This window comes from Protopterus annectens, chromosome 4.part0 (assembly GCF_019279795.1).
Source record: "Protopterus annectens isolate FY-2018-M chromosome 4.part0, PAN1.0, whole genome shotgun sequence".
In the NCBI taxonomy this organism is placed as follows: domain Eukaryota; kingdom Metazoa; phylum Chordata; order Ceratodontiformes; family Protopteridae; genus Protopterus; species Protopterus annectens.
Window position 1 is genome coordinate 1,194,912,959 of NC_056733.1, and position 72,089 is coordinate 1,194,985,047.

The following is a 72,089-nucleotide window of genomic DNA, read 5'->3' on the forward strand; positions in this document are numbered from 1 at the left end:
TTTCTCTTTACCACAGACACAGCTCTGTAATAGCAATCAAATCATGTGCATAAATGCAATTCACATTTTATATCCAGTATTCAACAGTCCATACAGTTTAATACAGTCCATCTCAGTTTTTTTTTTTTGCAAATATGTAGAGGCCATATTTAGTGGAATGAGTGATCACACAATATTTATGAATATGTTTGCAAAAATGCAACTCTGCCATCTCTTTATCTTCTGGAAATCCTTCCCTTATCTCTGCTTTACTATCACACATGCACCACTTAGCGCATATTCACTCAATATTCTTTCGAGGTGTGATACAAATACATGATAGTCAACAACAGTTTTCACTAAAGGCAGGAAACTCTGCTTTTATGCCAAGGAAATATACATGTGGGGTTTTTGATTTTGTTTAAAAGCACACTGGAGTTAGTTTCACACTTTGTAACTGTTTCCTCACTAACAAACCCACTTCAGGAAGGGGTGTTTGTGCATTACTGCTTTTTGCTTCAGTCAGAGTAGTCATTCACAGTTGCAAGCCATTAGCACCTAACAATGGTGTAGAGGCTACACAATGTTTACATCAGTTACATGAAGTCAAAAGTCTTGTATTCAATAACTTTAATGAATTCACACACATCATTTGCATCTTCAGAGTGCCCAGAGAGCTGTATCTACACTGAAAGGTAACCTTGTAGCTAGGGAACTTGAGGGTGAGGAGACTGTTTTCAATCATGCCTATTACTCCACTTGTGAGAATGTAGGGATAAGTAGACTTTTTGGACTCCTTTTTCTATACTAGGTATTTCAGTTGCATGGGCTAAGTTATTTGGAAAACTGCATAAGTATGTATTACAGATGTCAGACATGGCAGATATTGATGACATTGCTGGACAACAGACACGCACACACACACACACACACACACACACACACACACACACACACACACACACACACACACACACACACACACACTCTACATAGCTACATTTACAAGTACCAGTCATGCAGGTATATGCCATTCATTCATGTTCTTACTATGGTTGCCACCTTTTGTTGTGGCTAAAACCAGACTTAGGCCACACCCCTCACACCACTCATAACCCCACCCATGCCGTGTCCACTTCCTGCCCATTTTGTGATGTCATTGTCATGTCAGACAAGAGGGAAGACCCTATTTTTCCATTCGTGGTGCGTTTTTCTACAACTTTACTATGCTTTTTGCAAAAAAAGCATAGCAAATCCACTGATTTAAACTCCAATAGTATGTTTCTTTTTTAAAACAGAATACTGGAGTTTGTATATTGTTTTTCCGACTACCAGACAATCAGTTTGATTTCCGGATAGTCCAGAAAAACAAAAGGGGGATAGCTGGCAATGCTAGCTATTACACATTTATTTTTCTATTACAGTAGATTACCTTATTAGTCCTACAGTTACAACTAAAGTCATACAGAGCTGACTGTGTCTGATACTACCAGTACACAGCCATTGCATGGGTAAGTAAAGGTTGTGAATATTGCCTGTCATCAATTGTACATTATGTATGTGCATAGGATGAAAGGAGTAGGCCTTAGGTGGTCAGCATGTACGCTATCCATTACCTGTTTTGCCAGTGTGAGGGCATATTGTGCACCCTTACATCTAGCTACACCCACAGCACCTGGGGGCTCCCCCTCTGATTCCTCACCTACACGTGGATGTGGTGACTCTAGCAGTGGTGGTGGAATATGTGGTTCTATCCCTTGGTGTTCCTGCTGCAGCTGTTTTCACAGGATTATATTGTGCAAGATAGCTCAGACTGTAATACGTTCAGCATAAGAACTGGAATTGTACTGCAGGCCCCCCTGATATACCTAGGCACTGAAACCGTGACTTCAGCAGCCCAAACACATGCTCTATGATGTTTCTTGTTCAAGTGAGTGCCTCATGATCGCATTCCTTCATGGATGTGTGCACATTTCTGATGGGCATCATTAGTCATGGTTCCATTGTATACCTTGCATGCCCCAGTAAATGGCATTGTGGGACATCACTCATGGAAAACCTCTGGTAGAGCTGTGAGGTGTGCAAGATATGGGAGCCATGGTAACTGCCAGGGTTGCCAGCACACATTCAGGATGATTTGTCTAGTATTGCACACAATCTAGCAGTAGTGGAACACAATTTTGTTGATATAGACCCTTCCCTATTTCCTGGGAGGTGATTTGGTCTCAATATGAGTGCAGTCTATCACACCCAAACTTCATGGAAGTGTGCTAAGGAGTAGAACTTTTGCATAGTTCTAGCTCTGTCCTTGGAGTTACAGGGAAATATATATAGTCACTGGCATGCTGTAGTATAGCATTAAGGAAATGGCATACAATCCTGGATGCTGATGCCTGTGATGACCCCAGAATGTCCCTTGTGGCTCTATGAAAGGTTCCTGTAACTAAAATTCTAAGTGCTACACATACCTTGGTCAACAACAGCATGGGTCCCCCTCGGTTTGCCCTTAGTCCACGTGAGGATGACAGAGGTTGCAGAGTTCCAGGAGTGTTTCTCTCCACCCTGTAGTGCTTTACTATTTCCACTTCATGCAGACCATAACAATTAAATGGGGTCTAAATACCCTTCTCCTCCTTGCCTGAAGTCTATCAGCAGCACCCAGCAGCATAGAGTTTAGCCTGTTACACATACACATGAAGAACACCAGCAGCCTTTAACATTCTTTCTTTCCTGTGTAATTTATGTGGCATTAATCCAAAAGGTTTTGGGATACAGGCAGATAGCTACATGGGACTTACATGATCCCTTTATAGCTTGTTGAGTAGCTCTGGCATCTTGGATTGCTTGAGTAGCATATAATTCAGCTGCGTGTACACTCATTAGAATGAGGCAATGTTTATCTGGTTTGTGTGGCTGTATATTTTGTGTAGAGCCATTTATTGAATACAAACTGGCATGCAATCGTGTGTGGTGTTACTGAATCAGTAGGGTTTATTGACTCGAGCCATGTGAGTTATTTTATAAAGGTGTTCTTTGGGGATGTGGGACATATTTCTAATGGTATATGATAGTAGATGGTCACTTAGGCCAAAAGGGAGGGTACCTGCTAGGGTAAATGTATTTGTGCAAGAGACCAGGATCCAATCCAGCATGGAGCCCCTGGTGTAATTTTTGTTATATCTAGTTTGTGCTGTAATGAGTTGTGAGAATCCAGAGAGATTTATGCTATTTGTTGGGAGCTCTAATGTTAGACTTTTGCCAGTTTATATTAAAGTTCATTAAAAATACATCATTACAACTTTAAGAAAATGCTTTCAAAGAAAACAGAACTTTGCTCGTGTATATAACTAAAAATAAAGAATAATCGTGCAATAATGATGATAAATTGTGAAGTCTGTCTTATATAACAATAGAAATAAGAAAAAAATTAGTCTACATCTGTAATCTTAGTATTGGCAGCTGTAGATAAGCAAAAAAATAGAAAACGGTAAATGAGAATGTCTGTTTGCAAATGGAAATGAAGCAATAATTACTGAGTGACAGAAGTGCAGGTTTAAGTTCATGTTCTGCCAACAGGCAAATGCAAATCTAGATTCTTGGAATACAAATTTATGCAGTGTGATATTACATGGCGTCTTGCAATCTGTGCCTTTATTTGCAGAGTGTCAAAATGATGGATGAAAAATGAGTGACAAGCAGTGTATAGCCTGATGAGGATTCCTTCCAGGTGCTCCTTCGGTCACCTGTTCAGACATTAATGCAAGTATCAGTCTGCTACTGCCTTATGAAAATACCCATAGAATCCTTTTTTATGCCCTTCTTTCTCTGTCAGCTTGTCAAGTGACATTCTAGAAATCTTGAAAGCTGTTCTTTGAAAAAAAGAAAGTAAAACTTTGTGATCTATGTATTTTTTTATAATTAACAAAATGTTTAGAAAGTAATGAAGAGAAATTAAGCAAATATGTAATTGCAGTATATTAGCTGCAAATTAATATATCTAAAATCTGACTGACAATAGCTCCATGTATAGACTGATGTAGTGAAACGGGTGTATTTGTATGTACTTTTATATACATGTACATACAAACAGATGTGAGTTTGTATTAACTGCTTTGTAAAATAAGACCAAGTTAGGAAACCTGAATGTAAGCAAAAAGTAGAATGGAAGTACAATATCTGACTTTAAATTACTTATAACAAGACAAAACTAATTTAAATGAATTGGAAAAAGTACTGCTTTGAATTTATGTACCCTATACCATTTAGGTGCTGGGAGCCTGTCATTTGTTATAAGGTAAATGATGATCATGTGTGATCTAACTATATCTGGTGACCACTATGTCAGTATAGTTTTCCACTGCATTCTGCACTGAAAGAGCTCGTCAGATTGGCAGTGTTGTATAAATTCTTCTCTTTAAGTGCTGCAGAAGCCAGAAGGTAATTTTCAAATGTTCAGGCCACAGCAGAGTTTAAGAATATAATTTGTAGCATAAAAAATACTTCTTTTGCTTTTCTACATCACAAATTATCATCTTTAATTACTGTTGCTGTCTGAACATAAATTGCATACATTTGGACAGAAGCACTTAAAAGATGCTTTCTAGCATAGAAAATCATCTGCTGTTTTACTTTATAACAAATTATTCTCATTATATTTTGTTGCTGTCTGAACATAAACTACATATTCTGAAAGAGGTAAACTTCTCTAGTAGTCCCTTAGAGTGGGTGCAAACAGGAGCATCAATAAACTCTTTAGTACTCCCTTACAATTATTACACACAGGACCATAGATAATCTCCTGTAGTACTCCCTTAATCTTACTATGGATACACATAGGAGCATACATAAGCTTCTCTAGTACTCCCTTACAATCACTACACACAGGAGCATAGATAAACTCCTGTAGTACTCCCTTAATCTTACTATGGATACACTTAGGAGCATACATAAGCTTCTCTAGTACTCCCTTACAATCAATGCACACAGGAGCATAGATAAACTCCTGTAGTACTCCCTTGATCTTTCTGTGGATATACTTAGGAGCATACATAAGCTTCTCTAGTACTCCCTTACAATCACTACACACAGGAGCATAGATAAACTCCAGTAGTACTCCCTTAATCTTACTATGGATACACTTAGGAGCATATATAAGCTTCTCTAGTACTCCCTTACAATCACTACACACAGGAGCATAGATAAACTCCTGTAGTACTCCCTTAATCTTACTATGGATACACTTAGGAGCATAGATAAACTTCTCTAGTACTCCCTTACAATCACTACACACAGGAGCATAGATAAACTCCTGTAGTACTCCCTTAATCTTACTATGGATACACTTAGGAGCATACATAAGCTTCTCTAGTACTCCCTTACAATAACTACACACGGAAGCATAGATAATCTCCTGTAGTACTCCCTTAATCTTACTGTGGATACACTTGGGAGCATAGATAAGCTTTTCTTGTACTCCCTTATAGTCTACAGACAGGATTATAGATCGTCTTCTTCTTCTTCTTCTTCTATTGGTTTTTCCAGTTAGGGGTCACCACAGTGACACAGGATCATAGATAAACTCCTTTAATGGTCCCTTCTAACAGTTACACACAGGAGCATTGAACCAAGAGTTTTTTATCACTGGTTGTACCTCGCTCAAATATCACCTTATCTAACCCTTATAGTCCACTATATAAATATGGGAAACCAGGGCTCTGCACTTTTCTACTGTCTCTGTAGCCAGCTTGTTAGAAATGGGCAACCTGACACAATGTAGAAATTGTATCATGTTTTCTAAAAACCACCTAATACTCAATATGATACAATATATGAGAGATGTAGTTATATACTGTCACTGGAGGAAAGGGTCTTACACGTAGCCACTACAAATACCAAACAGGTTGTCAAAAAACACACATATGTGGGTCTATGGGTTTGTCCTGTGGAGTGTGTGTGCCACACACACTCCACAGATCAAACCCATAGACCCACATATGTTAGGCTCATAAAGTAATGCAGCTAAACCCAAATCTCATAGGCCTCCCAGAACACAGCAATTAGATAATTATTCTCAGCAACACATGACACATTTAGCCTCAGCTCACAATGTCTAAGCCCAAAAGGCAGACCAGCACACAATCCAATATTTTGGTCATGGTTTACTCCATTGTGAGGCACACTGATATCCCAATCACCTGGCTGAGCAAGGAAAGAGTCACACTTAGTTGTATATCAGAGGCCAGGATCCACCAGATCATATGCAAATTCAAGTCATGAACCACAGATACCAGTATGACTTATAGTCCATGTAGGCAAAAATTATATGAGGTGTACTTTCCTGGACTTCATGAAGACCAACACGATGGAGGTCTCTGACTGTAAATCCAAGGGCGGTATGAGCCATGCACTGAGAAGCATTCTACCTTCTCCAAGGTGATGCCACAATACAAACGTGAGATCATTTGCATAGTATTTGGTGTCCATCTGCATAGTTACTGGGCCATGGTTTAAAGCCATGGAAAGCACACTGGCAGTGCAGGGCTATAATGCCTTCCACACATTTAGACCAGCTACTGCAGAAGTAGGGATAAAAGGTGGAAGAGTCTCAATACATGTAAAACAAAAATACCTCAACACTGGCCAAGCAGTGTGATACACATGAGCTCTTCTAAGTACAATTTATCATAAACAAAGTCAAAGATCATATCTTTGCCAGCTATAGGTCTCTCGCTATGAAATTCACAGACCACTTACTAAAATGAACTGGAGTTACTCTCTATTCAGCCCAAAACCATATTCATGGGCAACTTCAACTACCCCCTGTAAACTGGAAATCATTCTCAACTACAGGCATCCAGGCCCAAAGATTCCTGGACTTTGTCTGCACAGATACCCTGGACAAGCTAGTCCATATGCCCATTGGGGGTACAAGCATCCTTGACCTGATGCTCACTGACATGAGGGAACATTGGAACCTCCCGAGTGCAACATCCTCACTGATCAGGTCAGACCATAAAGCTGTCTCCTTCAAAATAAAAATAAAACCTGGGACACCAGCTTATCCTGGAATTTTTAGGAATTATTCCATAGCAAATATCCTCCTATTAACTGATGCCCTGGCAAAATTTTGAACCCCACCCCAACCCAGGGAACATCACTGCATGCGAGGAATTATTCACAAAACTCCTTTACAATTATGTATGCAGCTGCAAAGAGTCAGTGGCTCCCTCCTGGAATCCCAATATCAATTGGTTGATTAATAAAAGAAAGAAAATCATGGTCAAAACTAGGAAGTGCAATTACCCAGAAGATAAGATCTCCCTTATCAAAATAAATAAACAATTCAGGGGACAAATTAAGTCTGCCAAAGCCAAATTTGTGGTAAAGGTAGCCTCCAGGCTAAGGACAATTATGAGGAATTCTTCAGTTATGTAGGCAGCAAAGATAATACGCAACATTGTGTCAAACTAATATAAATGGATTAATCTACAATGATCTGGAATATATAGCAAATCATCATCATCAGCCCCCTTTTTCCCATTTTTCTACATGGGGTTGGGGTATCGTGTTAACTGTTGCCAACTCCCTCGTTTCAGTCCCACACTCCTTCCTTCTTCAGTACTCATGCCTGACTGTCGCAGATCTTCTTTCACACAATCCATCTACCTCTTTGCTGGACATCCTCGCTTCCTCTTACTTTCTTCCTGTCTGTCCCAAATCTTCCTCACCAGATTGTCTTCTGCTTTTCTACATGTTCCCAAACCACTGTAATCTGTTCTCTTTGATCTTTTCTGCAATTGGAGCTACTTTGGCTTCTGCTCTTATGTCCTCATTTCTTCATCTGTCCCACAGTGTGCAGCCTACCACCCTTCTCAGGCACTTAATTTCCATCACCTCTAGCTTCTTCAACTGTTCTGCCTTTACTGCACAGGTTTCTGTACCATACAGTAGTACTGGTCACACCACTGTCTTGTAGACCTTACGTTTCAACTTCTTTGGCATTTTTCTGTCATATATTGCACCTGATACTCTATGCCAGTTGGCTGCAGCCCCTCTGATTCTAGCTTTGACCTCTTCATTCAGACTACCCTTCTCCTCAACTGCTCCTCCCAGACACTTGAAGTTGTTTACCTGTTCCACTATCTTCCCTTCTATCTCTATTCTGAGCTTCTTCTGATTTCCCCAATTTGTTGCCATTACCACCATCTTATCTGTGCTTAGTTTCATCCCATGTGCCTTCAGAGTTCCATTCTGTTCTCCCATCCTTTGCTGAAGTTCTAGCTCAGAGTCTGCCTGCACTGCCACATCATCTGCATACAGCAGCTTTGTTGATCCCTCCCCTCCAACCTGCTTGCTAATGTAGTCCATCATCAGTATGAACAGCAGTGGTCTCAAAGCTGAACCCTGATGTACACCCACTCTCAATGGGAACCCCTCTGTGAGGCCACATGCTATTCGTACTTGAGTCATTGGGTCCTTGTACATAGCCTGCACTAATTCTATCAATGTTTCTGGGACTTCAAACCACAGATCAGCTTTCTTGGGACCTTGTCATATGCTTTCTCCAAGTCTAGGAATGTCCAGTTGGACTCTTTCCTCATCTCTAGCTTCTTCTCAAGTATCTGTCTCAATGCAAACATCGGCTCAATTGTGCTGCATCTTGATTCATCTCCCATTTTACATTCTACTACTCTGCTTATCCATTTATCAGTTACGCTTTCCAGAACATTCAAGCAATGCGATAGGAGTTTGATGCCTCTGTACTGCCCACAGTTGTGGATGGCCCCTTTGTTCTTGTACATTGGCGCTACTATCCTTATTCTCCAGTCATCTGAGATACACCTTTCTCTCCACACTGCAATTAGTACTCTCATGAGCCATTTCTCCCCTATCTCACCCACATCTTTATCATATCTGCTGTGACCTCATCTGAGCCTGCTGCTTTCCCTGACGTCATCTTCTTTAGTGCTGTTCTTACTTCTTCTATGGTGGGTTCCTCTTCTTCTCTCATTGTAGGCTATTTCTGGGGCAGTACAGCTTCTGTGGTGTTTTCTTCATTCAGAAGCTGCTGGAAATACTCCTCCCATCTGCCTTTGATGTCCTCTGGACTGGTGAGCAGGTTTGCCTTGCCACCTGATATAGTTTCTTTGTGCCCTTTACTGAGCCACTTTCCAGAAGTTGGTACAGTGCCTCTGATGCCCTATTCTTTGCTATTACAACTTCTTTCTTAGCTTCTTTGTTAACCAACCAGTAGTTCTTTCTAGCCTGGTCAGTCTTTTCTATCTCCCACTTCTTCCTGCACTCCTTCCTTCTTTTGATGACTTCCTGGACTTCTACATTCCACCATCCGCTTTCCTTATTTACCTTATTTCCATACCTGGCTCGGCCACATATTTTTTCTGTAGTCCTAACACATGCTGTTTTTAGCTGCTGCCATTCTTTTTTCAACTCCACCTATTTCCTGCTCTTCTTGGGGGGTCTAGAGCTCTGAGTAATTACTTGAACTGTTGTACTTTCTCTCCAGTCAACTTCCAAGTCTTCAGCCTGATCTCTGTTGACCTTAGAGCCTTCTCTGACCACTGTTTGGAGATGATTAACTAGTGGTTTATGCTGTGGGCCTACTGGGGATAACTTTGCAATCATGGATTCTACCCCAGTGCCTTTTCCTTACTAGGAGGAAGTCTACCTGAGTTGCATGTTGACTACTCTTGTATGTGATCGTGTGACTGTCTCTCTTTCTGAACCATGTGTTGGCTACTATCAAGGCATTTGCCAGACAGAAGTCTAGAATGGCTTCTCCTTCTTTATTCCTGTTTCTCCACCCATGTGGACCCAGGCAGTCCTCATATCCTGTTCTGTCTGTCCCAGTATGTGCATTCAAGTCACCCATTATCAACACCATTCAACACCAATTCCTGTTGTCCTGCTTTATCTAGTAAGTCCTGCAACTGCTGCCTGAATGCACTCTTTTCCTCACTATCACAACTCTGCTGTGGGCATAGGCTGAGATTATGAATATTGCCCTATCATTACATACTGGAGTCTGTCTGCCCCTTAATGCCTTCTGAAGCCTCTCTCTCACCACGATTCCTAAACTATTTCTAGCCTGCCTTCCACCTAAGTAGTAGTAGACTCTGGATCCCAAGCCAGGCACTGCCCTTCCATCTCACCTCTTGGATACATAAGATGCCCAGCATCTGTATCATCATGTCATCCACTTCCATGCTCCATCCTGTCAGTGAACCTACATTAAGTAGCAATTCTCAGTTCATGTTTGGCAGAACTATCCCTATCCCAGGTAACCCATGCTGGGCAACTAGACACCAAGGACACTGACCTATGGGCTGCTGGGCTTTATGGTGAGCACACTGGCCAATAGGGGCACATATACCCCTCCCACCATTAGCAAGGGGGCAAGGGTCCCTGGCATGGGTCAGAGTAGGCCAGGTCCTCTACCCATGCCCATTTTATTTTTTGGCGACATTAGTCAATATGACCGGATCACCTAGAGCCATATTTTACACTGTCAAGTGGCTAGCCCTGCTATGGTGCACAGTCTGTGATCCGTGTTTTCCTATCTTGAGGATCCTGGGCACCACAGTAGATGTCCAGACTGTACAACTCTTCCCCCTATAGGGCACCATGTAGAGTCTGTGCTGCTGCCCACAGCTCCATTCATTGGTAAGTCTGAGATGGTAACACTCAGCATGTTTTTTAGACATGGGAGAAGCCCCACAAAGACACAGGGAGAACATGCAAATTCCAAACAGGCATTGGTCGGAGGTCAAAATTCAACCTTGTACCTTCTGCATGGGAGGTAAAGACCTTAACCACTAAGCCATCTGGTCTGTTTACAATATGTAACAAATCTACTGGCCTAAAAGTTCTGCTCGAATTTTACCACACTTTCTCCCCCAGACACCTCTGAAGGAAATGCCAACAGTCACTATCCCCCAACTTTCACTAGAGAACAGGTCCTCAGTGCACTCTGCATGGCCAAAAAAAACTTCACCAATGGGCACTGATAATATTTTTTGATGCCTTCTTAATAGCATGAAACATGGCCACTAGAATCACTGTTTAATCATAACATTCAAACAAGCTTCATGACAAATGAATGGAAGACTGCACACAAGGATAAGCCATCCATGGACCTGCATAACTACCAGACCATAAGCCTAACTAGTGTCATATGTAAAGTCATGGAAAGATGTTCATGGATATTATAAATAATGGCATTGGAAACCTTCAGGCACTGGATTCAACCCAGTCTCGTTTCATCAAGGGCAGGTAATGCCTACTCACTCTGGTGGATTTCTTTGAGAAGGTCACCAAGATAATGGATTGAGCAAAACAGCGCATACTGCTTCCATCAACCTGGGCAAAGCATTCAACATTATACCATACTCGGGCACTGTAGACAAGTTCTCAAAATTTGGTATAAACCCTTATGTCAGTCATGCGATAGCCAGCTGGCTAACAGATAGGATCCAAGAAGTCAGGATAGGGGAGTCTTCCTCCACAAAAAGGCAAATCACTTGCAGAGTCCTTCAGCACTGGGGATCTCTATTTTTTGACATCTACTTCTCTCAAATCAAGGCTAATGTCAAAGGTCTCCGGCTGACCAAATGTCTAGACAACTGTAAACAAGACACAGTCATAGAACCCCCAAAAGATGCAAATATCCTAAAAGAAGGCCTGACACAGACTAATAACTGGTGCTAGAGTTATGGTGTAAAAATGAATGTCAAAAAATGTATAATATCTTTCAGAAACATGGCCACTCCTGGAAACTAAAACTTGTCCACACTCCTAGAAATTATAACATTAACAAAACACTTCTAAGAGGAGACCCAGTGGTCAATGATTTGGGAATGTATGTAGACAGTGACTTGGCCTTTGCCTATCATGTGTCAGTTGTAGTAAGGAAATCATTCTATGTTGCTCAACGTATAACCAAGGACATGGAATCTAGGTCCAATTATGTAATTTTTTTGTTGTACTGGAGGCTCATTAGGCCAATGATTGAGCGCAGTGCCCACTTCAGCATGCACCTGATCAGGCATATGTAATAAGTGGAGCATCCACAGAGGTTCCTCACAAAACAATACATTGTGCAGACAACATGTTTTTTGTGGACTATCTCAAAGCCCTATTCTTATACTCGGTCACCTACAGACTGCTGAAAGGTGATCTATGCCTAGCCTGTAAAAGCATCCTCTGATCCCGCCTTACTGGACCTATTGCATATCTGCAAAACAAATAGTATCAGAAATACCTAATCTAGGGGACCTAAACCTTATCTGAACCATAAGTAAGGCATGCTGGAGAGACAGGTATGTGTCTCAGAGATTGCCTCTTCTCTGGAACAGGTTTCCCATCCATGTGAAGCAGAATCTTTCAGCTTGGACCAGTAGATGGGGAAAGGGTGCCCAAATTATATATACCTTCTATAAAAACCTATAGTATAAAAAACTGTACAATATATTTGGGAGGCATCGTTAGGTTTAATAAGATTGTCTAGGGTCATTAGCCCAGTAATCACCTATGATCCTGTAAACTACAATAGCATCTATTTTCCACATCTGCCCAAAAATACTGTAGTGCATGAAAGTGCTTGATTGGTTGACCTGTATCCTGTCTATTTATGATGCCTCCCACTTACGTTCAATATCTACCAGGCATCAATAGTCAAGCAAAGTGAGATTATAGTTTCACACTAGGATTACAAAACTGGCATTGGCCACTCACTCCCACCCATTCTAACTGATTGCCTTCTAAAGTGTCAAGGTTACTAGTCAATACCAAAGTCAGCTGCATCATAGGTTCCACCCATCCATACCATGGTGCTAGATCACTTGCAGAAATATTTATCATAAACATTTGATTAAAATTTCAATAACACTTGCAGTTTTTCTCTAATTAGGCAACAATTTTCCTATATAGGTTCATAGGAGATTAATAGGCTACAGACCCTTAAACCTTTATATGGCTAGCCATGTTAATCATGGGTTTCCCCAATTGTTCTTGGTTAGATAGATGCATTTTACAGATCTGCACCTACTACCCCTGTCCATGAGGGACATGGGTGCCATCCGTGAGGTGAATTTGCAGTCATCCATCCATTGGACCAGTGCATTGGGAAGGATGCCTGAGTTATATACATCTTCTATAAAAAACTATGGTATAATATACTTAGCTTATAACAGGTGTTCTTCAGTGCTCAGTATAAAATCTCTGTAGCTGTCTTAGGTTTAGAGCAATGCCCAAAGCAGACCTTCTAGGAGTAATATGGAGTCTATGATATCACAATTCTGGGTGCTTGACTATGTGTTGATAATTTGATTCTCTCAGCTTCTCTGGCCAAAGGTTTGGTCTGTCATTACTCTTGAGTAAAGCAAAAATTGGCACAGGATCAGGTGATACTCAAGGAAGAACAAATATTTAATCCAAATGAAGTAAGCGCTTTTGTACAGGATAGTACCTGTACTTCCTCAGACAAAATTAGATTCACAACTGAAAACATACATTTATATACTTCTTCCCAAGATGTAACCCCAATGAATTAGAATCACATGATCAATTAAGTAATTAATTAAACAATTAATTAAGCAAATATAGCCAATGCTGAAAAAAGAAAGAACATAAAGAAAATACTAGTTGAAAAAATGTATATACAAATTAATGTGTGTATATAAATATATATAAAAAAATACATATATATATAAACAAAGTACATATATAAAAACATTTAAAATATGCATAAAAAGTATATATAAAAGTACTTATAATATATATATATATATATATATATATATATATATATATATATATATATATATATATATATATATATATATGTCCACAGCGTTAAGAAGACAACACTATATTCTAGATCCTTGTATTATTATGTTATAAACATTTTTCCTTTCCATATAAGAATTCATCAAGGGAATCTCCCATACAACATTATAGTGGCCATCTATCTAATAAGGCTTCTAAGTTTCAATATACATGCTATAGAGCACATTTCGTTAATGCCAGGATACCTGAAAGCATCACATCGAAGCTGCCCCAGTAATTCACATCTCTCCAACTACAGACAAATTACATACTATAAATCTAGAATTGCAATTAAACCTTGATTTTAATCTATATTTATAACCATTAACAGTAAATGAGTTATTCACATCCACATGTTTACAACTGTTGTAATTCTCACATTTATTCATACCTACTAATTTGGGGGGTTTAGAATGTTGTTTTTCTAATAGATCTTTAAGGTTTCTACCAAGTTTAAATACTATATTTGGAGAATCACCAAGTTTAACAAACAGTGACTGGTTACATCTAAACAATTCCCAGTTTTTCTTTATTATTTTAACAGAAAAACTACTTTGTGCGCTAAATGTAGTTATAAAACTACAATGTAGTGATTGAGTGCTAAGTGGCACTGTTTCACTTTGAATTGGTGACACTGATGTGTCAAAGACCCCTAAGCTGTCAGTAAAAGACCGTTTAATTACCAAAATGGGCTTAAAAGTAAATAAATGTGAGAATTGCAACAGTTGTAAACATGTGGATGTGAATAACTCATTTACTGTTAATGGTTACAAATATAGATTAAAATCAAGATTTAATTGCAATTCTAGATTTAAAGTCTACTTAGCTAGATGTACACATTGTCCTGCATTTTATGTGGGGAAAACGGAGCGTAGACTCCGTGATAGAATGTATGAACACTTGTATGCTATCAGTCAGAACAAGCTTGATAACGCACTAGCAAAACATATTCACTTGAATGTCAATCACAATTTAAAATTTTTAGCCATTGATAGTGTTAAGCATGATATTAGAGGGGGGTCCATTCCCTATGAAACTAGAGGAGTTGGAATTAAAGTGTCAGATTAAACTGGATGCATGTAATGTTCCTGGTTTAAATGAGGCAAGCTCTATAAGTAGCATCCTCAAACTTAAGAGTTTACAGAGGTAAAATATTGTTTAAATGTCTGATACAATGAGTAAGTCCATAATAAGTTTGTATTATGCGCAAAGTTTCTAGCAGTACCTTCGTTTGTATTTACGTTATGGTACATATATAAATGAAACATTCATTTTATATATATCAATACACTGTTTGTAAATTTGGTAATGTCTTTTTAAGCAACTAATTAATTAATTGCCCCGCGTATTTGTTTTAGATCAAGTGACTGCTTAAAGGATTCTGATTGTTGATTTTTTACTTCCGATGAAGTTTGCTATTTGGCAGATGAAAAGCGCTTCAAGTTATTCTATTTTAATTGTGGAATTTTATTAAATTAGTGTGACGAGTCTTCAGCTGTTGGGGCTTGTTTTGTGATTTGACTAGTTTCTTGTACTTCGTTATATTTTCCCAGTGTAGAAGACAGGACATACTTTATACTTGGAGAGGTAAATAATACTCCTTGAATTACAATTGTATTGACTATTACAAGAAAGCCTCATGCTCCTTACAGTAAAAGAAAGACCAGTGCTAACAAATTTACAATAGTGGCATGATTCACACTTAAACATACCTTTTGTTCTGAAGTTATTGGTTTTCTCAACTTCCAACATGGATTTCAAATTTAGTCCCCTTTTGTATATAACTGTGGATTTACTGGGCAAATTATCTCTGCTATTCTCGTCTGCGATGATCAAATCCCAGTTCTTACACAAAATGAGCTTGATGACATAAGCTTCATTGCAAAAAGGAGTAATAAAAGTACATGTGTAATCAGAAACAGAATTAACACTTGATTCGCTAAGATGTACACTGAAATCAACAGATACTTCTTCGTCACCCAATCAAAATCATTCAAAATGGCTCTAAAATGACCAGCCTGCCTTTTAGAAGTAACTTCTGCCAGGATGTCCTCCAGTAGTGAGTGTGGGTAACCACGTTTCAAAAACATATCTTTAAGAAACTGGCACTCTACCAAAAAGTCATTATAGCTGGAAATCATCCTGGCAGCTCGGAATAACTGGCCCTTTACCACTGTTTTTATCTGGTGGTCAGGATGTGAACTAGAAAAATACAGAAAAAAATTAGAATACATTTCTTTTCTAAAAATGGTGGCCACATAACATTGTCCGACAAAATCCTTGCTTAGGCAAATATCCAAATAAGAAATCCTTGCCCTTTGGAAATCACTTGTAAATTTCAAGAAGTTGGAAGTATTATTCATATAATCAATAAAATCATTAAAAATTTCCTCATTACCTTTAAAAATGACAAAAATATCATCAAGATATCGGGTATAAAAATAAATGTGTTCCAAAAAAGGATTGTTTCTTAAGGTAAATTCCTTTTCCCAAAAGACCATAACCAAATTAGAAAAGCTGGCTCCACACGGTGATCTCATATCAACACCCTTGGTCTGCAAGTAATAAGAATCATCAAAAAGAAAAAAGTTGTTAGTTAATATAAGGTCCAAGAACTCTTTAACCAAATATAATTCCTCATTGTTGATACCTTTCTGTACTAACAACTGGCTAACCCAATCAATACCTAGGTCATGGGGGATCACCATGTACAAGTCCTTCCCCAGTTGCAGAATTGAATTCTTCCTTGAATGTCAAACCATTAACATTAGCCAAAAAAGAATCTCTACATACTTGTGATTCATCCATCAAAAAACGTTTTAGTATGTTATCCACAAATTTGGCTATTGGGTAAGTTATAGAATTGCATCCATTAACTATTGGATGTAAAGTAAGCCCTTGAGTTCCCTGAGCCTTATCCTGAGGTTTTGGGTGTATGCCACAACAGACGTGTTGTGAGATTCACTCACCCTCCCACTCATCTTGAATCAAATCTAGAGGTCCCCTCACACTAAGTACATACAGCAACTCAAAGGGAAAAACCATTGGAGTCCTGGGGATGCTGTCTGTAAGCAAACAACAGATGGGGCAAATATTTGTCCCAGTCCCCTCTTAAACTGGTCTGCAAAGGCCTGTAGCATGAACTTGAGTGTAGAGTTTAACACCTGAACAAGACTATTAGTCTGGGGGTGGTAAGGGGTGGACTTTAAGTGCTTCACCCTACAGTACTTTCACAGAGAAGCCAGCAGGTCTGATGTGAAATTGGCACCTCTGTCAGTAAGTATTTCTTTTGAGAAACCTACTATATTGAAAATCTCTAACAAAGCATTTTCTACTTTTTCTGCCTCAATGGAGGACAGAGCCACCAATTCAAGGTATCTGGCAGCATAATCTACTACCACTAGGATATACGTTTTCACTGTGGGAATTGGGGTACTCAGAGGCCCAACAATATTCATAGCTACCCTCTGAAATGGCTCCTCAATCACAGTCAAAGGCATCAAAGGAGCTTTTTCCTTGTCTTCTGTCTTGCTTACCTTTTGGCACTGCTCACAGGTCCTGCAGCACCCTGTTACATCTCTAGAAATCCCAGGCCAATAAAAGTTCTGCATAATATGTCCTTTTGTACATTTTATGCCCACATGACCTGCAAAGGGAATATCATGGGCTGTGGCTAGAATTGTCAGATATTAGGCTCTGGACACTACCAACTGCTGTATTCTCTCACCCTCTAGCCCTCCCTCATGGGTCCACTCTCTATACAGTACCCCCTTGTCCCAACATACAGATTCCCCTTTCTCTTGAGAATCAGGTGCTTCACTAGCTAGCTCCCTCAGGCCTTGTAAATTAGGGTCTGAGAGCTGAGGCTGTCCCAACTCTCTCTTTGTAACCCTTCCCATCTCCCCTTCTACAGGAAGTCTGGTATTCTCTGACAGAGGTGTGTCACTGTCATCCTGGGTACTACTACTCACCTCTGCACTTGCAGTCACTCTGTCCAAGGGAACATCAGTACCCACAAGCAGTTGTGGCTTACCTTCAGTCTTACTACTATAGGGTAGTTCCCTCCCTGAAGTAACCACCTCACCAGTTCTGACTATAAGTGTGTGGTCAGTCTTTGTCTCCCCCTGGCTACCAGCCCCACATGCTTGTCTCCAAGCCTGACTGCATGTAACTGCATGCACACAAGGTACTGCATTATCAAAATCATTCCCTATCACGACATCTGCAGGGATATCCTCAAACACACCTACTTACTGGCTTCCTTTTCCACCATCCCAGTCAAAGTGAATGCTATCCAAAGGTATTTGGAATAGGGTCCCTCCTAAAGCTCCAACTGGAGCAGACTGTCCAAGCAAGTAGTGCTGCTCTGTAACCATTGCAGGCTTCACAATGGTTAGGTCAGAGTCTGTGTCTCTTAGCAATGGCCTCTTTGCCATTTACTAAGATAGGATATAACCTTGTGGTAGTTTGGTACTCTTGTTGTCTTGAGAGAACTTACTGCTGGCATTTTGTCATCCTCACTTACTGGCTCTCCCTCCTTTTGCTCCCCACCTTGCCTCCATGGACATCTATTTGCTACATGGCCCCACTGGTTGCATTTAAAACATTTAACCCTTGGACCTGGACGTGCACCTAGACTAAAGACTTCCCCTGCCACTGGGGTACTCTCTTGGGGCAGTCTGAGCTGACCACCATGTGATTCCCTTAGACCCATGAGCAGCACTAGGTCTCCCTTTCCTGTGCAGTGATGCCCTGCTTACTAGGTATAGGTCTCCATTCTTCCCCAACTCATCTGCAGTGCTGTATTGTCTATCAGCTAACCAGTCTCTCATGTCTTCAGGCAAAGTACTAAGAGCTTGTTCCCTCACCAAAAGGTCTGCCAGCCCTTCAAAAGTGGTGACATAACATCCACTCACCCACCTGTGAAAATAAGTGCTTAGTTCAGCAACATATTCACATGCACTTTCATCTGCCTTGCATCTATGCTCATGAAACATTTTCCTATAAACTTCAGGTGTTAACTTAAAACATTCTCAAAGATAGTTCTTTACAATTTTATAATTTAAATAATCAGTATCAGACAATTTAGAAATAGCAGTTACCTACCATGGAGTAAGGGGATCAGGAACCATACCCAGAGCCCTTGGTCAACATTATACTGTTTACATACCCTTTCAAACATATGAGTGGAAGTATCAGAATTATCCCTCTCTGTAAATTGTGGAAGAAATGTAATGACCTTTGTTCCTTCTGGGGTTCAGTTACTCCCCTCCCCATTACCTCCATAACTCTGATGAAGAGTCAACATCTCTTTTTCATGTTGTCCCTGCCTCTCATTCTCCTCAGCCTCCAGCCATCATAGTTTCTCATTTTCCTCAGCCTCTAGACATCTCAGTGTCTCTGCTGCTTCTGTTTCCAAGCACTTGGCCTCCAGTTCAAATCTCTTTAACCGCAACACATTTTTAAGTCATCTGTGGAAAGGTTGAGCTGTCCATTTTCTAAGAGTTGTACATCTCCAAGGCCAGCCTGATTGTCCTTCTGGTTGCTATTCTGTGTTACAGCTGTGACTAAAGCTGCAATCATGTCTGCTTTAGTCAGGTTGGCATGCATCAGTCCTTTAGCCTGGCAATTTCAGCCAACTGGCTCCTTGTCACCTTGCCATACACCTCTGCTGACATGCTTGCCTGCTCTCCCTGACTAACTAAACTAACAAAAAAATAAAACAATTTTGATATGAACTCTGAATGTTCACTGCTGGCAATAATACTCTATATCACATTTCTACCCCCCCTCGAAAACTCAAGCTAGTTTTTCAAGTGACCCTTGAGAAACGTTGCTTGAGAGGGTTGAGCTTAGATGGGAATACCTTACCCCACTACTTGTCTTGGGAGCCATCTGCATTGGCATTGCTAACCCCACTGTGGTGCTGCACTGTCATATCATATGCTTGCAACCCTAGGCTCCACCTTAGTAACTTGGCATTTTTCTGGCTGGCATGATGTAGCCATGTCAAGGGATTGTGGTCTGTAACTACAGTGAATTTCCTTCTATAAAGATAAGGCTGAAAGTTCTGCAGTGCCCATACTATGGCTAGGCATTCCATTTCTGCAGCTGCATAGCATTCCTCCCTGGGTTGGAGCCTCTGACTGAGATATACCACTGGTTGGTCTTCTCCCTCTGAGGAAACCTGGCTAAGAACAGCCCCTACTCCATGGTTTGAAGCATTCACCTGCACAACAAATTCATTGATGTAATCTGGACTGGCTAACACAAGGGGACCTCCCAAAGCTCCTTTAAGCTTCTGGAATGTCTGCTCACATGCTGGGGTCCAGACTACCTTATCTGGCCTGTTTTTCCTTGTCAGGTCTGTGAGGGGAGCAACTATGGTACTATAGTTGGGGACAACTTTCTGTAGTACCCTGTTGTCCCTAAGAATGCCCTCACCTGCTTTTTGGAACCCTGCCCTCTGTAGTCTGCCCAGCACCTCCCTCACATGCCGAAGGTGCTCTTGTCAGGAATGGTGTAGGTGGCAATATCATCTAGGTAAGCAAGGCAAAATCTCCTGCTATGGTGCTATCTACCAGCCTCTGGAAAGTTTCTGGGGGCATTTTTCATTCCAAAAGGCATCTTTGTGAACTCATACAGGCCAAAAGGAGTCACAAAGGCTGACCTCTCTGTAGCACTGGGAGTCAAGAGCACCAGCCAGTAACACATGGTATGATCAATAGTGGTAAGATACCTAGCCCTGCCCAGCTGCTCTAGGGCTTCATCTGTCCTAGGCATGGGTTAAGCATCTGACTCTGTGTGACATTTTAATTTCCTGTAGTCCACATAAAACTTGGTGCTGCCATCCTTCTTTGCTGCCAGTACCACTGGGGAGGCCCAGGGACTGCTGGATGCCTGAATTACCCCTAACTCCAACATTTCCTGTATCTCCTCCCTAAGAGTCTGTTTGACTCTTGCAGGCACCCTGTAAGGAACCTGCTTAATAGGCCTTTGGGGTCCTGTATCCACATGGTGCTGCACCAGGTGGATGCACCCTGGTTTCCCAGTGAATATGTCCCCAAAATCCTGTAACACTGTCCAGATTTCTCGAATCTTGGTAGGGGATAGCTGCTGCGACATTGCTACCCCTTCCACTGAAGTGTCAGTTCCAGCCTCACTGAGGAGATCAGTTACCAAATCCCCCTCATACTCCTCCTGCCATCCACTCTAAATACTCAGCACAAGGGCCTCCTATCATAGCAAGGTTTCATCATGTTAACATGGTACAATCTGTGCCCCTGCTGCTGGACTAGCAGGTCTACCATGTAGTTCTTGCTCCCATCCCACTTTACTATACCTTCCTTCCAACAACTGATAATCCTATAATACCATCCTATCGTTCCAAAAAGAATTGAATGACCTAGTATGCTTATAAATATGCAGAAATTACTAGCCACTGGTTTGAACTAAAAAAAAAAAAAAAAAAAAAAAAAAATTTGTATTGCATTGTACTAGAATGACCTTTACTTTATCTGACATATTTTATATATATTCTGTATATCTTATGTTTGAAATCTATAACTGCTATTCCTATGTGAAATCTGTAAGTCCTAAGTGTAATTTGTAATTTGTAATTTTCTGGAGCTTTTCCCGCAAGGACTCCTTTGAAAATGGGGTCCTTGTGTCCCAATGGACCATCCTGGCAAACAAACAAAATAGTTAACATCACTGACCTTCCTTACCACCTTGCAGGGTCCCTCCCAAGCTGCCTGCAGCTTGTTGTGTCTGACAGGAATGAGAACCATTACCAGCTGCCCTACAGCATAATCTCTAGCTTGAGCATTCCTGTCATACCACACCTTTTTCTGCTTTTAGGCTTCTGCCAGGTTCTGAAAAGACCAATGGTTAGACCAGAGCTGAAGATAAAAATGGAATAATCCACGTCAGGAAATAAATCACTTTCAGCTTCACAGTAGTGCCCTTTATAAAACCAAAAGTTGTAACTAAGATGTAGTAGTCAAGGTAGGAAACGGTTCACTTGCAGTTTCACACCACTTTATTAAACAAGAGTAAGCACTTTTGCAATCTAAGTCAGCTGATCGCTTCTTCAGACTCATAAAAACAGTTAAAACATTGGTATTTAAAATATGGTTCAACCAATGAAAACACATGTAGAACTATGACATAGACTAATTAAAATTGCATACATCAGTACATTAATTTGCCTTATATTCTGCATAAGATGAAATAAAATATACATATAACAGACACATTTTAGGTAATAATCCATATTACTTAATGTTTTAGTGGTCTGGATTTTAAAAAAGGTTTCAAGGAAACAGCATTGTTCAATCCAGGAGACCTATCTGCCTGAAGTAGTAAAATCCAACTTTGTTCGGCTTCCTCTACCTTATTCCTTATATCATCTTCCCTCTTACTTTTATTTATTATTTCTAAAACCATGAAATTAAAAACATGTTTCCTATCTTCTTCTTCCACATGTTTTGCTAAAGCACTTGTGTCTTTTTATTTCTTATATCTCTAAGGTGTTCAAGGATACGTTCCTTTAGACACCTATTGGTTTTGCCTATATAAAAGGCATGACAGACAGTGCAGAAGCTGAAATAAACCAAATTTTGTGTTCTGCAGTCAGCATAAAAATCTATATCAATTATAAATCCTAGTGTAGGATGTTTATATGTAGATTTATTATATAAATAGTCACATGCTGTACAATTTCTGCAAGGAAAAGTTCCCTGTCTATCAGATAGGATCATTCTTTCATTGTTTCTGGATTTGCAACATAGTTGTCTTTTTAAGGACCTCTTATTTCTAAAAGAAAAGCTGGGTCTGTCTTCTAACAATTCTCTCAAGTCAGGATCTGACAATAAAACATTCCAATTCTTCTCAAAAATATTACAGAACCTTCTGATGTCACTTGAATAAGTTATAGGGAATCTAACTTTAAAATCATGACCTTCCTTGCTTTTAACATCTTCTATAATATTTGAGAAGAGCGGTTTACATCTCCCATCTCTATTTTTAATGGTATATTTAGCACTTTCATTTATGTCTTTCTTACTATAACCTCTGTTTAAGAAGTCTTTCTCTAATATAGTCATTGTCTTCACAAAGCCTTCATCTGTATTATGTAAGCAGCTTATTCTCATATATTGTCCTTTCACTACATTTTTGTGTACAAATGTTGGATGCATACTAGTCTTATGTAAGATACTATTTCTCCGTGTAGATTTTCTATACATCCCTGTTGCAAGTTCCTCTAATGCTGTCTTCTTAACCAAAACATCTAGGAACTCAATAGAGTCCCTGGAATGTTGGCTAGTGAATCTTAAAAATTCAGTGGTGCTATGTAAGTACTCCACCATCTCTTGCAACTCTTCACTAGTACCATCCCGTAACAGGAAGACGTCATCTACAAAACGTATATACCATACAATTTTGCTAGCATATTTATTGCTAGCACTTAATACATGATCTTTTCCCATGCAGCCAATGCTAAGTTGGCGTAGCTGTTAGCACAAGCCGTGCCCATTGCTACACCAACTTTCTGCAGATAAAACTTGTCATTGAATATAAAGACATTATTTTCTAGGACAATATCAAGCAACTCACATATCAAATTAATCTTAGTACTTTGAAAAACTTGTTTCAAGGTCAGAATATCACGTATTTTCTCAATACCCCATTTATTCGGTATCACTGTGAACAGTGAAGTGGCATCCATTGTCACAAACATATAATTTCTATTAATATTCCTGGTCTTCTTATATAACAGTCGCAGAAATGCCTTTGTATCCCTTAGTATAGTCTCACATGATTTTAGGACTATGTGTAAATTTTGTTCAATATAAATTGAGATGGCTTCTGTGGCCCATCCTTTACTGGATACAATAGGTCTCATAGGAGGCTGTGTGATGTCTTTGTGAATTTTAGGTAGACCATAAATAATGGGTATAGTTGGATGTTCTATCTGAAAGTAGTCAAACAATTCCTCTGATATGTAATTAGTAATCAATAAGTCAAAAATATATACAGATATCCTGTCAATTATACCTTGTACTTGTCTCTCATTTAGTTCAACATAAGTATCTGTATCATTCAAAAGTTCCATCATTTTCTTGTAATAAAAAACCTTATCCATTACTACTACACTGCCCCCCTTGTCAGCAGGCCTAATTTCAATGCTGTGAGAATCCTTCAGTTCTGACAGTGCTTCAGTTTCTGATTTACTCAAGTTATAAAATCTAGGTGGAAGATTTTTAGCATGCATCTCTCTAATTTCATGTTCACACACATTAGTGAAAGTTTCAACTGTGGGATGTATCTTGGGTACAAAGGCACTAGGTTGTTTAAACATATTATCAAATACATTTCTTTTAAACATGGTTTTAAGTGTTAGGTTACGAGAAAATAACTTCAGCTCTTTTAATAAATCAGTTAATACTGTTTTCTGTGCTGTAATAAAGTTCAGGCCTCTATTTAACAATGAGGCTTGTGCATCAGTTAAAGAAAAGCTAGATATATTAATTACCAAGTTTTTTGTTGGTTCTTGCTCCTGGTGTTCATATATGCAGGAGTCATTCGTTCTCTCTGCTGTAATCGCGTTCTCCCTCTTTGATTCCTGCTGCTTGACTTGTCCCTTATTGGCAGTACCTTCTTTAACACAAATGGAAGGATTGAGGTTTGTGTAGCTTCCTTTTGCTCCAAAAAAGCTACTGAATCAGAATTAACACTGGAATCCATCCTTCTGTTAGTGCAAGCCATTTGGAAAGTTTCTTTTGCCATTCCACCATTTTCAAATGTGGGAGGTTCTATACATACTCTCTCTGTGCTGACATCATTGTTCTCACAGGGATTCTGATTTAAAGGGGCAGTACTATGCATATTTGAATTTTCAGAAATCTGTACTGTAGTAATTTTTTCTACATTTTCTGTACTCACAGTTGTTCTTCTTGGCCAGCTTCTGCACTGTCTGTCATGCCTTTTATATAGGCAAAACCAATAGGTGTCTAAAGGAACGTATCCTTGAATACCTTAGAGATATAAGAAATAAAAAAGACACAAGTGCTTTAGCAAAACATGTGGAAGAAGAAGATAGGAAACATATTTTTAATTTCATGGTTTTAGAAATAATAAATAAAAGTAAGAGGGGAGGTGATATAAGGAATAAGGTAGAGGAAGCTGAACAAAGATGGATTTTACTACTTCAGGCAGATAGGTCTCCTGGATTGAACAATGCTGTTTCCTTGAAACCTTTTTTAAAATCTAGACCACTAAAACATTAAGTAATATGGATTATTACATAAAATGTGTCTGTTATATGTATATTTTATTTCATCTTATGCAGAATATAAGGCAAATTAATGTACTGATGTATGCAATTTTAATTAGTCTATGTCATAGTTCTACATGTGTTTTCATTGGTTGAACCATATTTTAAATACCAATGTTTTAACTGTTTTTATGAGTCTGAAGAAGCGATCAGCTGACTTAGATCGCGAAAGCGCTTACTCTTGTTTAATAAAGTGGTGCAAAACTGCAAGTGAACCGTTTCCTACCTTGACTACTACATCTCAGTTACAACTTTTGGTTTTATAAAGGGCACTACTGTGAAGCTGCAAGTGATTTAGTTCCTGACGTGGATTATTCCATTTTTATCTTCAGCTGTGGTCTAACCATTGGTCTTTTCATTTTTTTTCGCTTGAGGTGTATACCAGGCATTTATCCAGCTTTTGTTTTCTTTCACGTGTTTCTTGGACTGTATTTAAAAGCTGGGACATGGCTGAAGGTAATGACAACAATAAGAATCAATGTGAACGACTAGTTGGACTACTACATATATACTCCAACCCCTTGATGCTAAACCCTATTTTTCCAGTGAATGAAAGAGAACAAGTGGACTATGATACACATAAGAAGTTCACTGAACTGTATAGAGATCTGGAGAATAAGTTATATAGCTTTAAAAGGCTACAGTGGCAAAGGTTTCATCTAGAAGCATCATTAAAATATAAAATAGTGCCAAGATGTCTCAGAGTATTAAATATGCCTACTTATGGTGAGACCTACCCTGAATTACTTCAAATATGGCAGAACTTAAATTTACAGCTTAGCTATGATTATATGCATTTGCTTATAGAATTTTTTAAACGACAAGAAAAAGAGCTAGCCGATGAGATAAAGAGGCTACAAGAACAACTGACTAATAATTTTCCTATAGAGGTACTAGGCAGTAAATTAGATGAACTTGCTGACAGTATACAGGGCTATGATAAGAGGTTGCAGAATACTAAAACTAAAAAATTGCAAAGGGACCTCAATGACTTTCAATGTAAAGAGGTATTTTCGTGGCAAAGAAGAACAACTGTGAGTACAGAAAATGTAGAAAAAATGACTACAGTACAGATTTCTGAAAATTCAAATATGCATAGTACTGCCCCTTTAAATCAGAATCCCTGTGAGAACAGTGATGACAGCACAGAGAGAGTATGTATAGAATCTCCCACATTTGAAAATGGTGGAATGGCAAAAGAAACTTTCCAAATGGCTTGCACTAACAGAAGGATGGATTCCAGTGTTAATTCTGATTCAGTAGCTTTTTTGGAGCACTAAGGAAGCTACACAAACCTCAATCCTTCCATTTGTGTTAAAGAAGGCGCTGCCAATAAGGGACAGGTTGAGCAGCAGGAATCAAAGAGGGAGAACGCGATTACAGCAGAGAGAATGAGTGACTCCTGCATATATGAACACCAAGAGCAAGAACCAACAAAAAACTTGGTAATTAATATATCTAGCTTTTCTTTAACTGATGCACAAGCCTCGTTGTTAAATAGAGGCCTGAACTTTATTCCAGCACAGAAAACAGTATTAACTGATTTATTAAAAGAGCTGAAGTTATTTTCTCATAACCTAACACTTAAAACCATGTTTAAAAGAAATGTATTTGATAATATGTTTAAACAACCTAGTGCCTTTGTACCCAAGATACATCCCACAGTTGAAACTTCCACTAATGTGTGTGAACATGAAATTAGAGAGATGCATGCCAAAAATCTTCCACCTAGATTTTATAACTTGAGTAAATCAGAAACTGAAGCACTGTCAGAACTGAAGGATTCTCACAGCATTGAAATTAGGCCTGCTGACAAGGGGGGAAGTGTAGTAGTAATGGATAAGGTTTTTTATTACAAGAAAATGATGGAACTTTTGAATGATACAGATACTTATGTTGAACTAAATGAGAGACAAGTACAAGGTATAATTGACAGGATATCTGTATATATTTTTGACTTATTGATTACTAATTATGTATCAGAGGAATTGTTTGACTACTTTCAGATAGAACATCTAACTATACCCATTATTTATGGTCTACCTAAAATTCACAAAGACATCACACAGCCTCCGATGAGACCTATTGTATCCAGTAAAGGATGGGCCACAGAAGCCATCTCAATTTATATTGAACAAAATTTACAAATAGTCCTAAAATCATGTGAGACTATACTAAGGGATACAAAGGCATTTCTGCATCTGTTATATAAGAAGACCAGGAATATTAATAGAAATGATATGTTTGTGACAATGGATGTCACTTCACTGTTCACAGTGATACCGAATAAATGGGGTATTGAGAAATACTTGATATTCTGACCTTGAAACAAGTTTTTCAAAGCACTAAGATTAATTTGATATGTGAGTTGCTTGATATTGTCCTAGAAAATAATGTCTTTATATTCAATGACAAGTTTTATCTGCAGAAAGTTGGTGTAGCAATGGACATGGCTTGTGCTAACAGCTACGCCAACTTAGCATTGGCTGCATGGGAAAAAGATCATGTATTAAGTGCTAGCAATAAATATGCTAGCAAAATTGTATGGTATATACGTTTTGTAGATGACGTATTCCTGTTATGGGATGGTACTAGTGAAGAGTTGCAAGAGATGGTGGAGTACTTACATAGCACCACTGAATTTTTAAGATTCACTAGCCAACATTCCAGGGACTCTATTGAGTTCCTAGATGTTTTGGTTAAGAAGACAGTGATAGACGAACTTACAACAGGGATGTATAGAAAATCTACATGGAGAAATAGTATCTTACATAAGACTAGTATGCATCCAACATTTGTACACAAAAATGTAGTGAAAGGACAATATATGACAATAAGCCGCTTACATAATACAGATGAAGGCTTTGTGAAGACAATGACTATATTAGAGAAAGACTTCTTAAACAGAGGTTATAGTAAGAAAGACATAAATGAAAGCTCTAAATATACCATTGAAAATAGGGATGGGAGATGTAAACCGCTCTTCTCAAATACTATAGAAGATGTTAAAAGCAAGGAAGGTCATGATTTTAAAGTTAGATTCCCTATAACTTATTCAAGTGCCATCAGAAGGTTCTGTAATATTTTTGAGAAGAATTGGAATGTTTTATTGTCGGATCCTGACTTGAGACAATTGTTAGAAGACAGACCCAGCTTTTCTTTTAGAAATAAGAGGTCCTTAAAAAGGCAACTATGTTACAAATCCAGAAACAATGAAAGACTGATCCTATCTGATAGGCAGGGGACTTTTCCTTGCAGAAATTGTACAGCATGTGACTATTTATATAATAAATCTACATATAAACATCCTACACTAGGATTTATAATTGATATAGATTTTTATGCTGACTGCAGAACACAAAATTTGATTTATTTCAGCTTCTGCACTGTCTGTCATGCCTTTTATATAGGCAAAACCAATAGGTGTCTAAAGGAACTAAAGGAACATATCCTTGAACACCTTAGAGATATAAGAAATAAAAAAGACACAAGTGCTTTATCAAAACATGTGGAAGAAGAAGATAGGAAACATATTTTTAATTTCATGGTTTTAGAAATAATAAATAAAAGTAAGAGGGAGGTGATATAAGGAATAAGGTAGAGGAAGCCGAACAAAGATGGATTTTACTACTTCAGGCAGATAGGTCTCCTGGATTGAACAATGCTGTTTCCTTGAAATCTTTTTTAAAATCCAGACCACTAAAACATTAAGTAATATGGATTATTACATAAAATGTGTCTGTTATATGTATATTTTATTTAATCTTATGCAGAATATAAGGCAAATTAATGTACTGATGTATGCAATTTTAATTAGTCTATGTCATAGTTCTACATGTGTTTTCATTGGTTGAACCATATTTTAAATACCAATGTTTTAACTGTTTTTATGAGTCTGAAGAAGCGATCAGCTGACTTAGATCGCGAAAGCGCTTACTCTTGTTTAATAAAGTGGTGTGAAACTGCAAGTGAACCGTTTCCTACCTTGACTACTAGATCTCAGTTACAACTTTTGGTTTTATAAAGGGCACAACTGTGAAGCTGCAAGTGATTTATTTCCTGACGTGGATTATTCCATTTTTATCTTCAGCTGTGGTCTAACCATTGGTCTTTTCATTTTTTTTTTTTCGCTTGAGGTGTATACCAGGCGTTTATCCAGCTTTTGTTTTCTTTCACGTGTTTCTGCCAGGTTCTCCTGGGCCAAGCCCATGAGTTAAACAAAGCAAAAGCAAAGCAGAATCCCCCTTTATGTCCAATAGTTAATGGACGCAATTCTATAACTTACCCTATAGCCAAATTAGATGTTAAAATACTAAAACATTTTTTGACTGATGAATCACAAGTATGTAGAGATTCTTGCTCTTTTTTGGCTAATGTTAATGGTTTGACATTCAAGGAGGAATTCAATTTCGCAACTGGGCACATGAAGGACTTGTTCACGGTGATTCCCCCATGACCTAGGTATTGATTGGGTTAGCCAGTTGTTAGTACAGAAAGGTATCGACAATGAGGAATTATATTTGGTTCAAGAGTTCTTGGACCTTATATTAACTAACAACTTTTTTTCTTTTTGATGATTCTTATCATTTGCAGACCAAGGCTGTTGCTATGGGATTACCATGTGGGGCCAGCTTTTCTAATTTGTTTATGGTCTTTTGGGAAAAGGAATTTATCTTAAGAAACAGTCCTTTTTTGGGACACATTTATTTTTATACCCGATACCTTGATGATATTTTTGTCATTTTTAAAGGTAACGAGGTAATCTTTAATGATTTTATTGATTATATGAATAATACTTCCAACTTCTTGAAATTTACAAGTGATTTCCAAAGGCAAGGATTTCTTATCTGGATATTTGCCTAAGCAAGGATTGTGTCAGACAATGTTATGTGGTCACCATTTTTAGAAAAGAAACATATTCTAATACTTTTCTGCATTTTTCTAGTTCACATCCAGACCACCAGAATAAAAATCAGTGGTAAAGGGCCAGTTAGTCAGAGCTGCCAGGATGATTTCCACCTTTAATGACTTTTTAGTAGAGTGCCAGTTTCTTAAAGATATGTTTTTGAAACATTGTTACCCACACTCACTTGTAGGACATCCTGGCAGAAGTTACTTCTAAAAGGCAGGCTGGTAATTTTAGAGCCATTTTGAATGGTCCTTGATGGGGTGACGAAGAAGTATCTGTTGATTCCAGTGTACATCTTAGCGAACCAACTGTTAATTCTGTTTCTTATTCCACATGTACATTTATTACTCTTTTTTGCAATGAAGCTTATGTCATCGAGCATATTTTGTGTAAGAACTGGAATTTGATCATAGCAGACAAGAATATCAGGGGTAGTTTGCCCACTAAAACCACAGTTATATACAAAAGGGGACAGAATTTGATATCCATGTTGGAGGTTAAGAAAACCAATAACTCCAGAACAAAAGGTATGTTTAAGTGTGAATCATGCCCCTATTGTAAATTTGTTAGCACTGGTCTTTCTTTTACTGTAAGGGGCATGAGGCTTTCTTGTAATGGACGATACAATTGTAATTCAAGGAGTATCACCTGAAGACACCCTGAATAGGCCAGCTTGCCTGGTACTTAGAAAAATACTACTGAGAAGACCCCCCCCCAACAAGATTGTGTAAATTAATCCATCCTGGGTGCTCACTCCCTGCTTTAAATGCAAAAGGAATACCTCCGGCCATCACCTGAAGACACCCTGAATTGGCCAGCTTGCCTAGTACTTAGAAAAATACTACTGAGAAGACCCCCCCAACAAGATTGTGTAAATTAATCCATCCTCGGTGCTCCCTCCCTACTTTAAATGCAAAAGGAATACCTCCGACCATCACCTGAAGACACCCTGAATTGGCCAGCTTGCCTGCTACTTAGAAAAATACTACTGAGAAGACCCCCCCAGCAAGATTGTGTAAATTAATCCATCCCGGGTGCTCCCTCCCTGCTTTAAACGCAAAAGGAATACCTCCGGCCATCACCCGAAGACACCCTGAATTGGCCAGCTTGCCTGGTACATAGCAAAATACTACTGAGAAGACCCCCCCCCACCACAAGATTGTGTAAATGCATGTTGCTTAACACTAATTAAATGTAGACTTGATGTACTATCTATAGAGTTAATCTGCCCTCCCGTGTGTGCGTTCCAACAGCCTACTGCAGACAGTTTGCCCTCTCCCCCTCCTGTTATCACTACCTTAGAATATATTTAAACCTAAGACTGATCCAACTATCGCTGCTGTTTGCTATCTCCTTCTACCATTAGGTGGCATCATCTACCAATATAAATGCTAGATATGCTTTATAATCCCAACAAGTTTTATTTTTTCACAAACAGTTGGCTATGAGTTAATATCCATACACTGTACATATCTTCTCTCCCCTGCTAAACCACCCTCTGTAAAGGCAGCCTTATTTTTCTGGCTGGAAATATTTAGCTCATCCCTTCCAACTACAGCCTTTAAACTGCTCTTTGCTGACACTTTTTCTGCCATACTCACCTCTATTAAGCCCTAACCCCTCCCGGAACTGTTCTTCCTACCAACTTTCCACCCCTTTAGTCCCTCCTACCTTCTACCCCTCTAGTCCAACCACCTTTCCTCCGCCTATCCCCTCCCCCATAGCTAGTTTCCTTCTGGAGTTTACTTATATCTCCCACAGACCATGGTGCCATTTTTAAATCCTTCCTGAGCATCCACAGCTCCTCTGTGCTGGTCATGTGGTTTAGGCTGCTTGTTTTTGCCTCCCGGTAGGTCTTTTCAGCATATCTGTCTATCATTTGCAAGCCTCTAAGCAACTATTGTGCTAAACTCCGCGTTCTTACTTGTAACTGTGTTTTAGGGTTATAGATGGCCTTGTGCTGATGGCTATCACGCCAGTGCAATGTTTGTAACTGTATTGCATGGCTATTGTTGGCCTTGTTCTGACGGCTTAATTTATCTGCGGCCTACCTGTGTTTTTCACCTCTGCAAGCTGCTTTTGGGATGAGTAGAGCTCTTTTCTACACTGACTAATGCTGCATTCATTTTGTATGGGTACAAGGGGTTGACTGAATACTGCTGGCTTGTCACAACCAGAAACCTGGTGTAATGATGTCCTGTTAAAAGTATGCCAACCAAAGTGCATTGCTGAATGCTGGATAGCCTCTTAAGGTGGAATAACAATCCCCCTTCAAGTCTTCCACTTAAAATCAGGTTTAGCAGCCATTTTTCTTTCCATTTGTAACTATAAGGGCTCCTCACAGCTGCTACACGGTTTTGGGGACTGTTTTACCCTATATACTGTACTGTTTGACTGCTTGCTTTGTACTGTGTCATTTTCCCTTTGCTTAGGTTAATTACCGGCATAGCAGCTGTAAGCTGCTTTATGGGATGAGTGGGTCTCTCTTTATGTTGTCGCCAGCTGCAAAACTTTAGTATGAGTATACAGGGCTCAAGTGTTGCACTTTGCTGGCCTAGTCTGCTGTTCAGATGTCCTAGTAAAAGGACACCAATGAACATATATCGTTGAAGGCCTTTATTTCTGTTTCAAGATGGATCAATGGTCCTACTAGAGCCTTTAGCTTAATTACTGGCTTAGCAGTTATTTTTCTTTTCCGTTTGTCTTTATAAGGGCACCACATGGCTTTTATATTGTTCTGAAAACTGTTTTGAAAACTGTTCAGCACAAGTTATTGCATAGCATGAACATATCGTAGTTTACTGTATTAGTCTGTTGAGCACTATGTATTGCACTGTTTAGAGATTTTATAGTATTACTTTATCATTTACCCCTTGCTTTCTGCTGCTTATATTTGGCTCTACTGATGTATAACCCTGTCCTCTCAAACGGACTGGGGTCACTGATAGCATGCTGAACTGCTGAATGAATATTTTGTTCTATTTAATGGAGCCTATATTGCCTAACTTGTATTGTTCATATCATAATGTCTGCTGCTTTCCATTGTTAATCCCCTAAACCTAATCTTCCTCTACATACTTGCTCTAGCCCCATCTAACCATAGCCTCTCTCTACTACTGTGCTTTCTTACACCCTCCCTTCTTCTCTAAACATCCCTTACATTCTACCTTTCCCCTCTACATCTGCAGTATTAACTAACTCAGTGTTGTCTCCCTCTCCTCTACAGTAATCCATCCCGGGTGCTCCCTCCCTGCTTTAAACACAAAAGGAATACCTCCGGCCATCACCTGAAAACACCCTGAATTGGCCAGCTTGCCTGGTACTTAGAAAAATACTACTGTGAATACCCCCTCCAACAAGATTGTGTAAATGTATGTTGCTTAACACTAATTAAATGTAGACTTGATGTACTATCTATAGAGTTAATCTGCCCTCCCGTGTGTGCGTTCTAGCAGCCTACCACAGACTGTTTGCCCTCTCTCCCTCCTGTTATCACTACCCTAGAATATATTTAAACCTAAGACTGGTCTAACTATCCCTGCTGTTTGATATCTCCTTCTACAATTAGGTGGCAACATCTACCAATATAAATCCTAGATATTCTTTATAATCCCAACAAGTTGTATTTTTTTCACAAACAGTTGGTTATGAATTAATATCCTTAGACTGTACATATCTCCTCCCCCCTGCTAAACCACCCTCTGTAAAGGCAGCCTTCTTTTTCTGGCTGGAAGTATTTAGCTCATACCTTTCAACTACAGCCTTTAAACTGTTCTTTGCTGATACTTTTTCTACCATACTCACCTTTAGTGTTCTTTCCCGCACCGTTCGCCCTACAGGCTTATTCCACTCCCCTAGCCTGTCCCCCAATTCTCACCCTCCCCCAGTACTCCTAGTTTCATTCCTATCTTACCCCACCCTCTCAGTCTAATTACCCAATACCAGCTCCCCCCTCATTACTCCTCCCACCTATAGCCATCCTTCTTAAACTCTGTAATTTGTACTCCTCTCAATAATTATAGTCCCCTCCTCTTTCCTTAAATCTCTAGAATACCTCCTTCACTTTTTAAACCCTTTCTTCTTCATAGCCTTCTCTATTTTCCTAACCATACATACTACTCTCTCTTTGCTCCAACATGCTCTCCTCAAGTTATCACACCCTCCAGTCCCCCAGCCTCCTCTTTATGTTCCTACTTCCCTTATACTATGCTGCATCATATTCCACCTATGCTTGTCCAATACCACCTACAAAGACAACTACCATACAAACCTACCTTCCCCCTCATTCTTACTCCCATTTCCACTCTATCTCCTCTTCTCTCATTCAGCCCAACCCTCTGCACCTATTCTACCCTAAACTCTTTTCCTCTAAAGTCAAGATAATGTCACCTGCTCCAATCTACAATCTACCAAAAGTCATGCCTGGCAGACCAATATGGCTAAAGGATATATCCTTCAACAACCTAGCCCAATCTGGTGATATCCATCCTAACCCTTGTCCTACATCCTTTATTAACAACACTCATCCTTTACCCTCTTCCCCCTATCTCAACACCCTAAAGATTTTTACAATTAATGCACAAAGTCTAAACAACAAAGTACACCAATTTCAAGCTTGGTTAAGCCATAACCAACCAGATATCTTAGCCATCTTTGAAACCTGGCTCAAGCCCTTTATCTCTGACTCTGAGATTCTGCCCCCAGGATTTCATTGTCTCAGAAATGACCGACTAAATAAAAAAAGTGGAGGCACTGCCCTAGTCTACTCCATCCTTTTTATCTTAATTCCCCTCCAAATTCCAATTCCTCAATTCCAGAACACTGAACTAACTGCTGGAATTCTAAAACTAAACAAACATAAAAATATCTGCATCATTGCCCTATATATATCTCACCTGGTAACAATATCACTAAACTCGAAAATATTCTCCTATGGGCCTCTACTGAAATAAATTATGAAACTTATATCCTTGGTGATGTGAATATTGACTGGAATAAAATCAATTGCCCCTTTCCCTCCCTATCCATTAACCTCTATAACTTCACTCAAATAATCCTCTCCATCACTTGACCTAACAAAATAAACCCTCCCGGATCCACTATAGATTGGATCCTAATCTCAGATCCAAATAAAATAACCAATTCTGGCACAATTCCTGATACCTTTAGCGACTACCTCCCAGCTTTCATGATCGCTTAACTATTTCCTCCCCATACCAGCATCAGTACATTCAAACTTGTAACCTCAGTAGCTTCAACCCAACTACTTTCTCAAATACTTTCAAACAAATGAACTGGCAAATTCTAAACATCCTTCCTCTTAACAAGGCTATAGAATACTTCAACTCTGTCTTCCTTGATGCTTTAAACTCACTAGCCCCACTAAGAAACAAAAGGATAAAAACTAAAACTGCTCCTTGGCTATCCGAAGAGACAAAACAGATTATGCACCACAGAGACAAACTATGGAAGCTTTACCAAAACAATAAACTGGACAGTATCTTGCTCCAATATAAACAGCTCTGCAACCATGCAAAATGACTAATCACCAAAGACAAAAAAGTCCTACTAAATCAAACTTCAGTCCAATAACAATACAAAAACCCAAAAATTCTGCAACTCAGTAAACACACTCTATCAATCCAGGCTCGAAGAATAATCTCTGTCCTGACCCAAGTAAATCTGATCTTGAACTAGGCTCTGAATTTAACTCATTTTTCATAAACACTATTACTACCCTCACCAAGACATTTCCCAATAATAACCCAACTGCTCTACACTCTCCCCCCTCTAACTCACCTCAGCTGTTTGAACTCAAACCCATCTCCACTAACTTTATAAAAAAACTTTTGTCCAAACTTAAACCTTGCTCTAACGCTCCCGACAATATTTCCTCTTCCTTCCTAAAATGTGCTGCTGATGGCATTGCACTCCCAATCAGCATCATTATCAACTGATCCATAAAAGGATCATATGTCCCCAAACTCTGGTGCTCAGCTTATATTCTTTCTCTTCATAAAGGAGGCAAAAATACCAGCATCTCAAACTTTCGCCCAATTGCTTTGCTCTCACCAATCTCCAAAATCCTAGAAAAATGCATCCACCTCCAACATATGCCTTTCATGACCCAAAACAATCTTCTCACTCCTACCCAGCATGGCTTCCATCCAGGCTATAGCACAATAACCACTCTACTCTCTTTCCTAGAATTTGTCAATCAAGCCTGAGATTCAGGCTACTTAGTTTCTATTGTTTTACACAATCTGTCTGAAGCCTTTGATACTGTTTCTCACAAGCACCTTTTCTGTCATCTCTCAAACCTTAATCTCTCACATAATGATTTATCCTGGTTCTCCAGCTATCTATCAGACAGATCACAGGCAGTCAAATGGAAGAACTCCATCTCTTCCTTCCTACCTACCCCAACTGGTATACCACAAGGATCCATCCTTGGGCCAATGCTTTTTAACATCTTCAACAATAACTTTCACACTGCTATTCCTGATGCTAAAATCATTCAATACACAAACGATTCAACCTTAGTCTGCTCTGCTGACTAACTGAAAACTGGATGTGCCAAAACCACCTCTCTCTCAATGCAAATAAATCAAAGATTCTAATATTCCCTCCCACACAGACCCTCTCCTATCATAAAAACAACTTCAAAGTCTATAGTCAAACCAACTCACCTATAGAAGTAGTCCCCTCTGCCAAACTACTTGGCATTACTGTAGATGAACACCTCAAGTTTGATGTTCATATTCAACAAAATATTAAGAAAACCCACCAAAAGCTTGGTATGCTGTATAGGAATAATCTCTTTCTCTCCAACTCTACCAGGAAAACTCTAGCCTCACCTTATCTTCTTCCTTTCTTATTATACAGAGCCCCTCTCCTAAACAACCTGTCCTCCACTATCATCGCTAAACTAGAAAACTGCTACAACAAAATCTCTAAATTTGCCTCTAAATCTAAAAATACCACCCATCACTGCCTAACCTTACAATCCCTGAATTGGCTTGAATTCCCAAACTACCTAGACTATCTCCAACTCAATACTGCACATAGACTCATATTTCACCCAACAAAATGTCCCGCTCTAACTAACATCCTTCCCCCTTATACACCCAACAGAGCTCTCAGATCTGAAAATCAGAACTTAATTACTATCCATAAACCTAAATGTTCTGCTGGCCAACTTCTCCTATCTTTCTCACTAGGCAAAAAATGGAATTCCCTTCCCTCCACACTAAGAACCATACCAAACTCAGAAAACTTCAAAACCCAACTATCCAAACACCTGTCCACTAAATGGAAATGTACCTGCCTTCACCCAACCTAATCCAAGGGGGATCTTGCTCTGGTTCCCAAGCTCTACAACTCATAGTTATCTTCCTATGAGCTTATTTAAACTCTCAACAATTTCTATAGCTTCTCTCTAATCTCTCACCTCCTACAGCTACCCTCACACAGCACAACCTTGTAAATATTGTAAATAGCATTCTACTATTGATGTGTGTATGTAAAGCATATTTACATTTTCTTAAAATGTTTGTATGTAAACTGTTTCCACGCCTAACCCATACCTGTTTTTCTCAAATGAAACTGTGTAATCCCTACCTTCAGGCTTAATGAATTTGTTAACTATGCATGCTATTGAATGCATTTATGGGTAACTATTCTACATAAGATCTCTAATATTAACTATCATCTGTATCTAAATTGTATAATGCATCTTGGAGCTTTTCTCCCCAGGCCTCTACTGAAAATGGGTCAATTTGGCCCAGTGGACTTCCCCAGTAATCAAATTGCAAATAAATAAATGAACACACAAATGCAATCAAGAATAAAAAGGTGGAAAATGCCCTTGCCAAGCATATAATAAACTTTCCAGAACACACTTTTGATTCTAGGGTGATAGATCAAGTACTTAACAATACAAGGGGTGGCCCCTTCTCTCTGTCATTAGAGAGATGTGAATTACTGGGGCAGCTTCGATGTGATGCATTCAGGTATCCTGGCATTAAGGAAATGTGCTCTATAGCATGTATATTGAAACTTAGAAGCTTTATTAGATAGGTGACATAATAATACAAGGATCTAAGATATAGTGTTGTCTTCTTAACATGGTGGATATATATATATATATATATATATATATATATATATATATATATATATAGATAGATATTATAAATATTTTTGTATATTCATTTTATGCATAGTTTAATGCATTTATATATGTATTTTTATATATGTATTTTCTGTATATATATTTATATGCACACATTAATTTGTATATACATTTTTTCAACTAGTATGTTCTTTTTTTTCAGCATTGACTATATTTGCTTAATTATTTGTTTAATTAATTACTTAATTAATCATATGATTCTAATTCATTGGGGTTGCATCTTGGGAGGAAGTATATAAATGTATGTTTTCAGTTGTGAATCTAATTTTGTCTGAGGAAGTACAGGTACTATCTTGTACGAAAGCACTTACTTCATTTGGATTAAATATTTGTTCTTGTTTGAGTACCACCTGGTCCTGTGTCATTTTTTGCTTTCCTGCAGTTTGTTTATTTTATTTTTTATTACTCTTGAGTAGACTGTTGATCAGATATTTCCTTCTGGAAATATCCATAACCATTCACACTTCTTTTGGTGAAATTTGGTCAAACTGTCAAAGAACTCTACCATCTTAATCAGTGATAACAATCTTCTATCATACTTTTCCATAAAGATGGAACTATGTAGAATTAATTTACTTATAGGTGCATAGCTGTGCTGACACGTGTGTGAAAAAATTCTGGAAAATCTATACATAAATAACTTCTCAGTCACTTAAAATCAATACAAATTAAATGACTTTTTCAATTTCATATTGGGATAAAGGTGCTTAACTACTGCTGTTAATGAAGTGTTTTCTGTGTTTTGTGGGAAGACTCCTGGAAGTTGGTTTCATGGATTGTGTGTATTGCTTACAGGTCTGTTTTTTGTGGTTCTGGTTAATGGTTAGTCAGTTCTCTACTTCTTTCAAATGCCAAAAAAAAAAAAATAATTTTATACATATTTACTTCAACAACCAAACAACAGCCAGCTAACCCCCCCCCCAAAATCTCTCTCTTTCTCCTCCCTGTTGAAATCATCACTTATATCCTATAACCTCTTTATAAGGATTCACTCCCTACCTTTGATATATTACTTTTTTCCGCTACTAGTATGCTTATACTTTTCTCCAGTACTTGTACACTCACTGTTAAGGGACCAGCCCCAATCACAAACTGCTGTTGCCAACACTTCCATGTTTTTTTTTTCTACAGCACTCAATGTACACAACGTACTATGCTCAAAGACTACATGCTTTTATATGTAAGGTACTACACATTGTTTGATAATTGTGTTTATCCTGTATTATATAAACCACTATACCAATTTATTGCTATTGCTTGGAGCTTTTCTCCCTAGGCTTCCACTGATAATGGCTATGCTTGGCCCAGTGGACTTCCCCAGTCATCAAACTGAAATTAATAAAATAAGTAAACATGGCACAGAAAAGTATCATATGGCAAACCACAAACTGAATGGTAGTCAAAGCTCAACTAAACTCAAATATATCCTAGACGTCTACCATTATATGTTGTCTGCATTTATTGCTTAATTCACTATCCTACTATGCAATGTCAAGTTTCTATTGTTAATCTTGCAACACCTGAAATTGTCATGTTATACATGAAAGCTTCTTGCTTCTAATACTGTTTAAAATTGAATTTTTCAAAAGTTAATGGGCCGGATTCACGAAGGCTTGCACGGAGTCTAAGAGTAGAGTAAGACTCCATGCAGCCAACATGTCCGCCGAGTGATCCAGGAAGAGCCAGTAGGGGAGTGTAACAGAGCTCCTAAACTAGTCCTACATGGACAGGGCTTGGATATGCAAATTACTTCAATTGCAGGAGAAAGCTATGCAAATGAGGTAAATTTGCAATCCAGGTAACCCGAACCTGTCTGAATAGGAGTAGTGTTATTTGCAGAAATGGACTCAGTTGACAACTGAGTACGGTTCTGCAAATAGCAAAACAGAGCCGTGACAGCTCAAAAAAAAGGATGCATTTACAGGAGGAAGCATACCAATGGCCAAAAATATGACCATTGGCAATGTTCACCGATGCAAAATAAAAATAAATAACTTTTTTTTTTCATCCTGATCTCCGGGGTTTAAGCGTAGCGCAGCGCCGCGCACCCTAAAAGCCAGAAAATCAATAATTATGATCCATAAATGTGGATTTTATAGCTGATATGAATTTACAATGCAAGTGAATGGAAGGCTGAAGACAACATGGCCACCGAGTAGAGGTTGCTAAGGGGGGAAGCTCAGTCTAAGAGATGTAACCAAGCATTAGTAGGCAATCCCATGCAAATGAGGGTTAGGATAGTGAATCACAAGTTTACATAGCAAATGAGCACAGTTAGTGGAGTGTAGGAGTAAGATAAGGGGAGTAACAGAGTAGAAGATTGGTGACATCACGAGGGGGGCATGTATGAAAGAAGGGAAGCTCATTGGAGCTGAGTGGCATGTGTCAGGTGGCATTTACATATCATTGAAAGAGGTGTGTCAACAGGTAGGCTAGGTAAAGTAAAGAAATTGAAGGTGTATGCCGTGGATAACACCAAAGTTTTTTGCTGAACGTGCATGTGCATGTGTGCGCGCCAGTAAACCCAAGTAAGACAGTGTGCGTGCGTGTTAGCATGTGTTTGCATGTGTAAGCCTGAGTAAGCATATGTAAGGCTGTGTAAACAGTTGTAAGCGCATTTTCTCTGGTGTGTGTGCGTTTTAACAAGAATAAGCAAGTTTTACTCCGTGTAAGCATGTGTGCATGCGTGTGAGCTGCTGTGAGCGTGTTTGCGCTTGTGTGCGCGGCTCTCCCCCCTGAGGAAACAGAAAGGAAAAAGGAAGCACACCAAATAGTAGGAAGTTACCAGGGAGTACTAGCAGAGCTAGCAGGTGAAAACAATCAGAATCAGGCAATTACACAGGCAGTACACTAGCCCAGTTCATCCCAGCACTTAAAACTCTGCAAACAACAGTCCATTATGTTTCTCTCAAGAGACACTGCAACACTGCAGTAAGCTAATAGAAGTGAAAACTGAAAACGCTTCACTGATACAAAGAAATGTTAGGGGCTGCCATTGCTGTTATAAGGCAACATATGTAACATGCTGAGGGTGGTGATAATGCAAATGCTGCTGGACAACCCACAGTGAGGAGACGGAGATGAGTGTACAGGCCCAGGGTAACCTACCAGGGCCTACATGAGCTGGAGATAGTGGAGCACTATAGAGTGGACAGAGACCTCTTGCAGCAAATTGTTGAGCTGTGCAGGCCAAGCCTCATCACAGAACCAACAGAGGGGAACCCATTTCAGTGGAAACCAAGGTATGTGCTGGCCTAAGAATATTAGCAACAGGTACCTTCCAGAGACCAACTGGTGATATGATGGGGATATCACAGGCATCAGTATCCAGGGTACTGCACCAGTTCCTGGATGCCATGTCAACACATGTCAGTGATTATGTATATTTCCCCAATTCCCATGAGGAATTGGCCAGCAATATGCGTCTCTTCCAGCAAATAGTGGAATACCCTAAGGTAGTGGGTACAATAGACTGCATGCACATACGCATCAAAGCACCAGCCGGTGAGCGGGGTATGGTCTACTTCAACCACAAGGGCTTCCCCTCCATCAACTACCAGGTCATGTGTGATGCCCAGGGCATAATATTGAATGTGTGTGCTGGCTGCCCTGGAAGCTACCATGATTCCCATATCTGGCATCTGACAGCTGTGCCAGACATTTGCCAATGGGGACATCCCACATGGTGACCTAGTGGGGGATGCTGGCTATGCACTGGAGCAGTGGCTGATGACACCCATCAGAAGCACACACACCCCTGAACAGGAACGCCATAATGAGGCACACGCACAAACACGAAATGTAATTGAGCGTGTGTTTGGGCTGCTCAAGTCACAGTTTCAGGTGCCTGGACACATCTGGTGGATCCTTGCAGTACTCACCAACTACATGTACCCAAATTGTCATGGTATGTGCTATGCTACATAATATGATCCTGTGAAAACAGCTGCAGCAGGACCAGCATAGGCCTGGGCCAAACAGCCCCCCACCATTGTCAAGGCCATCACAGGCAGAGCGTGACTCGGAGGAGGATCAACCTGAGCCTGCCCCAGTAGGCAGAAGGAGGCGTGCCCAGTATGCTTTGGCCTTGGCAAAGAGGCAACATATAGCACATACACACATACACTGGCTCAGTAGGAACCCTGGAAATGATACCTCTCTCTGACTCACACATATGGTAAAAGGGATGCCTAAGTTGACACCACCTGCTTCCAAACATGTATAGGGAGTGTAGTATTTGCATCCAACATAGCCAGCCCTGAAGCACCACCTGAGGCATAATTGACATGTGTTAAGCAATATAAAGCAGTGCTAAACAGCATTTACCACCATGTAGTATATGTAAAGAAAATCGCACACACCAACTAGCACAACTGTGGTCAATGTTGAGTAATATTGGGCAACGTCCAGCACTGTTGGTTAATACTGAGCAATGTTGGACAAGCTGGGTCTAAGTATATGAAGGTCTCTCCAAACACCATTATATTGGGTGACTTCAACTACCCAAACATTGACTGGGAGCAGTTCTCAAGACCCAACACCCTAGGCCAAAGGTTCCTAGAATTTATAAACTCAAATGCTATGGAACAACTAGTCACCACCCCCACAAGAGGGGATAACATACTGGACCTGGTCATCATCAACATGGGGACTCTATGCTCCATACCAGTGGTAGTCCCCTCATTGGTAAGATCAGACCATAAATCAATTCCACTGGATATCCACATCCTGATCCCACCCACAGCCCAGAAAACCACAGTGAAAAACTTCTCAAAAGCTAATGTCATACTTCCAAAACTGAGGTGGAATCCTTCAAGGCCCCCGGGCCAGTGAAAAGTATGGCTCAAACTGCAGAATCCTTTATAAACGCATTCTATGGACATCTTCAGGAATGCATGGATCATGCTATCCCAAACAAAACCAAGACCAAATCATCCAAAGGCAAGTGTCCTGCCGGGTGGACCCCAGCCATAAATAAGCTGTACAACAGAAGGAGGATACTACTACATGATAGAGCAAAATTCCTAAAAGGGAACGCATCTCTGATCAGTACTAGCAAAAAACTATGATCCCTCATAAAATCATCCAAGGCCAGCTTCGAGAGAAAAATTGGACAGGACACTAAAGATAATCACACGGCCTTCTTTAGTTATGTTAGGAACCTGGGTGGCAACTCCCAGATATGCAAAGAGTTGGTCCAAAATGACAATAAATACACTGAACCCACAGACGTTGCCAACATCCTGGTAGACAGGTTCAGTGCAAACTTCTACCCCCCTTCCCCCGATAAAGTGCAAATATCTATCCCAGCAGAGTGCTGCCTTCCTGACATCTCAGATGCTCAGGTGAGAGCCACCCTCTTCAAAGCAAAAAACACAGCATCAATGGGACCAGATGGTGTCCCGGGCTGCGTTCCATATGAACTCCAAAAAGAGCTAAACCCCCACATACAGCTGCTGTTCAATCTCAGCCTTACTACAGGATATGTACCCAAAGAATGGTGTACAGCAACAGTGGTCCCACTCCACAAATGTGGTGCCTCTATGGACTGTGGAAACTATTGCCCCATAAGCCTGACTAGCTCAGTCTGCAAAGCTATGGAGAGGATCATCATGGAACTCCTAAACAAAGACATTTGGGACCTACAGACACTGGATCCTACCCAATTTGTCTTTGTTAAGGGCAGATCTTGCCTCTTAAACCTGGTCGATTTCTTTGAAACAGTCAGCAAGGCCATTGATGAGGGGAAGGTAGTCCACACAGCCTACCTGGACCTCGCAAAAGCCTTCGGCACAATACCCCACTTGGGCATTATAGATAAGCTCTCCAGCTTAAATATAAACCCCTATGTCGTAAGATAGGTTGCAAACTGGCTCAAGGACAGAACCCACATAGTCAGAATTGCTGGAGCCATGTCAGACTCTAAACCAGTTACAAGTGGCGTCCCACAAGGCGCAGTCCTGGGACCTCTTGTGTTCAGCATATATTTTTCGTAGTTACAGGCTAACACGGGAGGACTGTGGCTGACCAGGTTTGCAGATGACTGCAAACTGGGCGCCATAACTGACTCTCCATCTGACACAAGCATTCTCCAAAAGGGTCTCATAGAGATGAATAACAGGTGCCAGAGCCATGGCCTAAAGCTAAACGCTAACAAGTGTATAGTCATACCCTTTGGCAAAAACAAAGTGCACATAAATTACCACATAGGCGGGAATCCATTAAGTATGGAAGAAGTAATTAGGGACCCGGGGACCCAAGTTGACAGTAATTTCCCCTTTGACAACCACATTGCCAAAGTGGTTAGAAAGACCTTCTAAATAGCCCACCTTATCATGAAAGGATTCACATCTACATCGAGAGAGGTCACTGTGCCCCTTTATTCATCCCTCATCAAGCCAATAATTGAATACAATGCCCCATTTTGGATGTATCTTACCTGGAAATCAACATGTCGTGGCAAAAAAATGGCAACACAACACAACTAAATAAAATCCACTCCTAGAGCCATCAGAACGTCAGATGAAGTCTATTGACGAAAGCGCTTGACCTGTTGTGTGTTAAATGGATTTTATATTGTGATTTTTTGTGGATTACACCTGTGAATTGTGATCTGTAGACTAATAAATGTGTTTTTTCAACTGTGGTCATAGGTTATTGGCTCTAGGAGTGGATTTTATTTAGATGTACCTTACCTGACACCTGCAGCAACTAGAAAGACCCCAAAAGTACCTCAGAAATAGGATCATGGGACTCAAACAGATGCCATATGCTGCTCATTTAAAGCAACTACAGCTCTACTCAGTTGCATACTGCCTACTTAGAGGCGATCTATGCCTGACGTATAAAGCCATGTCCAACCCGGAATTAATGAACATGCTTCATTTCAGAAAATCCAAATACCGTATAGCTATGCGCTCAAGGGACATGAACCTGAGCACAGAAATAAATTGAACATGCTGGAGGGACAGATTCCTAACCCAGAGGCTCCCTTCACACTGGAATAGAATCCCAGTCCATGTTAGGCAGAGCCCCTCACTGACTTTCTTCAAGAGGAATCTTGACAAGTGGATGGGAGATTGTAGGTTTACCACGAGGATTACGTCGGTGTCACTACTAGACAGAGGCATAGTAAACTAACCTTAAAAAGGGCACAGTAAAATCAGTTCAGAGGGTGGCGAAAGCCAAACACACACTGGATAGGCTTGTAAATGCCTCAGGGCAGATAGCCTAGTATGAACCTATGAACCTATGAACCTAAGTAGGGCATAGCTGAACAAAAGGAAACATGCTCATATTTGCTCTACTAGCCCTTAAGCAGTCTGGCCTGCTCAGTATAAAAATATAAAGCAATGATGGGCCTCGAACCCAGGATACTGCACACTATAGTCATAGTACTGAACCACTAAGACATGACAGTATTGCGGATGTCAACCTGTATGAAGAAATGTTGATAAGTCTATGCTAAGTATTCCATGGAAACCCTGCAGGCACAGCATAATCCCTGTCGAGTTATGACACAAAGGTGAGTCCCGCAGTAAGAATAGAACCTGACTTTCAACAAACACAGAAGAAATGTTAATATTGGACATGTACACATACATCAACAGATGTAGTGGACCTCAGACAGCAACATACTGAAAGGTCATACTGGGCATGCTCACACACTTGAATAAATGAGACACATGTCAGGCAACAGAATACTGACAGTCTGAACTGGGCATGCTCACACACTTAGGCCATGTCGGAGTACAGCAGTGGGCCACACATATCAGGCAGTTGCATGTGTTAACCCAGGAACCTCTCACTATCCAGCAATCTGCCCTGTGCACACAGTTATAGGACAACAGACACATATATAATGTAGTGGAACCCTGTCATTATCAAATATGTTCTGCAGATACCTAAGTTGTTCATAGAAAGTGGGAAAGCAAAGATGATAAAACCTGCAAACAGTATCAGCAATAAACATTGTGCATCCTGAACATTAGCATAGATTCAGAGGTCGATACTAGCCTATCCATCCTAGGGCATGTACAAGCCTAGCCAGAGTATGTTTGGCTTTCACAACCCTGTCAAAGTAGAACACTGTGCCTGTGAATAGTAGGTCACACAAGATAGTCCATTTATGTTTAGAGTATTGTGCCTCAGTCTAGCAGGGACCCAGAAGATATCCCATGGGTAAACATACGATCACCCATCCACTTGTCAAGAGGTCTGCTGTAGGTGGTCAGTGGGTGGCTCTGCCCATGCAAAACCGGGATTACAATCCGGAGTGAGTGGATTCTCTGGGATAAGAATCTGTCCCTCCAGCTTGTCCCATTAACATCTGTGCTGAGGTATATGTCCCTGGAGTGTGTAGCTCCAAGGGAGTCAGATATCCTGAGGTGGAGCATGTCCATTAAATCTAGTTCAGACATTTCCTTAAACTACAGGCAAACAACACATCCATGTAGGTGGTAAGCAACTGAGTAGAGCTGAAGTTACTGTATCTGAACTGTGCGGGGCATCCATGTGAGTCCCTACATCTGCTTGTTGTGGAACATTTGTGGCCATTACAGTTGCTGCAGGTGTCGGGTAAGGTACATCCCAAATGTGTCATTGTAACCAGGCATGGTTGTGATGAGTATAGGGGCACAATGACCTCACTTGATCAACATGTGAAACCATATGGGATAAGGTGGGCTGTATAGAAGTTCTGTCTAACCACTTTGGTAACGTTATTATCAAAGGTGAGAGTACAAACAAGTTGTGTCCCCAAACCCGTAAGAGCTACTACCGTATGTAATGGATTACTACCTATGTGGTAATGTGTGGACATGTTGTTATTCCCAAAGGGGATGACTATGCAATTAATGGCATTTAGCTGTAGTCCATGGCTCAGGCACCAGTCATCCTATCTCTGTGAGACCCCATTTGAGTATGCATGTGCCAGCCGGAGAGTTGATTATGGCACACAGTTTGCAGTCATCTGCGAACATGGTCAGCCATATTCCTCCTGTGTTAGCCGTACGTCACGCAAATTTATACTGAATAAGAGAGGTCCCAGGACTGAGCCTTTTGTGATGCCATGTGTAACTGGTGTATAGTCAGACATGGCACCTGCAATACTGAGCATGTGGGTGCTATCCCTGGTCCAGGTAGCAATCCATCGTGTGAGATATGTGTTGATATCGATGCTGGTGAGCCTATGCATAATGGCCGAGTGGGGTATTGTGTCAAAGGGTTGTGCAAGGTCCAGGCAGGCTGTGTGGATGACCGTCCCTACACCGACGGACCTGGTAACTGTTTAAAGAATACGAACAGATCCAGGAGGCAAGATCTGCCCACAACATTGCTGAAATATGTAGGACCCAGTGTCTGTAGGTTCCCGATGTCTATGTGCATGAGTCCCATTACAATACGCTCCATAGCTTTGCAGAACAGGCTAGTTAGCCTTATAGGCCAATATTGTCTGTGGTCCATTGTGGCAGCAACTCTGTGGAGCAGGACCACTATCACTGTATGCTATTCCGTGGGTACATATCCTGCAGTAACTCTGATACTGAACAGTGACGTAATGTGAGGGTTATGTCTGTCATGAAGCCCGTGTAAGACGCAGGCCGGGACACTGTCTAGTCCCATTGATGTTGTGTTGTCCGCTGTGGGGAGGGCAGCACTCACCTGTTTATTTGTGATGTCAGGGAGGTTACACTCTGTTGGGATGGACAGTAGCTCCTTAGGGGGGATGGGGAGAGACATCTGCACTGAACCTGTTTGCCAGGATGTTGGCAATGTCTGTGGGTTCAGGGTATGTTTAGTCAGTATGCAGTAACTCACAGCATATCAGTGAGCATCCACCCAGGTACCTGAATTAACTGAAGAAGGGATTGTGAGTGTCCTACATGTCTGGTGCAATTGTCCATGAGAAGCAGGCCTGACATAAATACATGAGTGATTGTAGCTGTCTGGTAGTACAGATCACAGATGGCTTCCCTGTCTGGGATTGTGCTCTATCATGTAGTAGCATCCTCCTTTCATTGTATAGCTTATTAATGGCCAGGTTCTAACAGACAGGTCCCCTGCCATTGGAGGAGTGAGTCCAGTTGTTATTTGGGATAGCACGATCCATGCAGTCCACTAGGTGTCCATAGAATGTGTATGTAAAGGATTCAGCAGTCAGAGCCATACTTACCACTGTCCCAGGGTCTCTGAAGGATACCACCTTGGTTTGGAAAAGTGTGTCGTTTGCTTTTGAGAAGTTCACCAAGATTACCCAGGATGGGTGTGTGGACGGGATATGGATGTCCAGTGAGATAAATGTATGTTCTGACCTTACCAATGAGGTTATATCTCAGGTGTGGAACACAGAGTTCACATGTTGGTGATGATCATGTCCAATATGTTGTCCCCTCTTGTGGGTGTCGTGACCGGTTGTTGCATAGCATATGAGTGTACAAATAGTAGCGACTGTTGGGCGAGGGTGTTGGGGCCTGAGTACTATCCCCAGTCAATGTGTGGGTAATTGAAGTCACCCAATATAATGGTGTTTGGGGAGGCCTTCATATTGTCCAGTGTTCACAGGAAAGCCGAGTGTGGTTCATGAGTGTGGGAGGGTGGTCTATAGCAGGCAACAAAAGGCAGATATGCACAATGTCAGGTGCATATGTGTGGTCTGTGATGCTTTGTGTAGTGCTACCAACCCAGAGGTATGTGTATCTGTGATGTATATGGATACTCCCCCTATTTGTGTTGGCCATTCTGAGTTTTGTGGTTAGAAAGCATGGTATGAAATATAACCTGGTAGTGCTGTTGTGCATTTGGGTGCCTGAACCAGGTGTCTGTTAGTGCACAGATATTGCTGTTCTCCATAGTGAGGAGATTCCTGAGTGGTCGCAATTTGAGGGTAACACATCTGGTGTTGAGCAGCATTACCCTCAGTGTCATGTAGTCTGTAATGTCTATGGAAGTGGGTTTGTCTTTTGAGCCCCACTTAAAAAAGGCAGTATGGTGGTAGCAACTGTCTTAGCCAGTATTCAAAAGTCCAAAGGTGGCAGGTGCAAGCTGTCCATAGGGAAGCTATGTGGCATGTCGAGCATGTCACCCCAGGCTGACAAACACTGCATCCCCTGTGAATGACACCAATATGTTAGCCAACTGTTAAACATGATCAGTTTCTTGGTATACTGTGACATCATACTTGGTGAGTGTAAGATGCTAGACAAGGTCAGGGTCATACTGGCCTGGGCTACATGATCAGAGAGTTCCTCTATGTATCATGTCATGTGGTCCAGGGAGGGACATCTGAGGGTATACACACCAGCATGGACAATTCTGGAGCCAGTCCTGCACTTGCTGTGGAGTGACCTGAGTGCATGTGTTATGTTGTGGATCCTGCCACCCGAGAGACAGCTCAAAGTGACTATTCCCTTGTTTGGCCTGGTGAGTGGGACATCAGTGTGTCTGACAATAAGTGTCGCCTATTACAAGTGTATTAGGTGTGTTGTTTAGCCCGAAGGGCAGTGACTCTGTGGCACACTGACATTGTGAACTATGTGATATGTGGGTATGGTAGTGGGGTAGCAGTTATTTGTGTGTCTGCTTTGGAGATCTCTGCTGCTTATGCAGAGTTTATGTAGATTCTCCGAGTATGTTTATGTGTAACAATGTGGTTTGATTGCTGTCGCTATAGGTTTATGTGAGACTAATATGTGGTGTGTGTGGTTACATTCACCACCTGATAGACTATGCCAGTCATGGGTCAAGAGAGCTCAGCCTCCTGTATGTCAATATTGTTGCATCTCTCACATATATCTGAGTTTGTTGGGAGGAGGAGAGGGTTGTCTGTGTACATGAGGCAGATGTGACAATGTGTCAAAACCACAATATTCACTAGCTGGACTGGAGAGTACACACGAAACTGACCCCCTGGACACGGCAGGATATTATGTTGACATAGTCAGTAGCCTGATCGCAAAGGATCAGTAGGGTGTTAAGTGTGTAAAAGAGTATAACAGGGATTAGTGCTCAGGTTTGTTGGTGTTTTGTAAAGAGTAGCTGAGTAGGATTCCAGACCGAATCATGACACCTCCTTCAGCTATGTCATAAATAGCAATGTACACTCATATATGTCCTGAGTCAGGGCCAACTGTACCTCACTGACAATGCCGACATCCTGTCAGACAGGCCCATATAGACATACCCAACTCCCACTGACCATAGTCCCAGTTATCATTCCAGGGGATATCACATGTAGAATGGCTGAACAGCTCCCTCCAAAGCCAAAAGCATGGCAGCAATTGGATTACATTGTTTCCCAATATGTGTCATGCATGCACTACAGAACAAACAGACCCTGCACCTGAACAGTCTGTTGAGCCTCACCCTCTCCACAAGATCTGGAACCGTTGAATGTGTTACAGCAACATATGGCACTCCTCACAAGTGTAGGTGCACAACACACCATGGGAAGTATAGTCCAGTAAGCCTATGAAGTCTGACCTGAAAGGCCATGGAGTCCATCATGGTTGAAGTCATACACAGAGCTATTGGAAGCTGACAAACACACAACCCTACCAACTGTGGTATGTTCATGTGCAGATCATGGTTCCCAAACATGCTAGACTGTTTGCAAGGTAGACAGCCAGGACATAAATCACTGAACAGATCCACACATGTCCCACATAGACTTTGAATAGCCCTTTATCAAAACCCTGACACACGTCGTATCCACAAAACCAACAATCTGTGCATAAATATGTGTTGACATATGAAGGATGTCAATGTGTCCACAGATAGATCACACAAGGTGAGGATTATGGGGTCCTGTTCAAGCTGTTGACACCTCCCGACCCACATGGCTCATTCCTGGGATTGCATAAAACAAAGTGTACATACATTACCATGTCCAGTCTGATGATGTCAGCATCCTACAAATATAGCAGGAGAAGAGACACCAACCAGTAAAGCATATAGCGTGCCGTGTTAATGCATATGTCTCTAGTATCATAACATAGTTAGATAGAGATTTGAATCCTGCAAATGCTGACTGTGTGTGTGGGGGGTGTGTGTATGTGTATGATTTCCTGTGAGAGGAGTGCCCTTTTTGAAGACTGGAAAAACAAATTACAAGATGTACACTCCTCTTTTGAAAGGCTAATGATGTCAGCATCCTACAAATATAGTGGAGAAGAAAACTCACTCAGTAAAGCATGCAGCGCGTTGTGTTAATGCATACGTATCTAGTATCAAAACATAGTTCAGCAGGGGTTTGAATCCTGCAAACACTGCCTATGTGTGTGTTTTCCTTTGAGAAGTGTTCCCTTTTTGGAGACTGGGATAACAAATTACAAGAGGTACATTCCTCTTTTGAAAGCCTGATGATGTCAGCATCCTACAAATATAGCAGGAGAAGAAAAAACACCCAGTAAAGCATATAGCGCACCGTGTTAATGCATATGTCTGTAGTATCATAACCTAATTAGATAGGGATTGGAATCCTGATGACAGTGTGTGTTTGTGTGTGGGGGATGTGAGTGATTTCCTTTGAGAGGAGTGCCCTTTTTGGAGACTGGGAAAACAAATTACAAGAGGTACATTCCTCTTTTGAAAGTATGATGATGTCAGCATCCTACAAATATAGCAGGAGAAGAAAAAACACCCAGTAAAGCATATAGTGCGCTGTGTTAATACGTATGTCTCAAGTATCATAACTTAGGTAGGGGTTTGAATCCTACAAATGCTGATAGTGTGTGTGGGGGCATGTGTGTGATTTCCTTTGAGAGGAGTTCCCTTTTTGGAGACTGGGAAAACAAATTAAAAAAGGTACATTCTTCTTTGGAAAGTCTGATGATGTCAGCATCCTACAAATATAGCAGGAGAAGCGAAACCATAGCATGCCATGTTAATGCATATGTCCCTAGTATCAAAACATAGGTATGGGTTTGAATTTTGTAAACGCTGACTACGTGTGTGATTTCCTTTGAAAGGAGTGCCCTTTTTGGAGACTGGGAAAACAAATTGAAAGAGGTACATTCCTCTTTTGAAAGTCTGATGATGTCAGCATCCAAAAAATATAGCAGGAGAATTAAAGCCACCCAGTAAAGCATATAGTGTGCCGTGTTAATGCGTATGTCTCTAATATCATAACATAGTTAGGTAGGGGTTTGAATCCTGCAATTGCTGAGTGTGTGTGACACAGTTGGTCAACACAGTGTGGGTTTTGCTTTTACTATGGTATGACATATCATGATTAAAACAGTATGTGCATTGCACACATCAAGTATCTGCGTGGCAAATAAATATGTGTACATATGACCTCAATCAGTACATAGGTGTGAAGCCTGCATACTACATGAATACATTTGTTACCTTTGACAGATTGTGCCACTGCTTCTCAGATCGTAGGTCACATATGTATGTATGTGACAAGCCTGGCCACTGTAGTGATCTGTGTCCAAGGACATCTGTGCCACACACACCCATGACAGTTACTATAGAGTACTGTGAGTGAGGGTACATGCCTAGGGTATATGTCAGACATGTTCATACACAACAATGACCGGCAATAATGGATAGTCATCATAGGTGTACAACAGCCCTGTGGATATACATTCAGGCCCCTAATGTCTTATGTAACACACTGAGGGACTCCACAATACCTATGGATATGTGGATACCAAGGGACAGATGACATAACACGTGGCTGTATGTACACATTGTTACCCAACATACATGTTGAGGGCTACCACCAATGTGGTACTGTCGGGATAGTATGTATAGTAAATGTGGATGACTATGCCATAGTCAGCTTACTGCTATACAGCATGCATTGGACAACAGGTATCTGTCTGTATGATACCCTTGTGTAGGATATGCGTCCCATCCAGGGAATGCATTGTAGGCCAATGCATGCATTTCCAGATGTGGATGGACATATCCCTAGTGTGTTTGCATGTACCTAAGAGGGCTATATGCCAAACAGGTGTGGTCCCAGGTACGGGTGCCAGTCAATACCAGTGGTCACTGTTATAGTATAGTACCGGAAGGACCCAAGTGTTACTGAGTTCCCTTTGTCAGGACATCATCTAATGATTGGTTATAATCATGCTGTTGAGGGTGTGTATACTACCAGACTGCAAATCATTGACAGGTATCAACAGTATCACCCACAGCATTCTGACGGCCTATGTCATACACACATGTGTACCCATGTTAGTACATATCTGTAGTAGAATGCATACTGGCCATTGAAAGATACTATGAGATGTTAACAATGTGTACAACAGGGTATGTCACACGTTCCATGTGTCCACTATGCACGTACATGCAGACAGTGCGCACCCACCATGTTCACAGATATACACCTGCTAATCTGTAATGCACACACCACACACGTACTGTTCACTCACTAACACATGCTGGCAACACTGTACACTTCGACCAAGTGGCACATGGGTGGACAATACATACTTAGACCTAACAATGGTGTAAACAATGCTACATTGACAATCAGAGCTATGATGCATAATGCCTGCTCAGATATACCTACAAGGATATCATTACACTTTCCTGTTGACAACTTGCTAATATTGCTACACTGCTATAATGTCACCCTGTGCATCAGAACCATGTTAGCCTGTGCCTGCATCAATGTTACAGATGACAGGAGGTGGCACAGGTGTCATCGTATGCACAGGGTGTGTTGTTGGTTTGCCAGAGCCCGACACTGACCCATCCAATCGATGTGTGTGTGTGTGTGTGTGTGTGTGTGTGTGTGTGTGTGTGTGTGTGTGGGACAACAGTACAGCATGGGCCAATGTTGATGTAATGTGTGTGTGTATGTGTGAGCCCTACTTGTTTGGTTACTGTGTGTGTGTCTGCATGCACACAGCTCCACCATGTGGCTGCCATATACGGGAGGTTGTGGGACAGCCACAGACTGTACCTGCCAGGCTGTACAGATCACTGTCTCTGGGCACGGACATGGTACCTGTGCCTGGCAGTGGTGCTTAGGGCAGTATCGTGTACCAACCCTGACTGGGTACTATCATCAGAGGCAGAGGTATGATGACTGGACCCATGTCCCTGCTGGGACTGGCCAGAGCCACGGGCATGTGGTCTACTAGGACGGTCAATAGACAGGCCAGCCCCAGCATTGCTGGGGCTGGTACTGCCACTACAGGAGCGGCTGTGATCTGTGTGCCATCCGCGTTGACTGCCAGCTGTTGCTGTTCCTGGCATGCGTCCGCGTCGACGTCTCACCTGTCCCGCACGGTCCTGGCTCATGGAAGAGACATTGTGGAGGGTGTCTATTGTCTCCCCCCAACATCTATCAATGACCTTGGTGAAATTCCGGACGGCACCGGCAAGGTCACGGATTTTGTCATTGATAGCACTGTAATGGGCCCTCTGCGCCCTTAGTACCTGTCTGGTGTACCTTTCCATACGTGCCTGTGCCTGCATTACAGCCTGGAACATACTGGAGGTTGTAATACCTCTGGGGGAACATCTGCCAAGGGCAATATGACCAGTGGTGCTCCCCCAAGAACCCCTGGACATCTGCCTATGTGGTACCATTCCAGGAATCTGGCTATGGCTGCTGTGAGGGGATGCAAGTGCCATGGGTACCACACTCTCCTGGTCAATACCAACTGTATGCTGTCCCTCGGCTAAAGCCATTGGTGATGAGGGATGTATTGACAGTATGAATGTGTGCATAGAAGGGGTTGAGTGCTATGTACTGTCAATTGGTGGACCAACGACAGACCCTGTCAAACCTTCCTGTGCCAAAATACATGTCTCATCATCTCCACTATTAGTGGCAGTGACTTCAGGTTCCCTGCTGCTTTCAGCCACCCCAAACTCAGCACCTGTGAGAGGAAGACAGGAAACACACTTTGCAATCTGTACATAATGTTAGCACACATGAACACATGCACATATGCACATATTCACATATGCACACATGCACACATGAACACATGCACACATGAGCACATGCACACATGCACACATGCACACATGCACACATGAACACATGCACACATGCACACATGCACACATGCACACTACACATACACACACACACACACACACACACACACACACACACACACACACACACACACACACACACACACACACACACACACACACACACACACACACACACACCAGCAATCCAACACATACTCAATAATGGGTGAAGGTGGGTGCCAGTATCACAAGGCAAACAGTCACCTCACATGTGTCAGCATGCAGAATATGTGTTACTCAAGACCATGCAGTGCAAGTGTAGACGGCCCTATTTAATGACATTATACATGGCTTTGATGCATGTGTGTAGTTGTTCAGTGATTGGCAACACCCTGGAACACAATGTGTACATGGACACAACATTGCTGTGCATGTATTATCAGCTCTGCAATATCCTGTGCACCATCACTCACAAGTGTACATACCATGGCTGCATGTGTTATCTGTGTGGCACATAGATTGCCATGTGTGATTACAGTATGTGTGTCCATAGCAGATAATAGTGGGGACAGGTGTAGCACATGCATGCTATGTACACACACGGGATGAGTGGTGCATGTAGATGTGAAGGAATCCCAATGCTCAACATGGCAGTTGTACAGTGGTTATGGTTGCAACATTAAACACCACACATACCCGATGTGTGTCATGTGACCGATACACCCAATAGCATTCCGGGACATATATGTGACACTTTGTACAGATGGTGACTGCTGTGCATATTGTGTATACTGGCATATGTAAGCACACACACAACATGCTGTGCATATTGTGTATAGGTGCATATGTTTGCACACACACAACATTGAGGTGCAAAGCAATGTCTGCTATGTGTAGTACTGTGGTCACTGTAACTGGATGGGGTGTAGTACCATGTGCCACCATCATCATGCATCTTGTGGTCACTCATGACTACTAATGTGTGACAGACCACCGCCTAGCATGCTGTGCCTGATCTGCAGTGCTATGGCTATGTTCACAATTACACAGCCACTTTGTACATGGGTGTGTAAGGTGCCCAATAGGGAGCATTGCCTAACACGACTGTGTTATGTGTTGAAGAGTGTTGCACAGCCCCATGATAGGCCTCTACCCCTGAGGTACATCATGTGTGTGTGGATGACATGTGGGATACTGAAGTGTGACCTTACAGCAGGTGTGTGGTAACGCCATATGTAGCATGTTTTTGTGTGCTGCGTATGATAAACATGTAATGTTTGCTATGCAATGTGCAGTATGGTGTTGCCACAACTGTGTCTGATGCTCTGTGTAATACATGTCATTGAGGCAGCTACTGACATTACTGAGCTGTGCAACGTCTTACAGCAAACATGCATGGCATGCATTATGCGTAGGTGTGTTACGTGTACATGGCCTACACCTCACTTATGACATGCACATTTCATTACCAACATTGCAGTTATACCACACTCACCAGTTGGGTTGGTTGTTTGTTTTGGGTTTTCTCCCTCTGTTTCAGTTTCTGTCTCGGTTTCTCTCTCTGTTGTCTTTGTCTTTATCTCTGTCTGTGTGTCTCTCTCTCTCTTGCTCTCTGTCTCCCCGTACCTGCAATGGTATTATTGCATGTGTGGACAGCAGGTACAGCCTGCTTTTCTAGGTATCTGCACTTGTGCATGTGACAGCCTCTGCACCAATTGCTGCCCACCATTCAGTAATTGCATGCAGCCTGCAGTGTGCTGATTGCATTACTCACTGTGATTGCAGCTCACTGCTATACAATGCTAGGTTAGGTAGGCATAGCCCTTTCAGCTTTCCAAGGTGGGGCCCATGCTTGTTTGTTCTGGACAAATTTGTGTCACTCAGAAGGTTGGTATATGTCTCTTATCTGAAGCTAGGGTTGCAGCCAGTGATATGCATGTTGTACTCAAACCTGAATGTTGCTGCTTCCAGTACATACTTCTCAGTGTAGACATGTACTCACCCCTCCAAATGCTAACACAGGATACATGGGAGTATGTACTTTCTTTCTGAATTAGACATTTAACTGCTATACAAATGTGGTTAGTGCACTGTATTCTTGTGGCACATACAGTGTTTGTGAACTGCTATACTGTAATTATTACGTTACTCACCTCTGACCAGTTTGTGGTTTGTTTGTTTTGCAATTAGCACAGGCTGCTCAACATAACTGGACATATTTCAGTACTGAGTATGCCTACCTACACCCTGGTTTTTGCCTGAATACACAGGTGTGCTGTACCTTTGGGTAGGGGTGCAGAACTGCAAAGAGCATTTTTTTATTATCATGTGAGGTTTATCTTGTTGAACATACAGGATTGCTGTGTATCTGTTAGTCTATCAAGGCAAGTAGTCTGTCTGCATAGCTCACACCTGTGGACATATCCAGATGGTAGCTAGAGGTTAGCCTATTATACTTTGTCTGTGCACCACACCAGTCTTTTCAGCACTGGCACATTGGCATTGTCACAGTTGGTTGTTGGCAGTATATGGCTACATCCTGTGATATTTCTGTGTTGTACTCCTACATAAGGACATAGTTATGGAACTCCTTCCAAAGCTATTTTCAGAGTGTGTAACAGCAATAATGCTGATATGCCTGTGTGTTTCTGCCTCTGCCAGGCCTCAGATACTCTCAGGTATGTATTTGAATGGCCTCAGTGAAATGTACATCTACGTTAGATACACCTGCGATATATTACAAACATATTGCAATTGAGACTTTCTTGGGAATCAGAGCATATGTATACCTACACCTTTTCTGACGTACAAGCAGTGTCTACTCTCACCTATTGAGATTATTCATTACGTGTGATTCCACACTTGTCTGCCTAAAGTTAGTACTTTCCAGAGTGATTCAGTGGGGCACAGCTAACATTTGTTTACAAATCAGGGACATCCCTGTAAAGCAGTCACAGTTGGGATGTCTGCCCTCTGCCCTAGTCAACTTTGCCAGTATTTATCCTGGTCTGATACTGTGTGATGTTTGTAAGGTGCTACTGTAACATTATTCCTTGCTTGGATGGCTGGTTCTCTTTTCACAGTCATGTCATCCAATTCCACAACAACTGCTGGTAAAGACCCAGAGAACAGGATTTGTGTCATACCATTCCTAATTTCCATTTACATTCCCTCATTGTAATGCATGATATATTTATGTCAGCACCAAGTTATGTGTGTATCTGCTGTGGCTTAGTGGTAATTTATACAGTCTTTTGTATCAATGGTCTGGAGTTCGAGACTGGCAGAGGTCTTTTCTTTTGCTGCTGAGCAGAACAAGGGCCCTTCCATAGAGTGACTAAGGCACTTTTAAGCAGTTGTAAGAGGGTTTGCGTGGGTTTGTGCAATGCTTAGTGATGCTTAGCTAAGCGCACACATGCGCACACTCGCTTAAACCAGCTTTCTACCGCTTAAAAGTGCTTACTCCCGCTAACCCCCACATTAATTTCTTTTAAGGAAAAGAAAATAGGGAGATAGGAAAGTGGTGAAAAAGGGGGCACAAAGAGGAACAGACAGTAGGTAAACAAGCTCGGGATGTGCAGGACGGGTTTAGGGAAGGTCCATAGCTGCCCATTTCTTTACCAGCAACAGCTGTGCATATGCAATAAATTTGGAGTGAAATTTGAAACCTTCCACCCCTGGGAGAGGGGTGAGGGCAACAAAGTATGTTGTATTGCCAATTATAATTATCAGTTTACATGTCCAGTGGACATGTGTGCAAAATGGGCAGCTATGTATGGGGCATAATTTTTTTGTGGGGATAGATTGCCCTTTTTTTTATTTTTCAGATGAGAGTGGAAAGTGAGGTAGAGGAAGTAGGTATGTTCAGGGAGGTAGGTTGGGGAGGTAAACAGACAAGACAGACAAGATGCATACAGGGGTGGTGTATGACACATGGGGTGGGTGAACACAACTGACTGGGATGGATGTTTGGAAATCACAAGCCCATAAGCCCACAGATGGTAACAGTGGAACTGAGATCCCCACCCATGGGCAGTCACCATTGCACCTTCACAGCCCCAAGGGTGGCTGTGCTGGGGGCTGCGTAGGATGGGCAGGCTCAACCATGAGATGCGCCACTCTCGCCTCGAGCTGTCATAGGGATCAGCGACTGAACGCTGGATCTCCCTATTCACCACAGCCCGGACCCTTTGAAGGGTGAAAGGTGGCCTTTCTCCACCCACACTTGCACGGGGGACAAGCCCCATCCCCTGCAGTGCTTCACCTGAAGGTGGCACAGGACCAACAGAGGAGGGGAGCCCGGGCTGGGCACTGGACCTGCTGGTGCCAGGTGCACTCGCCAGCTGAGGAGGGACAGGTGGGTCCGCTGGGACCGGCCTTCCCAAACGTTCTGTGATTAGGTGTGTTTAATTACAACATAAACAACAGCATTCCAGATTAGTTGTAACAGCATGCAGTAATATTCCCATTAACCCAACACACCACAGTTCCAACAGACGAACAGCAAGCATAACACATGCATATATTGAACGACAGTGAATATTCCAACAGCATGCAGGGATGTTTGGTAGCAACTGGCCACCATGATTGTGGGGTTTGAACAGGGCACATGCATCAATGTGAATGCAAATATTTATAGAACAATAGGACATATGTCCTAACAAATATTTAAGATTACACATACCCATTGAGGTGTGGAATTGCATGGTTTATGCACATACAGTAGGGTGTAGAAAAAACCCCGATTAACATCTTATAATTACTTTTACTCTACACTACATTCCTAGTGACTGCAGGTGTATATCTCCTACATGTATAATTACACTTGCCACCATGCATTAGATTGTGTAATGGGTTTGGCTAGTTCAATATATGCCTGACCTATATCTGACATACTAACTGTCCAAGATGCAGATGTTACTGCTACATATTCCTTGATTACATTTATATTTCTTTATCTACATATCTGGATGTTTTCACATGGCATTTTCACTTCTATTTGTACAGAACCCTGCATTTCTTGACACACACTCACATTTCTGGGGAACATATTAACATGCTACTCGTGTGCCAGATTTACTTATTCATGCCAGCCAGTAACTGACTGTTGAGGACTGCATATATGCTTCACAGCTAGTAGCACTTCCATCACCCACTTTATATGGGACTGCACAACTCTGGGTTGCCAGCACTTTTTAAAACAGTACTATTTGTATAATGCAAGGGTACAACAACATTTCACACTAAGTGACACAGACACACTCCAGGTTTTAGACCTTTGTTAATGACATTACATACTTTTCCACAGGCTCACTCCTTTATTTGTTATAACGGTGCATATGAAAGACATATTCAAGACATATTATACCTTTATTAATAGGTTAGAACACTCTTTTTCAGGCTCACTCACTTATTTTATATGACAGTACCTGCAGAGATATTATTCTGGACATATGTTACCTTTCTTAATGGGTTACTACACTCCTTTTCTGGCTCTCTGACTTTTTTATCTGACAGTACATGCAGAGGAGTTATTTAGGCCATTTATGACTGTATTATTGGACTAAACACTTTATTTCATGCTCTCTCCCCTATTTTATATAACAATACATGCAGAATAATCACTAACCTGCCTGGTGGTGCAGCCTTAGCAGCCTATCTGCATAGGCTTGCTGATTCGCAGCACGGTCACCTGCAGTTATAAAGTAAATTAAGGGATATTGAGACATACCTATCCATTATACAGAATCAATTATCAATTCCTACATACTGCATTCCATGGCTACCTACTCAGTTGTGGGGCATCCTACATCCCACGGGCCTCCTGTATCCATTGGTTCAGGCGGTCCTGCTTCTGTCTCTTCAGGTCTGCATGGTGGTGACGGACCTGCCCACCAGTCTGAGGAACACCTGTGACACTGGTGAGGTCATGAGCTAACCGGTTCCAAGCCTCTGCCTTGTACTCCATCCCTTGGAACTGGCCTTGCAGGAGTCTTGACTCATGATGGTGGACAAGGAGCCAAATCATGTATTTCGACTCCTCGATGCCCCAACGTTGCGCTCGGAAGCATGTACCCTCTCCTGCACCAGCCATTCTAACTGCAGATGTGAGCTACAATCAGTTATGGCGAGTATTCCTGCCTATTGTGCTTAAATATGCCGCATTTGCCCCACTTTTTTGTGATTGGCCATTTGTGAAAATTCTCGGCTGACTGCAGACCTGCTTAGTAATGGTTAATCTACCATTACTAAGTATATGTATGTTAACAGTGGCTATTTCTCCTATGTTGTCATGGCTTAGTGGTTCTGTGCTTTGATTAGGATACACAGAGTCCTGTGTTCGAACCTTGTCATTCATTTTATTTTCATACTGTCCAAACAGGCTAGGGGGTGTGGCTGCATTTAAGCAACTTTGCTCTACGTTGCTCCACGTTGCCCTACAGTGCGCTGGTTGGCACGGCGCGCACGTCCACGCAAACAGATTGTGCTGGTTAAAGTGCTATTTCGCTATGGGCATCTCTATTCTGCTGTGTACAGCGCTCTTAAACTATGGGCAACTCTATTGCGCTGGGTAAAGCACTGTTAAACTATGGGCAGCTCTATTGCACTGGGTAAAGCGCTGCTTAACTGCAAGCAATTATGTAACAGGATCCTTTAAAAATGTAATATTTTGTTCACTGATACATTGGCCATTTCACTGCTTTTTACTGATATTTTAATCATGTGTGTCAGGTATTATTCCCTGTACTGATTTAAAACATAAATAAGAAAGGGACTGATAGGGCTCGAACCGTGAATGCCTCTTCTTTGTGAGAACGCTCTACCATTACACTATTGCTATTTGGTGTGATTTGCATTAACATTCTTTCTTATGCTCTTCCATGTCAGAATTGCTAACTACAGCTAAGCAATGGGTACACCCATGCACACATGCGCAAATACGGGCAGCTATTTTGGGAATTTAAAAAAAATAAAATACATTTTTTAATTTTCATAACTGTGATGGGGGTTTACAATGTCAGGGAGTCTGGTGTTTGCTACTAGGACATTTGAGCGGACTCGCTCTTGTGTGCATTCATTTTCCTTTTACAAACCTTGCAGAGGCGTGGCCGTTTGAGTCAGCATGCCCTCATGAATATTCATGGCAGGCTGATGTCATACTGTTCAACTGCAGCCTCCGAGTATGACTTATTAAATCTTACAAGGAGGATTTGTGAATCCGGGGGATTTTCCTAAAAATATGTAACCTCTGTACTATTTTTTGCTATGAATGTTATGCATGAAAGCTTATTGCTTCTAATACTATTTAAAATTGAATTTTTCAAAAATTAATCTTCTTAAATATATATAACCTCTGTACTATTTTTGCTATGAATGTAACTGTTTGTGGAGCTTTTCTCCCCGGGCCTCCACTGAAAATGGGTTGCTTTAACCCAGTGGACTCTCCCCGTCAACAAATGCAAATAAATAAATAAATTCCCAATAAATACATTCAGTAACACACATATAAACAACACAGACTACTCTCACCTGTAGACTTTTTTATCAAATAAAATTTGATAAGCATGCAGATCACATCATAAATAAGATTAACCAGAAACTGGAAATGCTATATAGCTCCAAACACTGTATGTTAGAAAATGCCATGCCAGCTATTGTACAATCTGACTACTACCATATTATAGGTTCATAGGTTCATACTAGGCTATCTGCCCTAGGGCATTTATAAGCCTAGCCAGAGTGTGTATGGCTTTCGCCACCCATTTTAAATTAATTTTGCTATGCCCTTTTTTGAGGTTAGTATACTGTGCCTCTGTCTAACAGTGACACAGAAGTGATACCCGGGGTAAACCTACGATCTCCCATCCACTCATCAAGATTCCTCTTGAAGAGAGTCAATGAGGGACTCTGCCTAACCTGGACTGGGATTTTATTCCAGAGTGAAGGGAGCCTCAGGGTTATGAATCTGTCCCTCCAGCATGTCCTCTTTATTTCAGTGCTGAGGTTCAAGTCCCTCAAGCGCGTAGCTCGATAGGATTTGGATTTTCTGAGGAGCAGCATGTCCATTAATTCCGGGTTGGAAATGGCTTTATACGTCAGGCACAGATCGCCTCTGAGCAGGCGGTATGCCACTGAATAGAGCTGGAGTTTCTTTAACCGGGCAGCATACAGCATGTGTTTGAGCCCCTTGATCCTCTTGGTGAGGTACTTTTGGGGTCTTTCAAGTTGCTGCAGGTGTCTGGTAAGGTATATCCCAAAAGGGGCATTGTACTCAATTATGGGCCTGATGAGGGATGAGTAAAGAGGCATGATGACCTCCCCTGATCTAGATGTGAATCCCTTCATGATTAGGTGGGCTATATAAAATGTTTTTCTAACCACTTTGGCCACGCGGTTGTCAAATGAGAGATTGCTATCAACTTGGGTCCCCAGGTCCCTAATTACTTCTTCTGTACTTAATGGATTACCATCTATGTGGTAATTTGTGGGCACTTTGTTTTTGCCAAACGGGAAGACTATACACTTTTTGGCATTTAGCTTGAGGCCATGGCTCTGGCACCAGTTGTCTGTTTCTATGAGGCCCTTTTGGAGGATGCTTGTGTCGGCTGGAGAGTCTATTATGGCGCCCAGTTTGTAGTCATCTGCGAACTTGGTCAGCCACAGTCCTTCCATGTTGGCCTGTACCGCCAAGAAATATATACCGAACAAGAGAGGTCCCAGGATTGAGCCTTGTGGGATGCCACTTGTAACTGGTTTGCAGTCTGACATGGCTCCAGCTATTCTAACCATGTGGGTTCTGTCCTTGAGCCAGTTTGCAACCCATCTAGTGACATAGGGGTTTATATTTAAGCTGGTGAGCTTATCTATAATGCCCGAGTGGGGTATTGTATCGAAGGCTTTTGCTAGGTCCAGGTAGGCTGTGTGGACTACCTTTCCCTTGTCAATGGCCTTGGGGACTGTTTCAAAGAAATCGACCAGGTTTAAGAGGCAGGATCTGCCCTTAACAAAGCCGAAATGGGTAGGATCCAGTGTCTGTAGGTCCCCAATATCTTTATTTATAAGGTCCATGATGATCCTTTCCATAGCTTTGCAGACCAAGCTAGTGAGACTTATGGGGCGATAGTTTCCAGGATCCGTTGAGGCACCACCTTTGTGGAGAGGGACCACTGTTGCTGTACGCCACTCTTTGAGTACATATCCTGTAGTAAGGCTGAGATTGAACAGTAGTTTTAGGTTTGGGTTTAGCTCTTCTTGGAGTTCATGTAGGATGCAACCTGGGACACCGTCTGGTCCTATTGATGCTGTGTTTCTTGCTTTGGAGAGGGCAGCTCTTACCTGAGCATCTGAGATGCCAGCGGGGCAGCACTCTGCTGGGATAGATATTAGCCCTTTTGGTGGGGGGGGGTTGCGCTGAACCTGTCAGCTAGGATGTTGGCAATGTCTGTGGGTTTGGCGTATTTTTTGTCATTTTGGACTAATTCTGAGCATATCTGGGAATTCCCACCCAGGTTCCTAACATAACTAAAGAAAGCTTTGTGATTATCCTTAGTGTCCTGTGCAATTTTTCTCTCGAAGCTGGCCTTAGACGATTTTATGAGTACCCGTAGTTTTTTGCTAATACTGATCAGAGATGCATTCCCTTTTTGGGATTTTGCTCTATCATGTAGTAGCTTCCTCCTTCTATTGTATAGTTTGTTTATGGCTGGGGTCCACCAGACAGGACGTCTGCCTTTGGAAGATTGGGTCTTGGTTTTATTTGGGATTGCATGATCCATGCATTCCTGAAGGTGTTCATAGAATGTGTTTATAAAGGATTTTGCAGTCTGGGCCGTATTATCCACAGGCCCAGGGGCTTTGAATGATTCCACCTCAGTTTTGAGGAGTGTGAAATTTGCTTTAGATAAGTTTTTCACTGTGGTTTTCTGGGCATGGGGTGGGGTCGGGATGTGAATATCCAGTGAGATTAGTTTATGGTCTGATCTTACCAGTGAGGGATACACTTCTGGTCTGGAACATAGAGTCCCCATGTTGGTGATGATCAGGTCCAGTATGTTTTCCCCTCTTGTGGGAGTGGTAAAAAGTTGTTTCATAGCATTTGAGTTTATAAATTCTAGGAACCTTTGGGCTAGGGTGTTGGAGCTAGAGTAATGCTCCCAGTCTATGGTTGGGTAGTTGAAGTCACCCAATATAATGGTGTTTGGAGAGACCTTCATATTTTCCAGTGTTCTCAGGAAGGCTGAGTGGGGTTCTTGGGTTTGGGAGGGTGGTCTGTAGCAGGCTATTAACTGGAAGGCAGTTTTACCCACTGTTACTTGCACATGGATAGTCTCTGATGCTTCGTGCTATGCCACCAACCTGGAGGTGTGGATATCTTTGACGAATATTGATACTCCCCCTCCTTTTGTGGTTCGGTCCAAGTTTTATGGCCGAAAAGCATGGTATGAGGTATAACCTGGTAGTGCTGGGGTGCTCTCGAGAGCCTTGAACCAGGTTTCTGTTACTGCACAGATATCGATGTTCTCCATGCTAAGGAGAGTTTTGAGTGCATGCATCTTGAGGTTTAGACTTCTGGCATTGAGTAGCATTACTCTTAGTTTCTTATCCCTTGTGATACCTATGGAAGTGGGTTTGTCTTTTGAGCCTTGCCTAAAAAAGGCACTATGGGGGTAGCAAGAGCCTTTTCCAATATCCGAAAGCCCAGGGGTGACAGGTGCAAGCCGTCCCTAGCGAAGCATCGTGGCTTGTCGAGCATGTCATCCCAGACTGACAGGCATTGGATCCCCTTTGAATGACACCAATACTTAAGCCAATTGTTGAAATTGATAATCTTGTCTTCATACTGTGGCATCATTCTTGGTGAGGGTAAGATGCTACTCAAGGTCAGGGTCATACCGGCCTGGGCTACACGCTCAGAGAGCTCCTCTATGTCTCTTTTCATGTAGTCCAGGGAGGTACGTCTCAGGTCATTCACACCAGCATGGACAATGACTGAGTCATATTTGTACTTGCCTTGGAGTGACCTGAGTGCTTGTGTTATGTGGCGGATCCTAGCGCCCGACAGGCAGCTCACCATGACCTTCTCCTTGTTCAGCCTGGTGAGTGGGACGTCAGTGTGCCTGATGATAGAGTCACCTATTACAAGTGTATCAGGTGTGTTGTTTAGCCTTAAGGGCTGTGACTGTTTGGCACACTGGCTTTGTGAGCTATGTGTTGCATTTGTTTTGTTTTGGGGTAGCGGTTGCTTGGGTGTCTGCTTTGGAGGTCTCTGCTGCTTAGGCAGATTTTTATTTTGAGCCTCCAAGTATGTTTTTGTGTGTTTATGTGTTTGGTTTGCTATCATGGTAGGTCTATGTGAGACTGGAATTTTAGTGAGTGTGGTTTCCTTCTCCTCCTGACTGGTTACGCCAGTACTGAGTTGAGGGAGCTTAGCCTCCAGTTTGGTTATATGGTTGCATCTCTCACATGTGTTGGAATTTGTTGGGAGGAGGAGAGGGTTGTCTGTGTACATGAGGCAGTTGTAACATTGCCTCAAGATTGCATATTCACCAGCTGGACTGGAGAGGAGATTGACAACTGACCTTTGGACATGCTAGAATAGTATTGGGAATTTCTTTATAACTGAAAAAAATGGCCAATGGGGAGCAAGGTACTCCAGGGGGAGTTTGTGTGGGTGTAGTGCTTTTAATTTATTCTCACTAATGTTCAAAAGACCCATATATGTAAGACTGAAAGATGTTCTAACAGCATTACTGAATTTGCTGTGAATCTACCATATAGGTCTCATCAATGCTACTATAAAAACTTGCTTGGCACAAACTTCAAAACATGATGATATTATCCTAACTCAAACTTGTCCATACCTTAATCTATAAGACAACCGTTCCCTAACAACCCTTTAAGACCTGTATGCTCGCCATATCAGAATCAGATATATACTATTACATCCTTTAACTATTCTGGGGTCTTCCTGCATTCACACCCCATTGTTAACAAATGAAACAATATCCTTCCAGACACTGAAAATGAAAGAGACACCACAAAATCTATAGCTAAAATGGAACACCACTGAGTAAAAACACAACATTGTCTGAGCTTAACATTAGCATGCATATTCACATAACCATAATATGCTTACATACTTGTACACAGCAGTTAAAATCTGCATTTAAGCAGACATATATACACTTTTACACATTCTATTGGCACCCGGTCTATTTATCACTCAGTTATTTCTGATATCCCCACTTTACCTGTATATTCTTCTTTTTACCATCCTATACCACCCTAAATGTCTGCTTTTCTTCAAGAAACATTTTATTATTTCTTTTCATGTAGATATTCTTACCTGATTTCCATCTCAGTGTCTTACAAATGTATTATACTCAATGTTTAAATGTGCATAGTCTAGTTTGATTACAGTAGACATTGTAGAAAGTTATACTTCTGTAGAATTTCTAGTGTTTTTTCAAAAAACTGTGTACCTGTAAATTGGAGTATTTATTGTTAAGCATTTCTTTCTGTTTCCACTGAGAAGTTGTGTTAAACTCAGCTGGACAGCCATTGCTAAATGTAAGTAAGTAGACACACACACATGAACACGCACACACATGCACACACACACACACACACACACACACACACACACACACACACACACACACACACACACACACATGCAAACACTTTTCTTGGGAATAAAGTTCAGTGGTCTGTTTTTACTACCAAGGGATGAACATCAGCACCTTTGCATTCTGTAGTATAATAATCCTTATTAGTTTTTTTTTTTTTCATTTTATTGCTCAGTTGGGATGTAGAACATTCATTTCTGAACATGATTTAACTGGTAACCATGCCTTCTCCAGGTACACTGTCCTATAAACAATGAAGGTTTAAAGACGAGACCTTGAAATAATTTGACCCATTGTCATTTGCTAGTTCTATATTCTGTAAACAGCACCTTTTTATTTACAGTTCAAAATCTCATTAGTCTCTCATTTGTATGCTGAGACTGTATTTTGAGCATTTGTCTTTGTTCATCTTGTTTTGCCAAGCCCCAGCTTTGTGCATTCCAGAACATATGTCATCAACCCTCTACTCTTGTGAGAGGTTTACTGGATCCACTTAAACATTCCAGTTCACATGCGGCACTGGCTCCTGCAGTACCTTAATGACAAATCAAACATAGGTGATGTTTTTTCAGGGCTTCACCTCTGCAGCAGAATAACATTCATACTAAGGGAGTAATTTTTTTTTCTTTTTACATAAGCACTACATTCACTGTGTCCGCATGCCTGTAGTAACCTATGGGAGGATGTATACCGGGCTCCCAGTGGGGTGCCTCTCTACCTTCACATGTGAAACACTGATATGGGTTCCCACTGGGGTGCCTCTCTGCCTTCACGTGTGAAGGACTCATATGAGCTCCCACTGGGGTGGTTCTCTACCTTCACATGTGAAACTCTCATATGGGCTCCCAGTGGCGTGTGTCTCTGCCTTCACACGTGAAACACTCATATGGACTCCCAATGGGGTGCCTCTCTGACTTCACATGTGAAATACTTGTACTGGGCTCCCAAAGGTATGACTCTCTGTCTTCACATGTGAAACACTAATATAGGCTCAAAATGTGATGCCTCTCTGCCTTCACATATGAAACACTCTTATGGGCTCCCAATGGGATGCCTCTCTGTTTTCACATGTGAAACGGTCAGATGGGCTGTCAAAGGGATGTTTCTCTGCCTTCACATGTGAAACATTCATATGGACTCCCAGTGGGGTGCCTGTCTACTTTCACATGCAAAACACTCATATGGCCTCCCAAAGGGATGTGTCTCTGCCTTCACATGCGAAACAGTCATATAGGCTCCCAATGGGGTGTCCCTCTGGCTTTACATGTGAAACACTCATACTGGGCTCCCAAAGGGGTACCTGTCTGTCTTCACATGCAAAACACTCATATGGATCCCATATGGGCTGCATCTCTGCCTTCACATGTGAAAGGTTCAAATAGGCTATCAAAGGGATGCTTCTCTGCCTTCACATGTGAAACACTCATATGGACTCCTAATGGGGATGCTTCCCTGCCTCCACGTGAGAAGCACTCATATGGGCTTCCAGTGGGATGCCTGTCTGCCTTCACATGAGGAACACTCATATGAGCTCCCAATGGGGTGCCTCTCTGCCTTCACATGTGAAGCACTCATACTGGGCTCCCAATGGGGTGCATCTCTGCCTCCATATATGAAACACTCATGGGTTTTGCCTCCCGTGTGACAGCAGAGTTGGTCTGATCCCCAGACCCCATCATTGATACCAGCAACAATTGTATGCTTTGACACATGACAAGAGCTGAGCAGACAAAACCTCATCATTCCAGTCCTCAAAATGTGCCAACTCCTGCAAGTATCCAAACCACTTGTAAACCTTGATTAACCTGGGTGCAAGACATCATCTTTCTGTACCTAGAGCAATGGCACAAATAAGTCATCTTATCTGTGGTTGTATGGTGAACTGCAGTCATAAAATGTTTAATTCCATTTTACTTGCAGAGCATTTTGATGCTATGTCTGGTAAAAGTTACTTAGGCAACCATTTCTCACACACCCTTTCTTAATACTGATATTGTTATCTTCTCTTAAACTGTTGCATTAGTAAAGATAACATCATGTCATTTCAGTCTGCATTCGTTACAGCTTGTAACAGTGAGCTCATGAATGCACCTGATCAGTTAGTATGACTGCACTGTCGTGGTGCAGATAACCATGTCCAAAGATGCAAAGATTTACCCACCCCAAGATTTTTATTGAGCATTTAGGACAATTTATTAGCATTACATAGTCATTATATATGTTCATATTTAATATCAAATTGATGTTCCCCAATAATTATGGACCAGTGTTGCAAGTGTGCTGTAGTTTTCATTCACAAAAAGCTCTTATTTCTTGGGTTGAATATAGCACTGACTGCCTGATGATCTTTAATTAGTGCAAAAATCCCACTGTATATGTGTTCATGGAATTTCTTTACTCCTGAGACCAGATAAATGGTTGATTATTTCTACTGATGTGCCATAGTATTCATAAAAGGGTGCAGAGGTGAAAATGTCTTCTATGCACTAGCTTTCATAAACTGCTAGAGAGCTAATGTGAATCAAGAACTGAATCATACTACTCCCGGGTGGGCACAGACACTTCTAAATTTTAGCGAATGGTTCACAGTACTCAAGACTGGCAGGGGTGATCCCTGGGGGGGGGGGTGGGCACAGACACTGCCCATTTTTGTGAATGCTGCACTGTACTTAGAATTGGCAGAGGTAATAACTTCGGTGGGCACAGACATGGCCTATTTTCAAGAATGATACACTGTACTCAGGATTGGCTCAGGTACTCCGTAGGGGAGCACAGACATTTCCCATTTTTGTGAATGATGCACTGTACTCAGGATTGGCAGGGGTACATCCAGGAGGACACAGACACTGCCCATTTTCATGAATGGTGCACTGTACTCAGGATTGGCAGGGGTACACCCTTAGGGGGCACAGACACTGGCCATTTTTATGAACAGTGCGCAATTCTCAGGATTGGCAGGGGTGCTCCCTGGGGGACACAGACACTGCCCATTTTTGTGAATGATGCACTGTACTCAGAATTGGCAGGTACCTCTGTGTACTGGTAGGTAACAAAATTATATGATGTTATGATAAGTGATAGGATTACCAGATAGCTACAGTAGTAAGCTGCTTACTCAACAGGGCTATATGCAGCCAGCATGCATAGTCATTCTATATGCAGAAGTACTGAAATCTTTACCATATTATGAAAGATGTGATCCAGTGCTCACCTACACCACATGGGAGGTAACTTGAGATGACAATGTGTGGTAGCAGGTTTGCCTACACTACACAGGATTTTGCTGTCAGAAGGGACTTTTCTGCCATACAATTAAAATGTGTGTTGGAGAGGGTTACATCATGTTAGCACTGGCGTGCTACACAGTGCTGTGTGCTAAGCAACATACTAGCAAGAGAGTTGAACTCCTGCAGCCAAGGCTGATACATCTGTAAATGTTAAACTGTTGGAATCCTATTGCTTATGGTATGGGACCAGTACTTACAACACTGTTTGTGAGTTTGCAACTGGTATATGACCAGCACAGTTGTTAACTTGCCTGACACCTTGCCATTATGTTAGTCAGAGATGGAAGAATCAAGCAGGACTTTCTGTAACCTTCTATATTGTACAAAGCATTGTGCAGTAACATGACTACTTTATTAAACATTCTGATAGCTTGCATTAACCTTTTATCAGCAGCCCTGAAAAAATACAATTGTTGTATCTGTGCCACACTCCAGATGATAAGGGTGTTTTTATCTAACAAGACAGAGCTCTAATCATTGTTGGCTAGTCATCTTGAATCATATGACTTTAATATCTCTGCACCAGCACTGATTCTGTGAGCTGATGATTCACACAACAATTTGATAGTTAAAGTTGGAAAAAAGTGGGTCATCACGTCCATGAATGTGATCATTTCTGTTTGCACATAATGGTGTATCAGACCCATTTTCATAAAACTTGCATTTGAGAGCAATAGAGATAGTTTCAGGAGAGACTTATGGAAGTAGTTTAAAAGTCATAAGTAAGTTCTCAGCTGTGACCTTTTTGAGTCCTTGATTCTGTTATTACAGATCCAAATTATCTTGAGATGTTTACAGTCCATTTTTCTTGATTACAGGACCACTATATGATGTTTTAGTGTTGAAAACGTTTTTTTTTTTTACTCTAAGTCTGTAGTCTTGCAACATATCATGGATTATCTACGTAGGTTACTTATATGGTGGTTGTCATTCCTTCCTTTGCCATAATCCCATC